This window comes from Telopea speciosissima, unplaced genomic scaffold (genome assembly GCF_018873765.1).
Source record: "Telopea speciosissima isolate NSW1024214 ecotype Mountain lineage unplaced genomic scaffold, Tspe_v1 Tspe_v1.0015, whole genome shotgun sequence".
Taxonomy (NCBI): domain Eukaryota; kingdom Viridiplantae; phylum Streptophyta; class Magnoliopsida; order Proteales; family Proteaceae; genus Telopea; species Telopea speciosissima.
In genome coordinates, this window is record NW_025317351.1 from 137,445 (window position 1) to 205,802 (window position 68,358).

Below are 68,358 nucleotides of genomic sequence, written 5' to 3' on the forward strand. Positions count from 1 at the left end.
TAGACCTTAGCCTCATCCTCTGGGTCCTTCAGTGAAGATCTCTATAATGATCATATTCCTCCAAGAGGCCAAGAAAGGCATTATAGTACTGAAATGGTCCTATCACCTTGTCGCATGGAGTTGATCTTTTGGTGAAGTGCTGGTAGACCTTGGCAGTCACCCACCCGATCATAAGTTTGTGAAAGCCGTCCCGAGATGGCCTTGGCAGTCTCCTTTCTTATAAACCTCCATTCCAATCTCGAAGGGTCATAGAGAAAATCAGCCTTATCGATCGTTTGTGAGGTGTGGCTTCCCATTGTTCTAAGTAGTGAGGTAGGCTCAAGAGCGGTAATGGTACCGGTAATATAGCCAAGTTTCCGTTTGCTTTTAGTAAAGCCTGGAGTGTGACCAATCCAATAGTTAGTGCCATCAAGTTTCACAAAGGAAATCGTGGTAGGCACATTCTCATAGACAACGGGAGGAGCTGTGGGGAGAGGCGCGAGGTAGCCGAACCAAGTTCGGATGTAGGTGTATCAACCATAGTGTATGGGAAATAGCACTTGACCATCAAACAGATAACAGCCGCGGAGTGGCGCTCAACCCACGAAATTATCCCAACACACAAACAGAGATTCCAAGAAGAAAAAGCTTCACTCCCACACTCCCAATAAGAAAAGCGGCTTAAACAAGCTCCGATACTCACATACTGATATTCATAATCACTTCTCAGCAGACAAGAAGCCCAACATACCCTAAATGCGAAGCAACAAGGACAATACAAGATTATCGGGCTTACAGGCGAAAATCGTCACCACTGAAAGCGAGGTGGACTCAAAAGATGCTCTCATCCATTAAAGAGGACCACAAGCACAATAAATAGGACCCCTGTACGATCCTAATGGGCTGGTCCAACGATCGAACCCATGCTGAAATGAAGCGAGCCATTGATTCAACCTTGGGCAAGCGGAAATCTAAGCGAGAACGTCCAACGGCCGAGTTATGCTTGAACAATACCTTCATTCATCAAGGAGGCACACTTGGAGCATAGAAGGGACCCTGATGCGATTCTATTGAGCTATTCCAAGCTCCAAAAAGATATCGAAAGAAGGACGAGATGGTCTGCAACCTTAAGCTGGCGGAACCCTAGGTGCTGATTGGTTTACTTGAAAATAACTTCAAAGGAGCTCCACACTATCTCAAGGACCATCTTCAATCACCAAATAGGTTGTAGAAAACCTATGTCATATTACTTCAAAGACAAAGGATTTACATATGACCTCTTCTTTGAAATCCTAGAACTCAAAGGATTTCAAAGAGAGGGAAAAAATGAGGAAAAGAGTGGTGATACGACTCTCAAACCTTTTGGCTTTGATACCAAGTTGGTTTCTAGGTTGGGAATATAGGTAAGTGAAGGAGAAGAAGATGAAGAAGAAGAAGAGAACAAGAGAATGGAGGAATAATATTTCGGTTGTAACTTGTGTGTGTGAGAGATATCTCTCCACATGCTATATTGATTCATTAGTAGAAGTAAAGGAATTACATATACCTCCCTAAGGAGGTAAACAGTAAAAAAGGGAAAAAGATAGAAATTACAAAACAGGGCAACTAGTTAACAGGCTAGTTCCCAAACTACCCTTAGAACATAACTACTAGTAACTCTAACAATTTTGCCATAAAATAAAACAGAAAAACGCAACTGCAGGTACCTCTGAAGATATGCTTAAATCGCCACTCGTAATTGCAGTCAATTCCTGGGTTGGGGTTGACTGGTTCATATCCTTCAAGAAAGAAAACCACTAAAGGAGGTGAAGTACAAAGAAACAACAAAATAGAATGAGAAATACCAATGGAGGAAGGCATTCGTTAACATGTTTCCGATGAACAGAGAAGCCGCCATGAGTACTTGTATCAGATGCAGTTAAAATATTGCAGAAAGAGTGAACGGTAGGTCGCGGCATTTCAGGAGTGCCTGGATCAGGACTCCTGTGCTCACTTTGCTGTACAAATTATTTCAGAAAACCTTAATTTAAATTTTCTCCACTTGCAACTTCACAATTGAACGGGTTGAAATTTGAAAAGTAAGTCTTACATCTGCTTCAGATTGTAAGGTAATTTGCGCATAAACCTCATTTGTTTCTTGTTCAGCTTGGAAATAGTAGAAATCAACAAAAATACAAAACACCCAAAAAGAGAAAGAGAGGTGAATTTACAAAGAGGAATGCCAGCAACTCAAAGTGTATAACACGACAAAGGATGTTCAAAGGAAGCTTAAACATAGGAATTTTCTGATTCAATTCCTGGTTCGTCGATGCTTCTAGCTGTAAAATTTCAAATGGGAAAAAATATAGGTAAAAAAAATTCATGTCAGATAGGAAGAAAAAAAGAGTTTGATTCCAGAAACGAGAAACAGAAAAAAAAGAGCTCACATTTAAAAGAAATAGAGAATCACTCACTTGTTCCCACCATTATAATCTGTTCTTCTCCCTCAAAGTGGTCTTGGGATAACACCGGTTCCAATGTGAGTCAGCTCCGGGAAACATCAATTCCACACCTGATTCCGGTGACTTCTCCCTTAAAGGAACTGAGGATGCTTCAACTCAATGGATTGTGCCCTTCTTTTTCTCCTAACCGTGACTTCATCGATTTCAACCAGACTTCGACAAGAATTCTGGGTTGAAAATAGTGAGACTGACGGCTTAAAGAGATGGGTGGTTCTAATAGATAGAAGGACCTTCTATACTATGTAAACCCAACACTAGTTTATACAAGGGGATGGAGCGGGGGCAGTGGTCTAAGGGGAAGGAGCGGGTGGTTGCAGCAGGGTGGAAGCAGTGGCTGAGGTGGAGGAGGTGAAGGTGAAGGTGAGGCCAGGAGTGGGGTTGAGAGGGTAAAATTGGAAATATCTTCGGTTTGGAGTAGGACTAAGTTCACAAGGAATCTCATATGTTACTTTTGAAATTTGAGGTACCTCCCAAGTACTTTAATCAATTAATAGTATCCATGGTAAAGCATGTTCAAGCATGTTGAAAAATATCTAATTCACATTGCCAATCATAAGACAGAAACCAATGTAAAACGTTGAATCAGCCAAATTTGAGCCCTCCAGGTAAGCATAAGCTTGGATTTAAGCTAAATAAAGAAGCACTATCATTCCCAATCTTGCCCAATCATCCATCTCAAGATCATTATCTCTGCTATATTTAATTATGCACATGTTTTTTTTCATCTCTTAACATTGAGCTCCGAAAAGCAATGCTGGTCTTAAATCAATGAAAGTTCACCTTCAACTTGAACAGAATACAGCCATCAAATAATACTCCCAAAGTTCCTCCTTTGCACCTGCCCAGTTCAAATTCCAATTGAAAACACCATCTCCATCTGAAATTTTTTTGCAGTGCAAGGCTGCAGGTTTGAGCTTTGACTGCTTGAATAAGGTGAAGTGTACCCGGTGGAGCTGGACCTTTAGGGTTGTGCTTGGGCCTGTTAAAAATTTAAAAAAAATCCTCGGGACTGAAACCGAATTTGTAGGAGGTTGCACAACCTGTATCAAGCAAAAAATCAGAAAACAATCTAAACCAGTAAGCAAAGCATAGAAAAACTAGTGGTAGTAGATTACGATCTTCACTTCAAAATAGCACAAATTAGAATGAGCATTGTGAGGGAATGACTAAAAACTAAACAAGAGAAAAGAAGAAGGAAGAAATTCAACTGTGGCGCTGATCAAAAAACCTGGTTGTCCCACCTACCAAGGGGGGGAACAAAACTGCAAAACCAATTGGAAGTGGTGCCAATACCTGCAAATCCCAAGCAAAAGTTCTGAATTAGAACGTTTTCCAAGTGGGTTAACAAGAGAATTGAGAATGATTTCTATATCACTTCTAATAATACTCTGTTTTCCAAATAAAACAGGTGAACTTACAGGGACATGGGAGTCTTTGGCACTTCTGATGAGATCAGTAGCAGAGAAAACAGTGTAGACAAAGACGAACGTACCAATAATTTCAGCTGCCAAACCCACACCTTTGCTGTAGCCATCGGCAATCTCGTTCGTCCCACCACCATACTGCACATAGTAAGACTTTTGGAAGGCCATTACTAGCCCTACTTCACACATTGCACCCAAGCATTGTGCCACCATGTACATCACAGCATGGATTTGTGACACTTTACGGGCTATGAAAAGCCCAAACGTTACTGCTGGGTTAATATGCCCTCTTGTACACACACACACACACACAATTCTTTATAATCAAATTGTAAATAACAAAAAACAGAAAAAGAAGCAAAAAAAATGGATTACTAACCAGAGATACCGGCGGTGCAGTAAACGAGGATGAAGATCATGAAACAAAACTAGAGGCGGATTGTTCTTGGCAGCGGCAATGGTGGTATAGGCGCTTCCCATGTGGGGAGGGGCATTTACGTAATAAAGAGGCATCGTGAGAACAAAAGGCTCCGCAGAGGTGGATTGCTCTTGGCAGTTCTAGAGTTGGCTTCTGCAACTGTAAAGCATAGATGAGTTCAACGACGGCAGAGAAAACGGATTCTGACGAATATGGAACCAGTCCTTAATATGCTTGCTTCTAGAGCTCAATGAAGATAAAGGAGAGAAAAGAGGAAGAAGGAAATGCATACAGATTAGATTACGATCTTCACTTCAAAATAGCACAAATTAGAATAGACTAAAAAATAAGGATGATAAGAGAGAGAGAGAAGAAATTCAATTGAGGCGGCGATCAAAAAACCCGGTTGTCCCAAAAAGTAGCAATGAGGTAATTACCCTCGGGACTGAAACTAAGGTTCGTAACCGAATTTGTAGGAGGTTGAACAACCTGCATCAAGCAAAACATCAGAAAATAACCTAAACGAGTAAGCAAAGCATCAAAAATTTATCCCATATGGGTTCTCTAGAGAGAGAGAGAGGTGCACCTTGGCGAATAAGAATCAAGTTATCCAGCATTTTTGGATGGCAAACATTTTCTTCTTCAATCAACCAAAATTTCCCCTCACCTGTTCAAAGAATTTGGACAGTGGACTATGCTGGTAGCGTAACTCAACATGGAAAGCACCTAGATGAGGTCTCTGTGAGGAGAGGGAGAGGGGGAGAGAGCATTTCTGACTTAGGAAGGAATGAAATGGGCATGTGTATGACTGACTGGAGTGACTGCCTCAACTCCTGAATTCCTAAGAAATAGTAAAGTTTCACACATAAAAGGAAATGCGAAAAGAATAAATTACGATCTTCACTTCAAATTAGCACAAATTAGCATGAGCACTGCGAGGGAATGACTAAAAATAAAGAAGAGAAAAGAGGACGAAATTCAGTTGTGGCGGCGATCAACAAACCTGCTTGTCCAAAGAAGTAGCGACGAGGTAAATTCCATCGGGACTGAAACTAAGGCTCGTAACCGAATGTGTAGGAGGTTCAACAACCCGTATCAAGAAAAACATTAGAAAACAACCAAAACGTGTAAGCAAAGCATCGAAATACTGGTGGCAGTAGATAAGCTTCAAGATCAATATTCAAGAAAGCGAAAAAGTTAGACAAAAATGGAGCGATCCTCTGCAAATGCAATATTAGACATTGTTGTTCAAATGAAAACCTCAGATTATACTTCTCAAATATAAAACGAAGCAATAATTGTTGAGAAGCATGATTTGAAACCACCGTATCAGTACAGAAAAAACGGGCACAATAGTCAAAAAACAAACCTCCTTTTTTTTTTTTTTTACTATTTTACCTACTCAACAGCAGTGCACAAATACTGGAGCACCTTATTTTTATTCTTGAGAAGCATGATGTTGAAACTACCGTGTCTGCCTCTGCGGCACTCCGCAGGTGCTGCTAATGAACAATAGCCACAAGTCAATAGAAAGAAATGTTTCTGTAAGAAAAAGTTTGACAGGAATGTACTATGTCACCTGAGTACATGAAACTTTCTCTCTTTTTTTACAATTCTGATTTTTCCTTTTTTTAGCTGCCCCTTTCCCCCACTGTGCTCCTTGCTTCTTCCCGGCCATATGCAACATTTAGCTGCTGTTGCAACTGGAAGTGGTGTATACAAATCATCCATAAAAGTAAGGGTAAATTACATGTAAGGTGCCCAATATTTGATTAAAGTACCTATGAGGTACCTCAAGTTTTAAAAGGGATGTTTGGGGTTCTTTGTGAGCTTAGTCCTACACTCCTACCCAAATTGAATATTTTCCCAAATTTTCCCTTTTAACCTTTCACCCACTCCCATCTCTACCCTCTACACTCCCACCCCTCTGTTACGAATCGATCTCACTGTCTCTCTTCCTTTCCCTCTCTCACTCTGCAACTTGGAACAGTGGTTCATATCAGGACTGCAACCAACACACTAACCCCTCTCTTCTCCATGACATGGTGAGAGTAAAGGAAGGCCATAGAGATCTTTGAATGGGGATATAGTAACAACAAAACAGTAAGCAGAACATCCCTCTAACGTTTATTTGACAGAAAAACCAGAGGTGCATGCTTTGGTTTGATATCACAGACGATGGCATGGTAGTTTGTTGACGACCAAGACTCCTAACTCCAACACGTACATAATTCTTCATTCTCCCCCCCTACATAATCAGTCAGTAAAAATACGAAGTATAACTACTCAAAATCCTGAAAATCGGAAAGCTGAGAGAAGATGTGATCATATTAAAGCCCTCTGCTCAAATACCTCAGGAAAACAAAAGCATCCCCTGAAACCAATCTCTTAGAAGTGACAAACGTACTCCATCCCATTGCAAGGAAATGCCTGCGGGATTGACCTGGTACATTCAATTTGAAAGAGGTAGGACTCCTCAGTCATTTACATGTCCGCATACCACCATATTTAATACTATTTCGAATGGAAAGTTTAGCTTTGATTTGCTTGACAATGTATCTGAAATAACTTGGACATCAATAACTACAACCAACAAACTGTAATTTTGCCATAAAAGAAAACAGAAAAACGCAACTGCAGGTACCTCTGAAGATCTGCTTACATCGCCACTTATAACCATGAAGATCCTTTGCAGTCGATTTCTGGATTGGAGTTGGCTGGTTCATATCCTTCAAGAAAGAAAACCACTAAAGGAAGTGAAGTACATAGAAACAACAAAATAGAATGAGAAATACCAATGGAGGAAGGTATTCATTAGCATGTTTCCGAAGAACAGAGAAGCCGCCATGAGTACTTGTATCAGTTGCACTTAAAATCTTGCAGAAAGAGTGAACGGTAAGTCGCGGAGGTTCAGGAGTGCTTGGATCAGGACTCCTAGGCTCACTTTGCTGTACAAATTGTATCAGAAAACTTTAAATTAAATTTTCTCCACTTGCAACTTCACAATTGAACGGGTTGAAATTTGAAAAGTAAGTCTTACATCTGCTTCAGGTTGTAAGGTAATTTGCGCATAAGTCATTTGTTTCTTGTTCAGCCTGGAAATAGTAGAAATCAACAAAAATACAAAACATCCAAAGAGAGAAAGAGAGGCGAGTTTACAAAGAGGAATGCCAGCAACTCAATGAGTATAACACGACAAAGGATCTTTAAAGGAAGATTAAACATAGGAATTTTCTGATTCAATTCTTTGTTCGTCGATGCTTCTAGCTGTAAAATTTCAAACGGGAAAAAATATAGGGGAAAAAAATTCATGTCAGATAGGAAGAAAGATCGAGGAAGAAAAAAGGAGTTTGATTCCAGAAACGAGAAACAGAAAAAAAAGAGCTCACATTTAAAAGAAATAGAGAATCACTCACTTGTTCCCACCATTACAATCTGTTTTCCTCCCTCAAAGTGGCCTTGGGATAACACCGGTTTCGATGTGAGTCAGCTCCGAGAGACATCAATTCCACACCTGAATCCGGTGACTTCTCCCATAAAGGAACTGAGGATGCTTCAGCTCAATGGATTGTGCCCTTCGTTTTCTCCTAACTTTGACTTCATCGATTTCAACCAGACTTCGACATTAATTCTGGGTTGAAAATAGTGAGAAGCGACGGCTTAAAGAGATGGGTGGTTCTGATAGATAGAAGGACCTTCTATACTACGTAAACCCAACACTAGTTTATACAAGGGGGTGGGAGGGGCGGTGGTCTAAGGGGATGGAGCGGGTGGTTGCAGCAGGGTGGAAGCAGTGGCAGAGGTGGAGGAGGTGAAGGTGAAGGTGAGGCCAGGAGTGGGGTTGAGAGGGTAAAATTGGAAATATCTTCGGTTTGGAGTAGACTAAGTTCACAAGGATCCTCATATGTTACTTTTGAAATTTGAGGTACCTCCCAATCCCAAGTACTTTAATCAAATAATAGTATCCATGGTAAAGCATGTTGAAGCATAATAATAGTATCTAACACAGGAACAACAGTTTGCACCTAACCTGAATAGAGAATTATCTAATTCACATTGCCAATCATAAGACAGAAAGGAAACTCCAATGTAAAACGTTGAACCAGCCAAATTTGAGCCTGCCAGGTAAGCTTATGCTTGGATTTAAGCTAAGTAAAGAAGCACTATCATTCCCAATCTTGCCCAATCATCCATCTCAAGATCATTATCTCTACTACACTCAATTATGGACATGTTTTTTTCATCTCCTAACATTGAGCTCCGAAAAGCAGTGCTGGTCTTAAATCCATAAAAGTTCACCTTCAGCTTGAATGGAATACAGCCATCAAATAATAATCCCAAAGTTCCTCCTCTGCACCTGCCCAGTTCAAATTCCAATTGAAAACACCATCACCCTTTTCTTGTAGCTGCTCCAACTTTGGCCATCCTTCATCATTCCCAACTGGACTTGGCCATCCTTCATCATTCTGCTTGTAGCTGCTCCAACTTTGCCAGTCCATGAAGGGTCACTTCCTTTTCTTTCTCTTTTTCTTCCTTTTCTTTAATCTTCTTCTGTCTTTCTCTTCCTCATTCTTTTGCCAGCACAGTGAGATGGCAGCATCAGGTTATTCATTTATTCTTTCTTTCCTTCAATGATCTTATCATTCCCAACTGGACTTGGGCTTTGTTGTCATCGATCGTACTTGCAGAGATTTTAAAAAAAAAATCAGTTCCTCTCAAGGCAACCTTCTGTTGGCCTGTCTCCTTCTACCTGTAAGTTCCTCCAAACGTAGGTGTCCAGAAATCAGCTGCAGTTTCATTTGTAACTGGAAACGTACTTGAAAGTAGAACTAAACATAATCCCCGGCTCCTAAGATCTTGTTTGTGTCCTTCATCCTCATTTGATTTATCAGAATTCTGCATGGCAAACAAATGCTTTGATTGCTTAGAAAAAGTATAGTGAAAACTTGAAAACAAACCCAAAATTTTCTCTCTTAGAAGGAAAACAATTTGTACCTGTTGTTGGGTTTGTGTGGGAGCTCCATTCGTCATATATGGCGTGCTCAAAACCTGACATTCTGTAAGAAAATCTTGTATTAATATGTTAGGTACTTGACTGATACGTCACAAACTCTAGTGCTGATGGAACGCATTAAATCAACATCTTTAACATATCTCATACTAGACTGGTCCAATCTAACGCCCACGAAACCCCATTAAGGCACATAACAAGGCGAGAATGCAACTTACGCTGACTTGATCATGGAGGAACTTGATATACTCAATAGCTTCGAAGAGCACAGATGCCGTATCAGTCTGTAAGCAAGAATTGATTCAAGGTGAACGACCAGAAAGATTTTACAAAACAAAATTTCAAGAGAAAAGTATTTCCAAAAATTCACCTTTCTAAAAGGTGAAACAAGTTGTTGTAGAGCAGTGATTCAGTCCCCTAATTTCTTTTTACGAACCTGAGAACGAAATTAAGCCAGAAATTTCAATTTCCCCAATCCATCTCTAATTATATGAATCCAAGAGCTCAAAGCTCCCTCCACTGAAAAAGGTTGTCAGATTTTTATCGTACCTTAAAAGTTGGTAATGGCGATGGTGTCCCAATCCGAGGCCTTTTGTAAACCGGTTCACTACTGCTTTTCTTTGCCACTGACCCTGAATCACGAACTTCTTCCGTACCAGACTGCTGAAATCCAACAAATATCATGAAACCTAGTTCAGGTCACTTGTCCCAAAACCCTAGCTCAGCTGACCCAGAAAGACATAGAAATTAAGAGTAAATCTAAGCATTGGTAATTAATTTACCTTTACGGTAGTGAGGACTGTGATGCTACTGCAACTGGGTTTCTCCTAGAAGGTTTGCGACAGAAATTGTGTATGTGAAGAAGGGAAGAAGCTAGAGCGAGCATCATTCATGGGAGCTGCAGAGGCATTCCAGTAAGGAGTATTGTTGGAGAAGTGTAACTGAGGTTGGCGAAGCTTTCAGGAAAGCCGGAAATTTAGCCCAAGAAGACGACGGTGAGAGCAACAGCGAAACGAATTCACCGGTGTTAATGCCTTAGTTTGGAGATGGATTGTTAATGGATGGATGGGTCTCTTGAGGGTCAAATAGGCCTTGCAATAACGAAGCAGAATTGCATGTGAAAGAGGGAAAACTTGAGGGTATGCCCTGGCTGCTCACAGTACGTCGCCGGAACTGGGATTTAACCGCTGCTGCTGATGGTCCAAAGGGAAGACCAGATTGATTTGCTTATTAAATGGATTCAAAGTGGAGGAATCTTCACCACCATCGGAGAAACTACTCTTGGGGCTCCACTCTTTCTGAACTTGATGTGTTGGAGGAGATCCATCCCCGTTTCTGGCTTAAATTTGGGTCTTGAACTCAACTCATCTTGAAGCATGGAATGAAAATTAGTCTCTCCATTTCTTCCATTACCTCGCTGCAGAATTATGTAATAACAATAAGACTCCAATCCAATTTGAATTGGTCTATCTCTCTCTAACTTGGTTTATTATCAGTAGGTAGCTATTAATTAAAGGCTGCCAGTGCTAGCTAATTGAAAATATTGTAATAAGATATCTAAGCTGAGAATGAAATGGTGATGACTTACAGTAAAGTTTGGTTCCAATCCATTGTGAGAGATGAACGTCCAAAACCCATCATTTGCAACGTAGTAGAATCCATCAGGATGCCAACCCCACCGCCGCCACCATCACCACCACCGCCACCGACAGAATCCGGACCTTGCGATTGCCTCTGGGTATGTTGAAATACCATAGAGCTATCAGAAACTGAAGCTGTCGTCTCCTCACAAGATGATCTGGTTTCACTTGCCCATCCAAAGCTCCCCATATCATTGAGTGCCGTGGAACATGATGATGAACACGAACCCACGCTCTGTCCACTTCTACTTGAATTCCACCAGTTTCCACTTCAAATTCCTGCCTGAAATCCGTCTCCCATCACAACACACACAACACACACACACACACACAAACGCTCTTGGCTCTGAAGAAGGAGAGGGTTAATAAGAGTTGGTCTGAGCTGAAACTGAGAGAGATGAATTCAATGCTTCTCAACTTGGAGTTTTATTTATATAAAACCGTTTACCTCAACAGAAGAGAAGAGAAGAGAAAGGGGCAAAAGTACAGCCAAATAGATCGGTGGAGTTGGAGAAGTAGAACCGCTTAAAAATGGCGGAGGAGAGAAGAGAGCGAAAACGAAAAGAAGGAATTTCAAGGGCCGAAAGCGGTGTTTCTTGGAGAGGAAGAAAGAGAGGGAAAATAGAGTTGGTTTGAACGAGAGAGAACGGAATAACGGTCGAGAAGGGGACATATTTATTATATAATGGAGTTGGCGTCAAAGATACGCGCCAGCTGTAGATTTATTATGGTAAGTTTTTTTTTGGTAATATCAATTAAGGTAAGGCGGTGATCAGTATTTCAATTTAACGTCGCTGTCAGCTCACAACGGCTCCATGTGGGTTTCAGGCTCAGGATCGGACCAGCCTTCATAAATCATTTCTAGCTAACCCATAGGGTTTTGAGTGCAATGGAAATCTGGTTCGATTGATTCTAATCTGATTCTGATCATGTATCGGCCAAATTTAGTCAGAATTAGTGAGATTCTATCCTAATTCTAAAAATGCAATACGGATTGGTGGCTCCGAAATGGGAATTTTTATCTCCTACAATTCTGACATCCGCCAATTCCCCTAGAATCCCTCACATGGGAGCTGAAATGACCACTTACCCACTGCTGGACATACTTCCCAAGGCAGTGGGCAAGTGGTCATTTCACTCCCATGTGAGGGATTGTAGGGAATTGGAGGGTGTCAAAATTGTAGGTGATAATGATCCCCGAAATGGCTGAAATTGGGATTGATCATGGCCAATTCTAATCCGAATCTGTTGATCATTAGTTTTAAAAACCAGGATAGGGTTGGTAGCATGGTTTGAGGTATTGGATTGGATCGACCGATTTTGGGAGGATTGGATTGGTATCGGTCTATATTCAAGAAAGCGTAAAAAAATTAACTTTTAATAAGAAAACAGGGACAAAAGTGTCATATTTGCCAGAGTTTAGGCGATCCGGATCTGTATCCGTCGATCCGATCCGATCCAGCCAATACTGAGATCATGAACCATGGTTGGTAGACGAAGATAGGAGCTATTATTTTTTGATTTAGCTCGTCTAGAGGGAAGCGTGCACCCAGGGGGCATCCAGCGGTTGAGCTGTGTCGCACACATCTCGGCGCATGCCTAGGGATGTGTGCGGCACAGCCCAACGGCTGACAGCGCTCTGGGCGTTCCCTGCTCGCTGGAGACAATCCTAATCCTTATTTGTGGGATTCTAATTAATTAAGGATACCATAAGAAGACTATGACAGAATGAATGATAAGATAATAGTTGGAATAGAGAGAGTGAGTGGGTTCTAAAAGTCCTAGAATCGGTAACCATTTGCTTTTTAGCGTATGGATCCTAAACACCCTAGAAACGAAAAGCATTTGTATAATCACCACGCGCAATTTTATCGTGTTTCTTGCCTAGCAGACCAATGATTTTAAACTCCTAGTCAGGTGTCAAATCTGTACTAGAAACCCTAGAATTGACCCCTTAGATTTGAAAACCCAATGATTTGGTCCTAAAACCGGATAATCAACTGGATTGGTACATCCAGAATCAGGATCAATCACAGGTTCACAATTGATACCTATCTAAATTGGTCAATTCAATCGATCCGATCCCAATTTTTGAAACAATGTCATTGATCTTTGTCAGTTGGGTTTCATGGACGACGACAACTAGTTTGTATGGAGCCTATTGCATCAAGAAACTATCAGATGGGTCCTCTGGGATGAAAATTACAAAGATAAACAAACAAGCAAGGGAGAGCCGGTCTTCTCCGGCGAGGGACTCTCCGATGCCTAAGTCAAGTCTCTTTAGCAGCAGACAATTCAAGAGACCTTGAGAGAATAAGTTAGATGATTTACCTAATCCGTAGGCCTCCTATTTATATGCGAGACTAGGTAGAGGTTGTGCTTCACTAGGAGACAAAGAGTCTTACGCTCCACGCTGAGCTTATCATGGCAAGAGTCCTATTAGGAGAGTGATGGCCAGAGAGTCCACCATTAATGGGAGTCTATGTTACTTTGATCAGTGGGAGATATTGTTTCCTTATAGGATACGTTTGGTGCCTTCTCTGTGGGGATCGTGTCCTCATGTGACTATGTTTCTTGATCTGGGTCGGTCGGGTACCGCACAGGTATAACCCGACGGGTCGAGAATCGCTCTACACAGTTGTGGCCTTGCCACGATCATGTTAGTATTGGCGAGCTTATTTAGGTATATCAGAGCCAAAAAAATTTAGATAGTTATAACTCAATATCCCAACTATGTATAAATTTCAACCCAAACAAAGATCCTCTACTCACGTGTTAAGTGGTAAAAAGTAAAGCTTTGAAAATCTAGAACCTCTAAATAAAGTGTGTCGGTTAATAAATGATTGACTGTTTTGACAGACTAGGTGGGAATAATTGAGTTTGAAATTTACTGTATGGAAAAAGGTGGGCGAAACATGTAGCCGACCCGAACAAAGATCCTTCTTCTACGTCTAATTACTATTTTTTTGTTTCTAGTGGGATCCATGTAGGTAGCCCCATTTAGTTAGGATAAGGCTGAGTGGTTGTTGTTAAAAGGTGGGCTTGTGACCATGTACATGCCCCTTCATAAGTTCTTTCTACTCTTCCTAATTTAATGGTGTGGGTCTCCTCTACAGTGCGGGAACCTTGCGGTGCATTGCAATGCGTACATGAGAGCTCAACACATGAAAAATTTTAAATGTTGGAAAGTGTCGCAATGTTTATTTTTTGGGAGAAGTTTTCATACACGGTCGTGTAAGCATGCACGGTCATGTCCCCTCTCACAAATAGTTGGAAAAGTCATAAACCCCCACCCATTAACTAATGCCTTGAAACTCCCACCCTCTCACATACACGGCTTACACTGTAAAAGTTTACATTTACGAAATAAAATTTTCCAGGTAAAACACACGGAGCCTTTGGAAATTTTATATATCTTTTTGGGAAGAAGAATGTTGTCCAGTCGTGTAGGGGCCAATGGGAAAACATGCAGGGGTATCAATTAGGGAGATTTTTCATCTTTACATGCCAAGTAGGTCATTTCAAAAGGAATTGGTGTCCCAAGTGTAGGCTGCACACAACCAGACAGGATCATTATTCCCCATCTTTTGGGAGAAAGCTCTCTGTACGGGAGTGTGGCCTACGCCAGCATTCCCATGAGTCAATCTCTCTCCTCTTCATATGAAAAGACATCTCTGCCCTTTGTTTTGAGGAGTAGAAAGATAGACATGCCAGTGCTGTTGTAGCCCACACTCCCGAATAGAAAACTATTTCCCCCATCTTTTTTTACCATCAACACTTATTCTAGGCTTTTTAAACCATAGGTAAAAAGGATATAAACCCCGAATTGGGTCGAATCGGGACCTAAATCAGCCGATGGATTGGCTTAAGAAAAAAACACGTCTTGCCTCTCTTACTCAAGCTCGACATGTGGCCTGCATTCTCCCTCCCCCTCCGGTGAGTTCTCCTGCATCCCCTGACTCTCTTCGAACCATCCTCTGAATAGCGGGGTTGAACGGGGTGGGGAAAAAGGCTCAATTTGAACCAAGATTAGTAAATTCCAGGTAGAACACTATAGTGAGATTTAAAGGGTGGGAAAATGGGTGCACTTTACCCATGAATAGTAAATTCTAGGTGCGTTTAGGGCACCGGAGTGGTAAACTTGGATTTGTCGTCGTGTTGGAATTCCCTGTCAAGTATTCGTTTCATCCACCCCTCGCTCAAATATCCCACGAAATCAATGAGATTTTGGTATTGTTCCCTGGGAAATCTTCGTGCAACACTCTTCCCTCCTTCATGAATCATTATGCTCTCCCGTTACTGTACGATGCAAGAATACATAGTGCGACGGCTGCAGAGACCATGTGCATCATGTAGAGCCCGCTGTGCCATATGGCCTCTACAGTACCACACGATGCAGTACAGGAGAAGATAAAAATTCCTCAAGATTAGGGTCACCCACTGGTTCATTGCACGACTTCCTGTGTCTGCTCAGCATGTCAGTTGGGGAATCCACGCAGTAGACAATCATGATCCTCCTTGCTCATTGTCTCATCTTGCAAATCCCCTACCCTCGAAAACTCATCAATGGAAAGGATATATATGAGCGACTGAAAAGCAAGCACCAAGGGTTGCATCATAATGGTGTTGCAGCGAAGGTGGTTGTGTTGTTCAGGTTGCAACAGCTATGATGTCGCTCAAGTTGCAGCAGCGATAAAGTCGTTTGTTCTACTTCTGCGATTTTAAGAGTGATTTGAGCTGAGGGCCAATAGCAATCCGATTAAAGGCTGATAGAGCTGCCCTAGTCGGATTCAGATTTGAGAGTGAAGTGAGAAAGCGTTCAATATAAAAAGAAGCGATCGGTTAGAATTAAGAATAAACAACTAAAAGACAAGAGTCTCTATTGTTCAGGACGACGGCAATGAAGTAGCTTCAGAATCACCCGTTCCCCTTGAGAATCCAAGGGCCTAATTCTTCCTTGCATTTCCACTCCTTTCACTTCCACTCTGGAACCTTTCCATCCAATCCAACCAAATAAGGTAGGGTGAAATGCTACAGTATTCAGTGTTCACCCCATCTTTCCTTTCTGTCTTGTACCCTACCTTTCCAATTCGGTGCCGTGTACAATAACCATCGTCAATTCCGCCAAGAAGAACACCCAAACCAATTCTTCATCCAAGGTGGAAGGGTCAAAATGCTGACAGGAGAGTTGCAATCACAGAAGTCGCCACTGTATAACATTGCAAAAATTAAGTGTCATCACCCAACAACTTGTCTGCTTCTCAATCTCTCTCCCTCCCATGAGAAAACTGAGCTTCCTGTACTCTTGGTAGGATCTCCACAAACCACACTAGCCTGCTAACAATGGTTCCAAGCTGTAATTATAATAATACCAATTATAAACAGTCTCCCCCAACAAAATTACTGAAACTTTCAATAATTATTTGGTATGGTTGAGGGGATTCTGAAACTTCGTCTGGAGAGATGCAAATCTATGAAGCAGAAATCGAAGATATTTCTTAAGAGTTGTAATTGCATCAATATAATCTCAAAACCTCCTCTAACAAAGCCAAAAATGAAAGCCAGGAAAAAAAAGGGAGGGGGGGGAGCAAACATCCCCAAATTCACGTCTATTATACTGGCGTTTCCCCTCTCTTCTACCAAGTGATGAAAAAAATGAAGAGCTTAGGATGCAAGTTCCCAACAAAAAAAAAGAAACTGGTCCTAACAGAACTGCAAATGCCTTAACTAAGAGAATACTCATTACTGCGATACGCCTAGCCATTTTGTGAAATTATCAAACTCGGTATAGTCACTATCTGAGATCATTGTCTGGTACCATGCCTTACCAGCAGCCTTTACGGCTGCAGCCTCCTCCTAGCAAAAGGAAAAGAAAATATTTCATTAATCACAATCCCACAGAAAATATACTCAACATATAGAACAGCCCAACTAACACAGACACACTAAAAACACCACGATAGATAATGATGCAGTGAATCAAGCAAATCACCAGACACGAGTAATGAGAAGGCATTTAAGGCATTATAAATGAAGATAAAAGGAATGAACAACTTATTATACAAGCTTAGGAGTGGATCCTATGCATGATAAGTAGTGAAATAATCGATCAAGGCTCTCTCTTTGGTATAATTTCTATTTGTATTCATGACTCATGAGAATAAATTATGGACCGTATATAATAATCGTTGGTTACTACTAGACAGAATGTAATACAGAATGAGAAATGGGTTCAGTATAGCATTGTGCAAAATTTAAAACTGTAACTTATGATTCCTATTCATTTTGTATAATTTCATGTGAAATGCATTTGCATCACCAAAGCTTCAAGACTAGTGGAGGTCATGGGTTGTTGGATGAAGGAGATCCAACTATACCCAATTGAAATTGTGAAGAGGGAGAATGGTGTCAGTGAGAGGGCGGGGAATCGGGGATCGGTGGTTGTGCTGTCAATATAGGGCAAGCTGCACCCAGACTGGAAGGAGTTCCCGCTAGAGCTGCTAAATCTGGTAATTAGTTGGCAGATGGAATGGGCTAGAGAGTGTAAACTGGCATCTGGACTCAATTAACTGTCAAAAGGTATTAGCTCTGAGTTACACCGAATTACCTTATCCCTTGAAGTGTATGTCGCTTTGTTTGGGCTTCTCCAGAAGTACCGAGATCCAGTGGGACAAAGGGAATATGGTGTAAATCAGAGCTATACCTTGTTCCAGATCTATGGGTCAATGAGGATTCCTGAAACCGAGGAAATTTAACAATGGAAGATGGTGCCTAAATCATTTACTAATCAATACTACCCTCCTAAAGAAATTAATGAGGTGGCTTTGCAAAAAAAGGGCAGGGTTTAGGAGGGAGGGAAAGAGAGAGTAGACCATCGTAGGGATAGATAGAGCAGGGAGTTGTAGGCTAGTTCAGGGAAGAGGGGGATGGGGGAATTGTAGAGGGAGATCAAGACAGAAGGGGAAAGAAATCCTTGGGGATATAAAAATCAATGCTTTTACCATTTTACCCTAATTTAATGACCAACACTGGACATGTTCATTAACATGTACAACTTAACAAGAATAAATGTATTATGCTAATAAGTTGTAAACACCTCATCTCTTCATGAATTTAATTTATTTTAATTTCACTAGAATAAGGGCAAAAACTTGTACCAAACAACTGCAAAAAGATAATAGTATCAGATAAATAGAAATATACACCATACTAAAGAGAGCCTAAGATGGCATGGATATTTGCAATCGATGCGTTTGACGGCTCTGATACAAAGGGGTGATTTGTTTCAGATTGAAAGAGCTACAAGAAGAACCATAGGCAGGCCTAAAATGCACTAGGAGAACAAGTGACGAAAGACATGCATAGCTTAGGACTAGTAACAATTTTGGCTTTGAATAGAGCTGACTAGAGAATAAAGGCTGAGTTGAGTTGTGTTATATAATTGAATAAAGCAAAATGAAAGAAAAAAATTTTCCACAGATCTGCACCATGTTGTTCTCCCCGGCACCAATTTGTTGCCAAGAAGAGCATGAAAATCAAGTGTGCAAATGCCATGTGATTCACTATTTGTGTAAATAGGGGGGAAAAAAAGAACAAGAACATACGTGTCAAACTAAATTACCACTTCAAAACATTAATTGCATGAGAAATCAGCAACTACCTAACAAATGTACAGATGAGTAAAATAAAATGGGTTCAACAACAAAAAGCAACAGCAGATACACTGAAGACCTCACCTCAGGTAACACAAATGAGCAAGATACTATTAAGAAAAATTTCTGGGTATCATAAACAGCAAGGGTGAAATAAATCTTGAACATGAAATATTTTTTTTTTTAAAAAGACAAGTATTGCAGAGCCTATCCACCCCTTGAAGGTAACTTGCGACTCTATTTGATGTTTAAAGGCTGCATGTGTAGACCACACCCGTCCAAACATTGATAAGATAAAGAAACAGCAGAACACTCTTCTAGTCATATCAAATACACTCAGCAACCTTCAGACCATGAGATGTGATAAAGAGTAACCTAAATCTAACAAAATAATCTAGAACTGATAATAGGAATAGAATATTATAGTTTTTATGAATAGTAGAATTGTGAACCCTACAGTGTTTTTGTGCTGCCAGTCCCAAGCCCACGCTAAAAGAGGAGGGTTGGTACATCAGGTCAGCAGCCAGAATTGTAAAAACTGTAGCAAAACCTTTCAGCATAAATAGTAGAATGATAATTTAACAATTAAAATAGCTTTCATAATTATAGAGTAACAGGCATACAGAATATTTCAGCCACTTCTTGGTTCTAAAAGAATGGAGTATTAAGTCTCAAACAAGAAAAAAAGATGGGCTCGGAATCCAAGAATGTTAGCTTGCTTCTCAATTCAGTCATCTGATAAAAAAAAGGGAGCACATATGTTACAGAGAATACAGTGAAAATTAACTCTGGTATTAGAAATGCAACTCCATCAATGATTTATGATGTTAATGAACCTTAAACCTCCCTTATTGTATATATCACAACAACAAACTCAGCCTTCACCCAACTTTTAGAATACAGCTTCCATAACCTTAAAACTTCATGTTAGTAACACATAAAAGGAGTACAGAAATAGAGAACAATTAATCAAATTTACTCTCAAATGAATAAATAAGGCTATCTGCAAACAACAGCATACATTAAAAAACAAAATAAGAAGAACAACGACATAAGACAAAACCCACTGAAAGAAAGTTGAAAATATAAGTATGTATATATGATGAACATATACCTTAGAGACTTGCTTCCTCTTCTTATCGAGCTTCTCTTTCTTAGCCTTCACCCGATGAGCTTCAGCCAAAAGTGACATCCTCCTAGCAGTCTTAGCATAGGGGTTGAGCTTAAGAAGCGTATTCAAGTTCTTCAATGGGTTCTTCTTAAGCTGTGCCCTTTTAACCTCGGTCTTGATCGGCCTCACTACAGACTGAATCTCATCAGAGTTAATGATCCTAGTAAGATCCGCATTGACCATCTTAGATCGGGGTAGAACGTAACCCTTCTTCTTCTCTGAGGGCTTCTCAAAAGTGCCATAGATGGCGTCCAACTTCTCAAAAGCCGATTTAGTCCAGACGATGAACCGGCCAAGATGACCACCAGGAGCGAGCTTCAGAAGATTAAGCCTCTCCACGTTAGCGACCTCAACACCAGGGATATTACGGAAAGCCTTAACGAGCTTTGAACCTTCGGTACCATAAACAATAAGAGGACCCTTGCGAGAAATGTACCTGCGGTTCCTCATCTTACCCTTGCCAGGTCGGATGCCCATGCTGTCTTTGGCCTTCTCGGCATCGGGGAAAGCACCGATCCGCTTAAGTACCTTGATAGCAGCAGACGTTTTCTCCACGGCCTCGGCTGAATCACCGACAACAAGAGGTATCTCGGGGGCATTTTCAATCCGGTGGCCACGAGCAAGGACGATAGAAGGGACAGCTGAAGCAGCGAGGGCAGAGGCCACAGCGTAGCGCTTCTGGTTGACGTTAATCTTCCGATGCCAGCGGCGCCAGATCTTGGTGGGGGCAAACATGCGACCGCCGCGGCACATGTTACCGAAGGCACCCTGGCCCGCACGGTGAGTGCCACCGCCTGGGACGCGAGGAATACGAGAAACGGCACGTCCAGTACCCCATGATTCTGCCGAGGTCTGATGGCCTGCACGCTTGCTGACAGCGTAAGGCTGGCGACTGTTCTTGGAGATGTTGGCATGGACGAAGTTTACAATATCCGGACGGATGGAAGCTTTCATCACGTCCGGAAGGGGAACGGAATTTCCACCGTCCGTAGCCATGTCGCCGTCTAAAGGCTGGACTGTAACGAGAGGTCGAGCAGCGGCGGCGGCGGCCATTGCAACAGAGGGACAGAAGAGGGGGGGGGGTGCGTAGGGTTTAGAAGAGGACGCAAATGTGATGCTTGATAGAATGACAGTATAATTAGGGTTTTCATTTATATCGGGGTTGATAAGGAGAAGGGTTGGCCAGATGTGGCAATTGGGGAGGTTGGGTTCGGTTGGGTCACCTTGAACCAGTTGGATTTGGGTTCACTGATCCAATCTTAAACCTGGTTTGCAGCTAGTTTAGATCCATAAATTTAAAAGCCGGAATCGGATCGGAGAACCGGTCGAGCCCAATCTTGATTCCTATTGTTTTGAGTGGGCGATCCATACAGGTTTCTGGGGTTCCAACGGAGATTATGATTATCGACTGATTCTGGCTGATCCGAAACAGAATTGGATTGAAATCTATTGGACCCAATGTGTATAGATATTTTGTTTTGATTCCTAATGTTTTTATTTTTTTATGGGAAAGAGAAATATGTATTAGAGAGAACTTAAGAAGTACAAGACGCTATACAACACGGGGAGTGGGGTGCAGCAACATAAAAACATTTAAATCAGTTAATAAACAGAATGTCGGGGTTAACCCTAAAAGACATATTAACAGATTTAACAACTATCTTTAAACAATAATCTAACACCTCAAGTGGCCACGCTGAACGGGATGGAGTTGGAAGAAGTCCTGGTAATATTGTATGTGAATACTAATCTTATTTCAGCTTCACACCTCTAAGGGCAACAAACTCAAGAGCGTTGAGGATTTTAGTGAGTTCAGGCTCCAAAAAATGATTGTTTTTACTCCGACCAACAGTGAGAAAAAGAAGTTTTCCATCAACCAAAAAACCAAATACCCAGCCAGACTTACTTAGGGCTTTTGAATCAAATCCTGCGCATAACAAAATAGAAAAATCTAAAGTAGGTAAATCATAATGAGACAAAGAAGCAGGGTTAGTAGCAGCCAAAGATTCCATACGAGAGAGAGAAAATGTTTTGATTCCTAATGTTTTGGAAGGCCAGATAAGGAAGGGGAAGATTTTGAGATCTCACAGAGTTGCAGGGAGGCAGAGAAGAGAATCAAGAGATTCAATTCATTATTCAATCTTTGATTTTTTTATCACTACCAACATACATATAAATAGAAAAGAAAACCCTCTATGTAATCTAAAACATAAATAGAAACATATCAAACTAGGAAACTACCAAGTTGTCGTCTTATGTATCCTATCCAAAATAAAAGATTACATAATATTTTCCCAAGTAAATAAGCTTCCTAAAATCCTACTAAACTCCATAAAGTCAAATTGGACACGATTCATCTTCGTCTGGATACCAAAATGGGTTTTGGGTTGGTCTAAGATAGTGTACCTGCATCTATTGGTTCATATCATATCGGTCGATACGCATCAGTATTGGTTTGTACTAGTACGATATACATCGATACGTATCTTTTTTAAATAGTATCTTTCAATTGGTATCACAATGTATCAGTTGATACGGTCTGATACAATACGTGTCGATACTTATAATACGTACGTTAAAGGGTTCTGTGAGAATATCAATACGTATCGGTATGTGACTGATATAGCTCGATGCAGACCAATACGATCAATACCAACTAATACATGTCGATACCACCAGTGAAGGGCCATGTGACTATTAGACTATGATTTTGTTTTTGGAATCAGAGATTGAAGGAGATTTCCAAGACTAGGTAGGTTTCAAAAAAATTTGATCTTTGTGTTTAAATCATGGTTTTTAATCCTTTTATTTCTTGTTTATTTTGCTATAAATTGATAGATTTTAAGGTGGTTATTTATTTGCTTTGAGAAGTTTCAGAAGATTTTGGTGGTGTAGACGTTGAATTTTGTCATCCTCCCCCGACAATGACGACAACACGACATGGACAGACATTGGCATCTCTCTTGAAGGATTCTTACCCCTACACCTAAGTCATATCATCCTTCGATCCCTAAAAATTATTCAAAATACTTTTTTATCAAATGTTGAAGGAGGTACTTGCTCACCTTTCCTGACCACGACGGTCCCGCTAGCTAGGGATGTAGGAAGGCGAAACACCCGACAGAAAATTTTATGAAGAGTCAAAAGGGAGAAAAAACCCAAAAACCTGAGCCAGTGGGAGGTGAGCATTAGCGGCGTTGCCAAAAGGGGGGACCACACCACAACGTCAAAGCGGGCATCATTATCTTGACTTAATCGTAGCGCCGCTGTTGCCTGCACGGTGCCACGATTGATTAGATTACCCCCATAAATAGGAGTGATCCCCACCCTCATTTTTCAAGATAGAAAGCTTCAAGGGTGAGTTCTACCCCCCATTCTGCCCCAATTTTGCTCCTTTTGAGTCTTCCCACATCCCTTTTAACCCCCATTTTGCTAGCTTTGATCATCCTTCCTCATGGGTAGATCCTTCGATTACCCTATCTAAAGATTGTTTTGGTTCGAAGTCTTGCTTTTCCTCAATCCTTGACCCATATTTAGCCCATATACAGTCATTGCTCTGTCCAAGCATAAGTAGCGAAACCCTATATATAGTCATTATTTTGCCCAAAGTCTGAGTAATAAAATCTCTTTTACATAGCCATTATTTTGTCCGACGAGAGGGAAACAAATCATTACTCTGTCCACCTGAGCCGTGGGGACATCTCATATTTCGTATCTTCTACATGTTCTTTACTTTGATTAATTTCGTTTGCATATATATTTCTCTATTGTTTCCTTTTATTTTGAATACAATGTAGACCATTAAAGTAGTTTACTTTAGTGTACATAGTAAATAATTTTTATTCTTTTCTTTCATATATTTGATGCATTATAATATAGCTTTGCATGTTGATTTAGGACGTGTTGTTATGGGAGAGTTTCTGAAATCTAGCATCTAGTAGAAATATCGGTTTAACCAGACGACGTGGGGTGTTAATACCTTCACATGCTCGTAACTTGATCACTTACCTATAATTTTTTACCAGACCATATGGAATCACGTAGTCCTTTCCGCTCACTCCGGATGGGGCTACACCCCTTTTCGCTCACTCTAGATGGGGTTACACCCATTGGGTCCTAAGCCCAAATCCTAGGTGTCGATTCTTTTTATTTTAATTTATGAAACATAATCCCAACCCCCTATGTTGATACATCGAAACTCAATCCATCCATAGCCATTGTCGTCAAGTGACCACAAGAACCAATGGATCCCGCCCACAAAGCGGAGAAACTTGCATCCAAAGGCTGTGATAACTACAAGTGGGCCCATGGAGCCAGCTTGTGTGGTAAGAAGAATAGAAGCTGCTTAACATCTTTATTTACTTGTTATTTCAGTTACTTTCCCTTACTCTGTAGATACTTCAGTTACTAGGTAGTTTCAATTTTAGTTTCTTTATTTTTTAAAGAGTCAATTTAATATAATAGCAATATAGGGAATTTTTTTTATTGTCCATCTCTTGCATGGAACGTTTTGATTGTAATTGGTTTAGTTTATAAATATAAGAAAACGGGACTATCCCCAACGATTTGAGTTGAATTTGGTTAAAAGAAAACATAGGTTTGTGCCTTGTGTGTTGTGAGAGATAGTTGCTTTGTGAGAGAGTACGGTGAGATGCCATTGATGAGAGGCCGTGGGTGAGAGACCCTTCCATATCTTTTTCTTTTCTAATATCTTGTTCTTAAGTTGCTATTCTGTCCATCGAAGGATCAACATTCATTGACCTATCACTCTCATAGGTCATTAACGGGTAGTATAAGTCATTGCTCTGATGCTTGATCAACTAAATGTTCTTGTGCCCTAATATTCCAATCTGTTCACGACTTTTCCGGTATGCGATAGGTTAGTTTTAACGGCATCATCTAATAATTTTCATTCCTTTGATTGTAGAAGAACTAACCATCAAATTAAGTTGATATTCAGTTATGTTATTCATTCTTTTCCCTAGGCCCTTCGATTCAAACTTGGACTTGTACCAATCAAGTACTTTTTGTAGATTATTGGGATTTTATATGCAAAGATACAAAACAAGAAGATCAACCCATGAAATGGAACCTATGGACAATGGCACAAGAAAAGATTGAAGAAACATATAAAAGTTATGGAGGAAAGCTACCAACGGATCAACGATTTACCAGATTGGATAGTACTTGTTTCAGATTCTGGTATGTCACATTTACCTTTTTTTTTTTTTTTTTTTTTTGTGTATTTCTGGTTTTACGAAGGAAGATGACCACCACATTGTGTTTGATCCTTAACCCTTATTTCTTTCCTGATTTGACAATATTGCCCCATTTTGTTATTAATCATTTTAGCCCCTTTAATTTTTTTCTTCCAAGTATATCCTCCATGTATAATTCAAATTTCATTATGTCCCGTAGTTTCTATATTTACCAATAACCCTTTGCATATACTGTTTATTACAAGATTGCCACCCCCCAATGCTTATTGATCTATTTAGAGATTGGGCGGACCCATAAGCGATCCGAGCCGGGTTTTGGAATCCCGAATTGCATTATTTGATATTAATTTAACTATTCTACCATTACTCTAATGAACTTCAAAATATTTACAATGTTGACACTAAACACTTGACTTGGGTCTTCTCTTGCTTGGGTGGGCCCATTAGTGTGGCTAAAATTGTACAGAATTGCCATTGGACTTATATATTTGCAAGTGATGTTTGTTGGTGTTATTATTAGATATTATTTGCACTGATTTATTCCAATGTGACTTTTTTGGATCTTTTTTGTGGCTACTCTTGATTATGGGATTTATGTGATACTCATCCTTCAGGATGATGGAATATTCTTTATTGTATTTTTTGCATTATTTGTCCACGTCTAATGTTATCTTGATGTTTTCGTGCATGTAGGGTATTAGGGTTCAGATACCGTATCAAGTACATCTATAGCAACAAGTGGTCAATCCAAGGGTTGCAAATATTATGTGGTAAGTTGGTTCGACTATTTTCAGTCATCTAATACAAAAAAACTTGATTTTTGTTAGATCAGCAATTTATATTAGAAAGTAGGGGTGGAATGCAACATACACATGGAGAATAGAGTAGAGGGGATGAACTCAAATAAAAAGAAATGTTGTCATTTAAGTAACTAGTTATAAGCTTGATCTCATTGATTTTCTGTGATCTTCTCTTCTTCATATTTATAACCTCTTCTTGCTTCAAAGCCACATATAATTAACAAAAGAGCCAATAGATCATATATCAATCCTCAACTCAACAACTCAGCCTTATCCCAACTAAATAGGGTCGGCTACATGGATCCTTTCAACACATACAATCTACTAAGCAAAAAGATTAGTTGCTATTGTCAATTTTCAAATGCCTCTTCAATAATTTAGGATAGACAGGTATATATCCTAATCACGTATTTGCTCGTATTGCCATCACATGACCATACTACTTCTGAAAAAACCCAACTCCAAACTTCAGCCACTGCTATAAATACTCCTATTTTAAAGAGGAATCAATAACTTTACAAGGACAGTTAAGAACTCCCAAGATTAGGATCAGAAATCAACCCTAAATAATGTTGGTATACAATGAAGTTTCGAGAGAAGAAGAGAAGATCACTGCGGGTCTGAGGAGGGTCATAATGCATAGAGTCTATTTCTAGACTCAAACCCATGACCACTTAGTCACAATGGAGCAACCTTTACCATTGTACCAAGGCCCGCCCTCTAAAATAAATAAATTCATAATAGAACTCGTAAAATCTATTGAGTATCCTAATTTAACTCAAAACTTCACTATTTATCTTATGTACCAACTTTAACCCCATTTTATGGGCTTATAAATTAGGTATATTAAAATGAAACCTAATAAAATAAAAGGCCCAACCTATAGCATAACTACCCAAATCTTGTTTTCAGCCCATCAGATTGCCACCAACACCTTGTGGGCTTCACATAGGATCAATGTCTAATACAACTGCATCACTCTCCCTTCCATTGGGAAACTTTCTTAAGTTTTTTTTTTGTTTTTTAATAGGTTAACTATAAACATGTCTGCCTCTTTACATGTTATAAGAAAATTTGAGGGTTTACCTATGTGTTATTTTAAATCAAATTCTAGTGCCATTGTTTTGAAATCCTAACATGAATCAAGAATGAGAAGTCAATATACTCATTTATTACAAATATGGTTTTAGGATCCCTATCTCCAACCAACACACCATGCAAAGACCAAATCCATGTAAAATGCCTTAACATTAATGTGACTTTAAAGCTCTTAGACAGAATTGAGAAGGGTGGTGTTTTGTGATAGATTCTCATCCTACGTTGGTTGTAATGCAGTTCAAGCAAGAAAGGGGGGGAACTTTGATAACTTTGTACCTGATTCAATTTTCACCAATTTCTTGAATAGTTTTAACTGGTTTCTACTCATGAGGGAGAAAGAAAAAGTAAATAACATAAAACAAAATAAAAGTAGAGTCATGAGGGAGAAAGAAAAAGTAAATAACAGAAAACAAAATAAAAGTTGAACTCAATGATTTCTTAATTGTGAGGTGTTGGTCCTTGTTAACTGAGCTATCCCATGGACTTAGAGGACTCATATTCACATGTGGTTGGATTCTTTCCCAGATTTAACCATGTTAAAAAATACTTTATTGTGATGTAAAATCACCAAAAGATAAATGTAAAAGAAGGGCAAGGGTTTCCCATGCTGCCAATGTTGGAGGAACCACTCATGCCATACCAATCAGCACATGGGTCCCACAAGGTCAAGGAGGAGAAAGGAGAAAGTGTATTAATTTTGTGAGAAATCTTAGGAAAGAATCTTCACATTATCAGTATGGAGATTTTTTCCCATAAGAAATACAACATAAATTTTAGGGGAAACAGCACATGTGTGTTGCCAATTGGAGGATTTGGAGTGGATAGCTTGGAGGGGATAATGATTTGTGTTATTGTCCCCAAATTTTAAATGTAAGTTAGCTTTCGAAGTATTTTTTTTTGTAAATGCAAATTAATAAGATCCTTCCAAGTTCCAAATTCTTGATACCCTAAGGCAATCTATGCTGAAGGGTATACGCTGTTATGCCTAGTGAAAGACTAGTGTGGCGATTTGGACTATTGGCCATCTAGGGAATTGTGCCCATGATTCTTTTCTCTCTCTCTCTCTTTCTTGTAATACTGATAAGGGAAAAAATATCTCTATCCGAGAGTGTGGTCTACGCCAACACTCTCCTGTGTGGTCATACTCCCGTACAGAAAACTATTTCCCAATAAATAAATAACCTCCAACCTTCTGTGTGAGACAAGACTCTCTCACATCTAGCCAGACACAAAAATCTGCCACATAACCAATTGGATAGAACCGAATATTATGGACAAGTAAATCTCAAATCTCTTGTTCAAATGTCAAGTTTCAAGTTAAAATAAAATTGATCAAATGACAAAATTAAGACCATTTTTTTAATATTCATAGAGTGAAAATTGCTACCGTCCTTGTGTCAAAACTTGTCGGTCTAGATACACCCAATTTGCCACGGGAATAAAATTTTAAAATAGATTTAAGAATTGAAAAGATTTTGAAAAACAATTGGACCGTTGAAGGTACAAAATAATTTGTCCAATTTTTATTATTATGAAATTTTTGGGGGTGAGTTGTGGTTGGGATGGACCACAAAGTTCGAAATAAATGGTAAATTAGCGGTTTTAGAGGTAGAATATTGAGGTCCATCGAGAGTTTTTTGTTTCTCCTTCATATAATATAAATAAGAAGTCAAGAAGCTACTACTTTTTTAGGGTAGAAATCTATTGAAAAAGATAAAAACATTTATCTAAAAAAAAAGAAAACCCAAAAGTAAAGGTGGTGAATGGTGTGGCTTCGGTTTAAATGGTTTAGTTTGGTTCGATTTAATGTGTATTAGGTAGAAATAAAATATGAACCAATTTATGAAACTAAACCATTTATTAATTAAACAGTTTCAGTCTTGGTTTTGTTACTGGTTTTAGATAATGGGTTCATAAACAGTCTCTAAATGGTATGTTAATAATGGTTTTGAACGATTTTGTGACTCCGAAATTCGAAGTGACGAGACAAAGACAGAAAGAAAAAGATAATAGGTTCATAAACGGTTTATTAAATGGTTTGATTCAATTCAGTTAACTATTTTTTATACAGTTTGAAACCGTTGGTTTAACGGTACAAAATGAAATGAATTGTTTAATAAATGGGTTCATTTTAAAACAAAAGATGGTTTATTAAATTGTTCGAGTACTATTCAATTTATGGATTTTAAACAATTTGAAACCATCAATATAACAGTTCAAACAAAATTGTTAATAAACGTTTCATTTTTTGAATCAGAATCAAATTATTTATTAAATGGTTTATTGATTCCAATTTAAATGGTTCGATTCGATCTTAGTAAATGATTTCAGTTTGATTATGACATCCTTAACTAAAAGTGTAAATTGAAAATTTAAGAGGGTATTATGCATTGAAAGTTGTTTAAAGAACCTTAATATGCTTAGCAAATAGTATTAAAAAGACAAGAAAAATAGCCACATATATGATAGATCGTCCACTAAAGACATTTTTCGTTACCAAACCAAAAAACAAAGGACATATTTCGTTTGGTTTAGTCCAGAAACCAACAGAGGATGAGATAATTTTACAGTATCCAAACACTACTTTTTCAACCCCCAAGGGATAGCACAGTTTGTAAGGGACGAGGCCTAAGGAAGTTGAAGGTCCTAAGTTCAACTCCACCTCCCCCTTGGGGCCACACGCTTGAGAGGAAACTCCGGTGAACATGGGGGCCCCAGTATCTCTTGGTTTCAAAAATAAAAGCTACTCTTTCTAAGTTCAATGTTTGGGAACCAAATTATTGATCCTTGCTCCCTCACTTTGAGGTTGTTTGGTTCTCTCACTCATTCAGGGAGGCTAACGTTGTATCGGATTCACTGGCTTCTATTGGAGCTTCTTCTCAGGGATCTTTGTTTTGGGATTCGTTCCCTCCCTCGTTCATTTCTCTTTTGCTGTACGTGGACTTTATTGGAATTTTGTTCCCTTGGTAATAAATTCTGGTTATCAAAAAAAATACTCCTCTCCACATAGCCCAATATCCAGGGATGTATGCCCGGCAGCCCAGCCGTACCTTTTCGATACTGAACAAAAGCTTTTCCTTGCTCTAGGGTTTTTAAAATCGGGATCAGATTGGCCAGATCGATCTATCCCATTCTAAAATTCAGGGTTAGGGCAACTTTGGGTGATTAATCTGACTGATGTCTCACCAATCTTGACCAAATCAGATAGGAATCGTTGGAGACAGATATTCATTCCAAGATTTAAAATAAAGATGAGGAAAAAACAAAGAAAACAAAAAAGAAATAAAAACTTTTCATGCCTGGGCATTACTTTCCAAAGGCAAATAATAAATTACTTGAGAGAAACAGAGAAAGAAACTGGTTAAGAATTAAAGATTGCTCTACACAAGCAATTTATTCCTTCCTTCCTTCAGTACCCATTAACAAAAAATAAGAGTATGAGGCTCCTTTTCATCACTATACATTCATATCTTCGTAATAATGATTCAAACAAAATCACACCCAAAGAAAGAAAAAAAAAAAACCCATCATCTCAGAGACCCAATTCGTCTATAAATATGTTTTCATAGATGATGATCGATACCTACAACTTGGAATACTCACAAGCCCATTACTTTTTGATTTGCTGAAAAAAATTTAGCAATGAAGAGAATCCCCAATTTGATTTCATTCAGAGATCAGAACAGAATAAGAACTGCTACAGTTATAGCTACAAGTCAACAATTCACTACCAGAAGAAGTAAATTCAGAGGCCTCTGCAACCCATCTATGGCTTTCCCCATCTTTATAACTACAACTACCATGGGGGAAAGGTAGCAGAAAGCGAGTAACTGTCCATGCCATGAAGACAAGAATCATTGATCAGAATAACTGTCTGAACCGTAGGCACTTGCAGGTGAGGTTGCAGAAGTGGAGCTTGCGCCGCTGCCTTGACCATCTTCTGTCTTCCCTCGTCCTTCTCCTTTAGAAGCTAGTGCCGCAACTGTATTGACCCAATCACCAATTATCTTCCTTTTGATCTCACCTCTCTTCGGAGGAAGACGAACTTCTTCTTTCTTCTTGGATTTAGCAGCTTCTTTCTCCATTGTTGTGAATTGGGTCAGAATTGCAAAATTTCTCTGGGAAGAAGGCAAATAAAAGCAGACAAGGCAGGAAATGAAACAGTAAAGTGGGTTTTCTTTTACAGAAAGGAGGAGAAAGAAAACTTCAAAGTTGAAAGGAGAAGCAGAAGATGACCAAGACAAGAAATTGAAATCTTCTTCTCCAATGGCAGCAATGAAGGATTGAACTGAGCAGGTGAGATCAGAGGAGCCGGTTAAGGAGGGAGGTTCTACTGATACCACCAATCTATTTATAAACTCTTTACATTATCTTGTGGGCCAGCATTCTAACCTGTTGCTTTGGTCTCAAGCTTTCACACTATCTCTAACCCCCCAAAAATAATTTGCTTTCACACTATCTCTAACCCCCCCCCCCCCCAACCCCCCAAAAAAAAAGAAAAAAAGAAAAATGGCTTTCACACTATCTAGAACTCCTGGTTCGGTGTAACAGGTCTCATGCCTTTTTATAATTTTGTGGTTCAAGGGTCATATATATATATATATACACACACTTAATTAGTCCAAATTGGATTTATATATTTATAGCTTATATGTATGAAAGTAGGTATTTCTTTTTCCTTCTCAAAGAAGAAAATACTAACTCTGATTAACTCCAATATTCAAAATAGAGTGTTCAATGCTTCAACCATTATGTAGATTTACAGGTTTTTTTTTTTTTTTTTGGGGGGGGGGGGGGTTGATTAGTAGGCTCAAACCCAAGACATCTCGGTAGGATAGGCTTTAACGCGTTGGGCATTTTCCCTCAGATTTACAGAATTTCTACCCTGAAAGAAATTCAAAATTCAGAAATGACAAATCTTCCTTGCTTATGTAGATTTACAAAATTACACAATTATGCTTATTAGTGCGACAAGAGCTTTGAATGCTTAGGAAGGTGATTTGATTCAAATTGAAGGAGTTAAAAGAGCCAGGTTAGGCCTAAAATGATCCTATGAGAAATAGTGAGGAAAGATATTATAGCTTATGATTAGTAATAAGTATGATTTTGAAAGCAGCTAGTTGTACTCAATTATTCTTATTAAAGAAAAGGGCAAAAGATCTCTACTTGGACGCATGGTCTCTACACAAGCATTTGGGCCAATGGATGAGTACGCCTGGATTTCTACCCAGGGGGTAGAGACATCATTTCACAATACCCTATGAGAGGACGAAGGAAACACCATCAAATAGAGATCTTTTTCCAAAAAAAAAATGTATTTATAGGGGTGAGGACTTTCATGGTCTCCCAATATTTGATTTATTATTTTTTTGTATTGCTTGGAGGAGTTGACTATAATAACTAAAGTTTTCATTAACTTGATGGAATTAAAGAACCCTTATTACAAAGCTGAATCCTAAAGTTTGTTCTCAGGTCATCTAATCCTTGTTTATTCACCCTAGTGCATATTATGCCTGTCTTAGTAATGTGAAAGTGTGAAACTCATGGTCAAAATGTCAAACACCAATTTCTTTAACCTCAAAGACCTTGTGGAGTTTGGTAGCCGTCTCTGTTTGAATCCTGACTAAATGGTAAAGGGAGAAAAGGTAAGGAATGCAACAGAAATGGGTTTTTGAAAAGGTTAAGGTGATTTCTTTGATGGTTGAGTGAGGGACAAACCTAAAGAGGAGACAGATAAGGTTGAATTCTTTGATAGTTGAGTGAGAGACAGTCTTCCAGAGGAGTCAGATAAGGTGAATTTTTTGATAGCTGAATGAGAGACAAACCTAGAGTGGAGTCAATGGTACCCACTTCCTTGTCATTACTTAATACACACCTACACTAGAATAGCTCAATAATTCTTCTCAGCTAGAACCCCACCATCTCAGATTTTCAATATTTTTAGATTGAATTGTCCCCTGTGAAAAAGACCCTGAAAACTCTGATTGGTTGGGACAGAAGATCGAGCCAAACTGATCTCTCAAGTGAGTTGTAAACGACAGAACAAAAGGAAATTCTCTGAAGAGAAAGAGAAAATAATCACTTCAACACAATTTTCAATGAAGAAATGGATTGGATTTGCATGAAGTAGGAACCCAATTGGGTCTACTTTTAACAGGTTCATCCACAACAAAATTAAAGCAGGATTTGCCAATATGGTTTCTGTCTCGGTCATTAAAAATTGGATACAGAGAGAGCTTTTCTTCTCTTTTTGGTTGATGGATGCAGAGAGATCATACTTTGAAATTTGAATAGTTGGTAGTCTGTTTTGTTCTGCATACCATATCTTATTTGTTAGGCTAGTTTTGACGAAATATATTCATTGGTTGTGAATTTTAAACCCATAGGACAAGTTATAGGCATTCCAATACTTTGGCTGGTGGATTCATCTTGACCCATAAGTTGACCTTTCAGCTTAATCTTTTTTTCTAAAGTTTCTGGTACCAATGCTAACTCTAGATTGAATGGTTACTATTAGTGCTAAATTTTGATTGCTGGTGCTTTTTAGGCAGTCTCACAGAAAATGGTATGCTGATTTGGAAGGGTCCAAGAGGAGCTGTATGTCAAGGATTCAAACTCCCTCTCCAATGCAACATCGGCCAGCTTTGGGGAGGGTCTTTGGGCTTTTATAAGTGGAAACATTTCCTCCCCTTAATAGGTGCATCTTTTGGGGTGATCGGACCAACCATGACAAATGGTACCAGAGCTGGACCTAGAGATATTGGGAACGTGGGTTGACATACTGCAGTGTGGGTCTCATATAGAGATGTAGCTCTCCCGTGGCGAGGGCATCAGTGTGAGTGATGACAGGGCACTGCAACAATCCCATATGAGCCAGCTTTGAGGAGGGTCTTGGGTAAGGGTTCAAGTTTGGCCCTATCAGCCAGAGCCTGCTCTGGTCTGTCCTCAGCTCGAATAGGCTGAGTCAGGGCCGGGCTAGGGTTGAGGCCTTGGGCCCAGTCCGATCCTGTTTTCTTCTTATTCCTCCTCCTCCTGTTCTTCTTTCTTCTTCTTCTCCCCGGCCTGGCCCAGCTCCTGTATCTCCCTTCCCCCTCCCAATGGTAAGAGCCAATCAGGGTAGCTCGGCCCAGCCCTAAGGGCAGGTCAGGGTTGGATTTTCAGGCCGAGTTAGGGCCAGGCCAGACTCAATCCTGTTGCAACCCTAGTCTTGGGCTTATAAGCAGAAAGGTTTCTTCCCCTGTTAGGTGCATCTTTTGGGGTGGTTATCAATGCGTCATGGTGGGTTGTGTGCAGGAAGTGCTGGATACTCTTGTAAAATAGTTCTCGCATCAAACCTAAAAAAGTATGACAGAACTGATGCTGAAGCATATGCACAATTAAGTTCAGTAGGGAGAAGCAATTAGGAAACAATGGAAGTTGTTACATTTGGTTACATTTACAAACTGGCCCTTCATTGGCCATTTTCTTGGAAATAATCTTGTATCCTCAGATTACAGATGCAGCTTTGTAAGAACTAGATGAAATCACTGAATCGGGGCTAGAAGTGTATAGATCAGAAGAAATGAGACTACAACAATGGCCCCAGCAAGAGTAAACCTTGGACTGGTCCATAACATAAGGTTTGACCTCTCTGTTCTCTTGATGGGATCAACCTCTTCAGACAGTGGATAATTTGAACGCGTCGGATTCCAGCTCACATACTTATCTGGATTGAACTGTGAAAAGAGAGTCTTCTTCCCTTTCTTCCTAAAGCTAGACCAAGCTTTGTTCCAGTCTATCGATGACCTGTCTCCTGAGATTGAATGAGACGAGGAAGAAAGCAAGTAATTTATCCATAGAAGGTTTATAAGTACAAAAACAAGAAAAATTTCTGTATATGTGAATTTTGCAATACAGCAAACAAAAAACTGAGACAGCTCAATTTAAATTCTCCCCATGTTGTATTCACAACAATAAAAATTTAAGGGTCAGCAGAAGAACCAGAAAGTCAGAAATTGCATCCAGTTTTCCTATAACCTATAATTGTATTGTAGTGAGCACATAAAATGACACCAAAGTTTTCAGGTTGAAAGTATGATTTGTTACTCTGGGTGTTTTTTGCAAGGACTTGCAATACCTAGTTTTGAGTATATTAATGTTCCACTGGGCCTCCATCACCTTACCATGACTTGACAAGCTGATGATTTTGTATCGCTGATGAGGACCTCTGCTTCCCAGTTTTGTGCTCTATATTTCATCATCCTACCAACCCAAAACTGTCAGCCCAGGACATTCCAATACTAAGTAGTCACAACCTTAGGCAAGTGGATGGGAATCTATGGAATTAAAGACAGGATGGGATGATTGCAATTCCTATTGAGGGAAAGCAGCAATAGTGAGAAGATTAAGCATGGCAGATTGAAATGGAGTCAAGGACAAAGACAAGAGAAGAGCTTTGAATGACACTCTGTTCATTGTCAAGGAAGGCATAATATGCAATGTACAAATGAGTATTTTGAAAGATAAGATGCCCCTAGCTAAAAATACAGCTATGAGAAAATAGCCACTCCTCTAAGAAAGACTCAGATTTAGAGCTTCCTTGCAGGTGTTAATGTTAACCTTAGACACATGCATATGCAACGTTGGAGAAAGATAACATGGAGAGAGAAATTTTAGAGAACACTAGACCCAACAAGCAAAACCTGGAATTCTAAATGACAGGATGGGAAACACAGAAAATTCTATGAAGTCATTTAGAAATTTGGAACTCAAATTTTCAACTTGAAAACCGAGGGAAGTTCTGATAAAATGATTTCAGAATCCCTATCTAGAAACAAGTTTACGAAATCCCAGAAACAGAATTAACACTTTCTAGGGTAAATGTGTCCTTGCACAATAATTCACATTAGACAAAGTTCAAGGCTTTCCTTTTTCAGAGTTGACACTAAGTTTGTAATCGAGCAAATCATTCCAAGCTTGCATAAAGAATCCAGAAACCAGTGTAAATGGGTAATCAAGGTGATGCCTCAGGGTGCACTATGAGATCACTGCAGCCTAAGTTTGAACAATGATAGCAAAGCGAGGTACAAGTAGGAGTTCAAGCTGGGTTAAGTAAGAAAGCAGCCGCTTAGGGTTAAATTTTATCCAGGTACATGCTTAATGAGAATATTGTTTAGAATGAGATGCTATAAGTATGAACCCCCAAAATACATGGAATATATGCCACACTCTCTACCAGTTGAGTTGATACAGCTCATACACAAGTATTTATATGTACTATTATATGTATTTTTCTTTTTTTCCTTATGTCACACAAGCATTTAACCAGCAGGAAGATGGGCGATACTCAAAAGATTGAACCCAAATTGGTGAACAGGGCAACAGCCCAGGCTATCAGCCAGGCCACCAGCTACATCGCCTGAGCATTTTGATAACATTGCCCAGAAAATATTTATTCCTACTGACTTTCAATGAAATTTGCAAACTCATACTTTAGTACATTTGTATGCACCACGGTCTTTGTGAGCAGATATGCTAAACTACAAACTAATTACAGCAGAAACAAAAGACAAAACTTCCTGAATAGTTAAATGGACATCCACCTAAACACTGGGATACCTTAGGCAAAACTGGAATTTAAAACTTAAATGGTGAAATGGGAACAGTATGGGGGGAGCAATATAAAAGATAAAGACTTGAAGATGGGTAGGAAAGACCTTGGGGCACATAACTTAGTTACTCAGCTTCGGCATTGGACATAGAATCATAGATATGAAATCCTATTTGGTATACCTTCTGCACCAGAAGAAAAGATTTTTTTCTACTTCAACATCAGATTAGAGAGGCTAAGTACTTAGAAGATATGGGGTAACTGTCCATAGTTCAAATTTCAAACAGCTCGGCTACACTGCACCAATTAAAGTATCCTACCCAGGAGAAGATGCAAAGGAAGCATAACCAATATCCACTTGGAAGTTGGAAGTATGGAGGAACAAATCACAATTTTTAAAATTTTTCCCCATTGTCAAGAGAAGTGACTAGATCCAAATAATAGAATCAACCAGACTGAAATCTGTAAAACAACTGTCCAACGCAGGGGCAAGCATTAATTACATCAACAAGGATTCAAAATGTCCCAAACTCCAACCCAACCAATTGTCTAACTAGCTGCTTATAGTCTTGTAGTACTAACATTAAACTCATAGTGCAAATCCATTACATGTCTTTAAAGTTAGCCTCATCAAGTAATTCTAACAAAAACACAATTAAATGAAGAACAAAAGAAGCCAAACCCTGACCCTACCTTCGTTTTTACTGTTGTTGCTGTCGTCTCCACTGGGAGATGGTTGTTGGGAATCACTTTGTTTAGATTGCGGTCTGAGAAGCGAAGGATAAGGATTGTGTTTCCTGGGATTGGTGGTGGGAGTAGGAGTTCTCGACCTAAAACTATGCGCCGTTGCCCTTCTTCTCAATTGAAGTTGAAGATCCATGCACTCCCTTTCTTCCACGCTTTTTCTCTGTTTTTGTTTTGGTCTTTCTGCAAATTTGATCACCCAACTCCGAATTGTTGATGAGATGAAAATGTGTGTCATTAACGAAGGCCACACACGATGCCTCTGCGACTGAAACTGAGACTGAGACGGGGAGTTGGAGCCTGTGAGTATCGATCACACAAACGCAACTCGTTTGCTTATCAGAGTGACACTGTAGCCTCTGGGTGGAACAAAAAAACATAAGATTAACATCTCTCCACGTCATGCACAGTTAGGACACGTGTCGTTAGTCCATGCTCCCTCAGGCTTCGGTGCGGGTGTTGCAAAAATCGATTGGATTTGGTCGAAGACGATCCGAGATCCGCTGATTCGAATCAGACAGATCCCACCAAAATTGTTAGGCACAAGATCTGCAGGCCGATTCTAGGGTTTTCCAGGTCAGGACCGATCCAAACCACAATTCCGGAATTTTAAACCAATCTGAGGTCGGGGTCGGCAGTCGGGATCGAGATTGACCAAGTCAACTCAGACTCCTTGGGGCCAATCCCAAGTTGACTCAGTGATCCTCCCAAACTCGATTGACCTGAACAGGCCAGAGTGACCACCCTAGTGATCAAATGCTTGAGCAAGGTTTTAGTTAACGATGTCGTACTCATATCGAGTCACAGTACCCATTTCTGTCTCAGCCATGGTATCAAATATCTGTATTGGATCGGCCGATACCGATACTTGATCGATCCCGTATTTGCGTAACAGTTCTTAGTGAAGGTAAATTTATCTAATAAATCAAAATTTTAATATAAGTGAAGGCAAAACCATCTGATACGGCCAATAGATATCGGTACCAATACCATCATAATACAGATATTTTAAACCATGGTCTTGGCCAACACCGATACTGAACCACAGTTCGAAACGAACCAATTTATATAAAAAAAATCTACTTTTTGGTACTCAACATAAATTAATATTTTGATATATTTCAACACTTCTATGCTTTAAGTCCATATTGAATCATACATGAGACGTGCTTCCCTTGTTCTCCATCTTTAACTTTTTCCTGATGAACCTTGAAATCCATATAATAGTGCTCTGCAGCCACTTTCAAGTTTCAAGTTTCAGAAAATATTCCACCTTGGCATTCTCATGCTTCTGCTCCTGCAGTCACTCTCTCTTATTTTGTCAAAAAGCTGATCCTGGTGAGTATCAGCCGAGTGGACTAGGGATGTAACAGTCAGTGACCTGATCCCCAAGTCCAAGTACTAATTCCTTAGACCCAATCTTGGCTGATCCTTGGTGTAAATGAAGAAAGATCAGGAAATGGTTTCACATATTGTTATTCCAATCCATTGGGGCCAAGGTTCTAAATCTAGGTTTTGAAATCAGTATCGGTCAGGCCTGAAATCCAGACGTCTCTTATCTCATTCCGAGATTCTGACATTGGGTTTCGATCTTGGATCTTGTTTTGACCAGGCCCGAAACCGAGACAACTCCGAGATTTCGGTCAATTTCGACTGAGATTTAGTTCCATGATTGTGATAACAGTGCAAGAATTTCCAGATACTACAAACAGTAACATCCTTAGCTCTAATAAACAATGGAAGTACAGTTATAATGGTTAGAAAGCTTCAACAATGAAAATAAGCTCATGTTATTCATGTTACTGTATTTCCAAGAAAACCAGAACATGTTGCTTGTATTAAGGAGAACAAAAGTTATTACAAGAGATGACATACAACAGAAATTTTCCAGCAGTTCAACATGGTTGATCATTGGTCAGGCCTGCACCAACTGGTACCAAAGCAAATCCTACAGTATTGGCTCTGTCTTCACCATCATTTGATGACAAAACCTTCCTCTATATGAACAAAAAAGATCATCACAGGCCAAATCATAGAAGAATTGGGCAAGCCTAAATTCTCAGGTAAAAAGCAAAAGATGATTACAGAGATCCTATGGAATTCTTTTCAGCGACCTTGGACTTTTTCCTGTTTTCTCAAGTTTTATCATGAAATCTCATCCTTCAAAGTAAAAACATGTCTAGAAAAAAGGGGTGGTTCATGAGATTTTCCAAGAAAGCCACTTTCTGATCCCAATTTTTACTGGCCACAAGGAAATCCTAAAAATTTAGAATATCATAGTAAAATACAACACAAAATGTTTAATTCAATAATAAAAATATGAAGTCATGACATTTATGTAATGCCCAAGAAAATTTAGAGGGGAGATTTATTCTCAGCTCCTTTAAGTTGAAGAAGCATCTGAACTTTGTATAAAATGTCATAGTTCATGAGAGTTGTTAGAGGTATCTGCAATCAGACAATGGCATCTTCTGATTCTTGCTTTCCCCACTCCCCTTTTCCTCCCCTTTTCCTCAAGTAAAGACTATCACCTACAAAGATTAACAGAAACTATTTCTTACTACTGGGAAGGCAAGTAATTAAAATGTGCAGTCCCAATCCTCTCTGTGCGGTTCAGGAATCAAAGATCATCAAATTATGGTCGATTCACAAACCATTTTGATTTCAACAGGGATTAAGTTGAAATAATCAAGTGATTTTGGTCAGAATCACCTGAAAATATAAATGGAAAATCAACAAGGAATAATATTGAAATATAAAAAATAGTTATTGAGATTCACCCTAATATTTTTGTTTTTGGCCATTAATGAAGCCAGGTCCAAGATCAAAATTTAATTCCTTGTACCGCTACTCAGGTAACCAGACGTAGTGCCCAAGGACTTTTCAGTTCATACTATATCTTCCTTGTTAAGTAACAAAGAATGCTACCAACTGGAAGGAAGAAACAGAAAATTAAGTTGGGGCAAAGTCAAATCATACAAAACAATGCATATTATCATGCCATAAGAACTTGTTAACTATAACTTAACACACATCCAATTAAAATGAGTCAACACAATGCAAGATAAATGAATTTTTGCCACTTAGCCATCAAAAAGAATTTCTATCTCTGCCAAAATTGAAATGGTATTTATACGAGATTAAACAAGAACCATAAATTCTGTGGCAAAGAACTACGTGAAACTTCTGATCTGAATGCTAAGCAGCTCCAAGTGTAATACACTTTTGAACATCAACCATCTTTTTCACACCCAAGGCAGAGCCAATGGTTGGATTGCAACCAGCGGCAGTTAAATAACCTAAAATTTAGAAACAATAACAAGAAAGAAAAATTTAGCCAGTTCAACTGGAAGTTCACCAAAAGCAATTACAAAAAGATTGTTGTGAAACAATTTCTGCTTAGGGGGCACTCCTCTCATTTTTGCTCATTCAGGGATCCATTCTTGGCTGGTTGAAAGGGACTAGAGTATGAAAACAGAAGAGGGAGAGAACGCAAAAATGGGGTTACCAATGGTCCCAAACAGCACTCAGAACTGAGAAACATTTGTCAGCTTTAAGAAACAAAGACATTCCCTGATCAATCTCTAATACAAACCAACTTGAATAATAGTGATGCTCTGGTTTCAGACTACATGGATAGCTGTGGTCCAATTATAGTGGACTCCCATCCTGAAAAGAAATCTTAATCACTGGGAGGTAGAGACAGCACAACATCTACTAATACCCCTTGCTTTTGAAGAATGATCTGCTATTTTTCAATCTGCAGGAAGGAGGGGAAGTTGCTGCAGGGATGGAATCTACATATAGTTAATCCTCTAGGAAGGAAATTTTGTGCTTAGCGGCCAGTTAATGGAATACATAACTAGGCAGGAACAAGAGAATTTTCTGAGGATACCTCAGTCCAGAACAAAAGGGTGGCTTGAAAAATGTACAGAAAAAGAGCTAGTCAACTTATTCAGCTCAATCCTATTTTCTGTTACTCATTGGTTAATAACACAGTAACATTTTGCTTTTCTGGCTTCACTACTTGGAGGAAATAATCCAAACTGGTTGAATGAGCGTATAAATGAAATTATATTCATGCAGCCAAAATCTGATGGGCTATCCAGGTTATAAAAAACATTGACAATAATCTGCTTCAGAACATTTGAAGCTTGAATGTATAATTATAGCAATTACAAAGGACATAAAACATTTGTACACATGCATTAACAGAAAAAAACTATTAGTGTCATCAAGAAGAATACATAAGGGGAAACCAGAACTTACAATTGAGTCAAAATCAGGGCTCGACATGTTAATGGTCAGGTTTCGCATCAACATTAAGACCTACACCAACACAGATAGTTTTGTAGGAACAGTTAAACACAATCAAGAACAGAAATGATGCCAGATGAGCAACAAATGGTTTCATAAAAATTAAATGAGACAGTATACACTTTAAACACACATAAACACTCCCTCCTCCCCTTCTTCTTCTTCATTGTCTCCCCAATAAAGTTTATGATGCAGGTTCATCATAGAAATTGGCTTATTTCTTTAGAAATAGGCCTAGGGTTGGGTTATATACATGTTGGGCTTTTGTTCCCAAGGGTTTTCTATGTATTAGGCCACTTTAATGAGCCTAAACTAGGGGTATATAGGTTGCATACGAGATTAGCCCAATACTTAATTTATTTTTATGTTTTTTAATTGAACCGGTTCAAATTGGTTGCATCCAATTAGTTCAATTTAAGAGATCATGTGACTTGATTAAGTGGTCATGTGACGTAAGTTGGGCTGGATTAGGACTCTATAAGTTCAGCCATGTTTTGAGTCTATTTCCTTTAGTATTCTAGTTTCCTCGTCAGTTTAAGTTACCTAATAGGTTAGGGATAGGGTTAGGCCATTCCTTTTTAGTGTCTAAGTCTATTTTTGAGTCTTCTATATAAGTTTGTAAGGGAGGCCAGCATTGATTACGAATTTGATTAATAAAAAATATTGTTTTGCTGCTATCTTTGCTGCTGCTGCTGCTTCTCTCTTCAGAGACTGTCTTGTGTGTCATATCCAGACCCCCCCTTGTGAGTAATATCAGGGTTGAAGGACTGGAATCCCCAGTGACTCCTTACATCTTGTAGATCGGGAGGTCCTCTTTTAGCTTTTCTTCAATCTGCTACGGTTGGAGATCAGTGTTAATTCAAGTAAGTAGTTTTATAATTCTACAATTTAATTCCTCTTCTTAATCCTCCACTTAACACTAATCTATTCCCATAACCCTAGCCTCACTCTAAAAATCTGTCCAGCCTTATCCGTCCACTCGATCTCAATTGCAGCCCAATCTGTCCATCAAAACCCTAAATCCGATTCTGCCCTAAATTGCAGAATTTCGTAACTCATCCAAACCCTAACTTCTTTATACCAAAATAACCCCCTAGACCTGCCCATTAATACCCTATAAACCCCTTTCTCAAAATCCACCCCTAAACCCTAGATCCTGAAAACACTTCATTTTTACAAGGCCTCTAACTCCTAACCCTAGATTTTCAACTTCGTCCAAATCAATCCAAACCTACACCAATAGACTCATAAAAACCTGCACATCATTACCAAATAAAACCCTAGCTCAAAACCCTAACCCTAACCCTAATTCTGCCCTAATTAGCCTAAGCTGTCCCAATCGGCCAGCCTTGTTTGGTGATCCTATTACCCTGGTTCCTAGTGGGACTACTCCTACCTAGGACTACATAAGTTTATATTGCATAAGCTTTAGAATATGTCATCTGTTGTCAATTCCAGCACTTGCCTCTATTTTATAAAAAAAAAAAAAAAAGGGCGTACCCAGTGCTCAAGGCTCCCACCACTGCGTGGTTTGGGGAGGGTCACAATGTATGCATCCTTACCACCGCTTCGCGGAGGGGCTGTCTCCCGACTCAAACCCATGACCACTAGGTCGCAATAGAACAACCTTACCGTTGCACCAAGGCCCGCCCTCACTTCCCTCTATTTTATGGTTGAATCAAATATATGCATAGAAACAATGATAATATTGTTTGGAGAAACCGAGAAACTGATATCAATGCTATTTTTACCTATAACTGATGTACAATTTATTGAATTACAATACAGACACAAGCAAATCATATCCATGGATTTCTAAAAAAGGATGTCAGCACAACTAAATTTGGTCATTTGGAACATTGCATCTCTACGCAGATATACATACTTTATACTTAAGTTACAGAAGTGTGAATCTAATATCCTTCTTCTCTTCAAAACTGCCAAACAATGTCCAAATTTTTTTTTCTTTTTCTAGAAGCAAAAACCATTCTAGGCTAAGACCAACCAAGCTCAAACTCCTTGATCCCAGTTCTTGGAATTTTATTCAAATGATTGACTCTAAACTATGCATTAAACTATGGCAAATGGAAACTGTATGAAAGTGATTCTAGATAATCCTAAAGTATGGATGTCCACAACTACATCTTGATGAGAAAATCACTAACTTCATAGAATTGGGTGTTACTATTCTCTACCAACACCAGTCGCTTAACCCTTGCTAGAACAGCAGCTACTTCGTGCTAGTCTCTAAGCTATATCACCTCTGCGTCCATCAATTTTAACTTTTATGGCCGTGGCACAAATTTTCATTTGGACACATGCCACTGGAGAGAGTAGTGCCAGCTACAGGTGCCCACCTTCATAAAGGTGCAACTCATGGGGCCAACCCAAGCCAAGTACAGAAACTGAATTGTCCACCTATGAACTGCCAATGCAAAGACATTCAATCCAAGCCCAACCCTAATCCTATTTATAAAACCCCATCTCAACTGAAGCTTTACTGATGTTAACTTGGGCAATGGTGCTGAGCTTTGGTTTGCCCTACTTCTCCAAGTTATCTACTCAAGCCCAATACACTGATTGCACTTCCCAGCCCCACCCTCACAAAGTTTGAAAATGCCAACCCACCAAAGATTATAGAGGTCAGCCCAACCGAAGTTGCAGTGCGCCAGTGCCTACAGTTAAAGTAACTTGGAAGAAGGCTAGGAGATAGTTCTGTGAGACATGGAACTGACAAACTATCGATTATCCCTTGCTATGACCACCCACTCTCTGCACCTCACTGATGCACTGTGGCATCATTGCTAGGTGATGGAAGAAATACCTTGTCGAGTCGATAAGCACCCCCATCTTCAATTGGGCAATGGCCTGACTGACTGACCAATCAGCTCAATAGCCAGCTCACTTTATTGCCTCATAAGCAACACAACCTCAACAAACAGAATAAAATAATCCTAACCAGTAACCACCTTTACCATGAAATCAGAGACTTTATCAAAGAAACTTTATATGCCTTTCTCTCACTAAAATTTGTACCCAAAGGCAAGTTGTACCAGATTTTATCAAGCTTCTTCACAGCATATAAATGACCATAAAAATGGAAATATAGCATACAACCTAACTTGCTGCCTTTTACCATTTTTTTTAATTAGATCTTAGATTTTATTTCACTGGTTTCCACTTGTAAACAACCACTTAGAATACTACCCACCAAAAGAAATGAAAATTTTAAATTCCAAAGTTAAAATACATCCAAAGATGTTCTAATCTAATATTGTTAGGTCTATTTATGAAATGAAAACTGAACCTTAATCAAATTATTGCATTCAAAGTTCTATTATTTCAATACTCCTGTATTTTTTTAAACGTCTGGACGGGTTTTTTAAATTGTTAAATGTGTGTTCCACCCTACTATTGAATGACACGGATACCAAATTATCTCCATATTATCAAAATCCAATAACACTGTCAATATTTTAAGAAATTTCATTTAGATGTGTCACAATTCATAAAGCAAAAGGGTAAAACTATAAAGTATATGTGATGGGACAAAACTGCAACTGAGTTACATAATAAGGGGCATGTGCACTACACTTACATAGAGATTTGTAACAAGATGATTGTTTCTCAGTTGGTGAGTGGTAGAACAGGATCCACATAACCAGCCCCATTTAGTTGGGATGAGGCTTACTTGAGTTGAGTTGTATGGTTGCGGCTCAGTTTCCACTAAAAGATACCCATATGCCCTTTTTCATCAATTGATTAATCAGGAGTTTTTTTTTTAAAAACAAAATCCATCAACTCTTTCCCAATCAGGTTTCATTATTAGCCCTTCAAAAATTTAATCTTTTGAATCCTTGAGATGCATTACTCAACTTGCTGGGTTTGAAGATCATAAAATTTGAAACATGTCCAAGAAACTCACGGTTTCAAAATTAATGGGATCCATCTCCTTGAACTTTTGCACATGGTCATTAGTGTATGGGTCGAAGATACTTCCAATGAAACTATATACTTCAGCAAAGTCTGGTATACCTGCAAAAGTTTAGGAACAAAGGAGGACAGCAACACAATTCTGGAAAAACCAAAAAGAAAATATGGTAATAGAAATAGTAAGTGCAGAAAGGTACAGAATCAAATAATGATAGTAGCGATAGTAACGGACTCTTATGTGATGATTCCTGCTCTTTCTACTGTCTATTGCTACACCATCATGCTATAAATGTTATGAAAACGAACAGTTTCATAAATTTTAAAATTTAATTACTTCCAAATTAACTTAATGTCTAAGTCAGAACTTACAATAATCACATCCTATTTTCCTTGTAATGTGGCATTCTTTACTAACGATAATTTATCAGTTTTCTAGTCGCAGTAAGAGTTGATTTATTTTCCAGCAGTGTTAGAAGTCGTCCTTTTTATATTTTTAGGTCCCAAGTCCTACAGGTATTAAGGGTATGATTTTTAGCTTTTTTATTTGTTGAGAACTTTAAATTTCAAGACTTTTACTTGGACTAGGACTATGCTAAACAAGATAGGAGTTATAGTTTTTAGCTTCTCAAGTAATAATGTACTCAGCCAGTAGGCCATGAATTTTACTGTTGATACAATAAAATTTCTTAATTTTCCATACCATGTGGATTCAAGCAGTACGGATGGATTTCCTCTAGTATAAGCAAATTTCCAACAAAGACAGCCACACACATTCTATGCTCCCCCTTCCTCTGTTTTCTAGTTTTGAAGCCTATAGTCTATCGTCCCAGTAAATCAAACAGGTATGAGTTTGGTTTCAAATCAAATTTCAATTGTTCCCTGCATAACAGTATATAGATTCCATCTAAAATTTCAGGTTTGCCTCCATAATTCGATTCTGTCATATATTGTCGGTTGCACAATTCATATTTCACTTTTCTTTAAGTGTTACATTTTTCATGATCTATTAAAGTCTCCTTTCTGAAACCTGAAAACTGACCAGAATTGTGAGTTGGTCAAACCGCTCCCTTAAAACCACAGATTTTAATCTTTCTTGTACCATAGATTATGCTCGGAACTGACAAACGCTCTCCCAAAAATTACAGGATAATGTAGACTTAGTTTGAGAAAAATTGAATTTCTACCCCTCAGAAATAATTCTGATTTTCTGAAAATTTTGTGTTTTTGTTAAATTTAAAATTTGGTTTTGAATCTTCCTTGCTGCTTCCCCTATTTCTTTTGAATCTTTCATTCTTATACCTATTTTTCCAGTTTTGTCCTTGAATACTACTCAGAGAGGGACTTCGCCATTCTAATCCTACATGGATTAGGATACTCAGTTCAGCAGTGTACCTCCACAAAACCTGATCCCAGGAACAAGAACAAATTGCTGAAACAGCACATACATGTTAATGAGTATTTATGCAAACATAAGATACAATCTGTAATATGAACAAGATTCATACTCTGATTACACAGATATAATTGAACCTAGATTCTTTATGTAATATTTTCTTTTAGCTTTTGACTTTAACAGCTTGAGGAATGAAGGAAAAAAGAATTTGCAGACATCAAGACGAGTACCATGAAGTAGAGACCCTTGCTTTCCTTGCTTCAGTATGTTATAATTGGGAAAAGAGCTTGCTGAGCTAACAAAGCCACTAAATTTGCTGTTACCTGTCCTTGCAACTCCCTTTGATCCAATAGCAGCTGAATCAGTGACAGTATAAGCCATAATAAGCACCAGAAAGTTCCCTCTAGAAAGCACATTTACTGTGTATTTACTTTATGGGCAAAGGTTGGGATGGGAGGGACAGGGTGGTACTTTCCATGAGGGTGGGAGAGAGATAGACACAGGGTGGGCACGCCATCATTTTAAGAAAAGAAAAAAAAACACTTGCAAAATTCATATAAAGTATATCCATACCTTCAACTCCATGAAGAGTGCTGTACTCATCCAAGGAGGGAGCAGTTCCACTTGATGCAGTATTTATAAGCATGGATGTGTCCTCCCATGGGGAATAACCAGGTGCAAGATAATTTATTATCAATGGATAAGCCATGGATGCTTGCAATGGCAAAGCTGCAAAGTAATACAAAACTAACATGTCAAGGTATCAACAAATAGGCATTTTCATTTCAAATGTAGAAGCTGATTATCTTGGCCTCATCAGATGACTAACAAACCATTTTTGGATGCTTTCTGTGGATAAGGATGAGCAGCTTTGCGCTTGGGGCGTGGAGGGGGCAAATGTACTACTGTACCATTTTTCTGGACCTTCAGAAAGTATTTCTGGGCATGACTTCGTATCTACAAAGACAAAAATTAATAAGTAAATAACAGAACCCTGTTCTTAAAATAAAAGAAATGTAAGGCACGAGAAATAAAAATTTGTATGCTCATGAACACATAAGAAATGAAATTTATACAGAAGCAACACCGATAGAAAAAACTAAGAGGAATGCTGACATTTACCAATGGAGGCAAGAAATGGGAAAGTCTATGAACTCCCATACAGAACAAGATTATATCAAGAATTCATGTTAATGGAATATCAACACAGGAAGGACAAAAAACAAGACAAACATAGAGACCAACAAACATCAGATGGATCCATAAGCATATCACAAGTAAGATCCTTTTTTTTTTTCTGGGCAATAGATTTCATAGGACAGGTGTTAAGATTATAGGCCTTTTACAAATATTTCTTAGTTTATCATGTCAAGAACTCATGCTTCAGCATTGTCAGTCCATGAAAATAACTTGACCAACAAAATAAGGACAATCCATATTATCATCATCATTGTTTAACCGTATGGCACATAAACAAACAACTGCAACTGTATTTTTTTTCAAAACAGCACATTTAGGATGCCAAGCAGATCTGAGTAGGGCTTGAACCATAACCACATAAGCCAAGATAAATAGACAGCAAAGGTGACTCAGGAGTGAAAAAGGTGAACTTCAGGTTTTTAACCCCAAAAGAATAAGGTCAGATTCATGCTGCCAATCAGGATCATAATAGAGTAAAGCTCGAGTGTGTAAAAATCAGGTTGGTATTAGCCAATCACCAGTTGATATTTTAAAATGTAAGCAGGTGAAGACAACAACAGAGTAGAGGGATCATGATATCATGCGGGAAGTAATGCGTTGTAGCCAATGTGGGGAACATAACTTTTGCAAAGCAACAATATTGGGAAAAAAAAGTAAGGAAGGGTTTTCAGATGAAAATGTGGCATAACATCTAGCAAATGCGTAAATCAAAGTGACGGCCATAGGGATGAGGGCTTTCATGACAAAATTTTGGATTTTAGAACATTTGTAGTCTATTCGTGTTGATTTTAATATCATATAACATCCAACGTACATGAGCTGGTTAATAATTCATTATCGTGTAGTTATTTGTAATTAGTTCCACAAAGGTTTGAACCCTTGAACTCTATACAACCGTGAGATAAGACAAACTAAAACACTGTGTTATGGCCTTAATTAAAGCATTAAAGTTGTGCTTCCTTGTTTCGATTAACAACTTCAAGGGTTGTGGTATAAATGTGATAAGTTGTCATCCAACTAGCTAACAATGTAGAAAGATGGTTTAGGGGTAGAAAATAACAGTTATATTTGATGAAATTTTGTTATGCTTCTTTCTATTTTCTGTGATTTCAAAAGAAGCAAGGAGAATAAAAAAAAACACAAATATCTTACAAGTTACAACGTGATCAGCTGAATGATTTAGAACAATATTTGACAATCAGAACATTGATAAACACACAAAAACATTGATAGTTTGAAGAAGAAAAACAAAAAACAATTTTATGAAACACAGTTGAAATAAAATGCTGGTCATAAGGATTTCACTAGTATCACACCAGTCCAACATTGAGATAGCTGGTCTAATTGAAATCAGGTATTATGACCTAAACTAGCCTCAAAACCTAAACTCCGTGATTTAATACAAACCCATACTGCATACATTAAATTTCGATGAAGTTGATCAGGAAGACAAATGAATCCACAAATGAAGCATAAGTTCGTACTTGAAATTCAAAATATGAAAGAAAATAAAATCCCCGGACCTGGATTACTGTCTTTGACCCAACAAAATCTTCAATCTTTTTCCAGTCACGATCAAACCTGAATCCAGAAGAGAGGGCGGGAAAAAAAAAAAACCAAGAGTTTCAGGGCACGGAATAGCTCAATTTAACAAAAGAATCACAATTCACAAGGATAAAGGAACTGCAGACAAAAAACAGAAAAAACTAGCGGAACGAACACTAAATTGTCATGATAATTCAAATGGAGTAATGGGGAGGCACTCTTGGACGTTATACGGTTTGTATGATTTAAAGCCCACACCAGATGTGCCAGTTTAAACCAGTCCTACACTCCTACTTCTACACAACTGAAACTGATGTATGACTGAAGCGAATCCATCCAAACCACACAGCACCGGTAAATTGTGTGTAGAATAAATTTAAAGCTAGCATTGGCGAATTCTCATCCAGTATTCATCATAGAGTATCAGTCTTCCATCAGCTGAAGAGAGTTGTTGTATAGGCATTGGAGATCAATAAGCACACTTGAAGGCCATTGAAGTGATAAGCCAAAACGCTATTGTCAGAATCAAGCCTTTCATTGCATTTATTTGAAATAATAACCAACCTAAACGATGAAAGGAAACAGGAAAAATGAACCCACGCACGCACAAAATCTGCGAGACAAAAAGAGTAATGTAGTAGGATTTACAGGAGAAATAAAATCACATCCCACAGTTTGGGACCCAAAACAATATATAAAGAGAGTGAGAGAGTCGGTGAACTTGGACGGTGAATAAGCAAAGCCAGGATGTTAGTGAAGAAGTTAAAGAACTCACAGTTCCAAAGCTTCAAGAAATTTATCTTTCTCTTCTTCAGTCCAGCTTTCCCTGGATTTGGTAATGGTGTAAGGTTTTCGTACCTTCTTCCCTGAGCTATCGGCAACAGGCGTGGATGCCGCCATGGATTGGGGATTGGAAGAGCTCGCATTCATGGTCACTGTGTCAACGAAAGGATCCGAGGAGCATTTCATGGACAACAAAGAGAGAGAGATTCCGTTAATGAGCTTCGTTCAATTAACTTTCAGGGTTAGGTACCGGGTTTGGCTGGAAAGAGTGTGAGAGAAAGTGCAGAAGAAGTGTGTGAATTGGTGAATTTCAGCCATTCAAAACAACTCCCCTACCACTGAAAACTCTGAGTCGGCTACGCCGATTTAATCAATTCTTCCGCGATCCGCGTGGAGTTGGTTATACGTAGACAGTTGGTGAATTTCAGATTCCTTTTCATTTTGGAGAAGGTTTGAAAACTCGGAATCGGACATGAGCTCGGTCTTTCTCGGAATTGGTTGAAATTGAATCAGAATCGGTTGGATTTTATCGAAAACCCTATAAATTTGAATCGAAAAAAGAAACAAAGATTTTTTTTGGGAAAATTACATGATTAGCTATTTTTTGGTTTTCATTTACAAAACTGTCCACCCTATGTTTGAGTTAACAAAAATAGATAAAAACAAGTTTAGTTTTACAAAACTAGACAAAACAGTGACTCTCCTTCCTTCCTCGACAATTCCCCTCTGAAAAAATCTCTTTTTTTTTCCTCTGTTATATGGGGAATCAAATAATGGCGGGGTTAGGACAAGGGTAGGGTTGCAGGGAACAGAGGATGCCTGGGCGAGAAGGCAATGACAGGGGTAAAAATGTCTAAAAAAGTAAGTGTGGGAGGGAAAGACACTATTTTGTTCAGTTTTGTAAACCTTAACTTGTTTTTGTCTATTTTTCTAAACTCAAACATAGGGTGGACAATTTTGTAAATGAAAACCCAAAAATAGCTAATCATGTAATTTTCCCTTTTTTTTTTTATTCAAGTATTTCGATTCACATAATTGGGGATAAAGATCAAACTTAAATCATGAATGATTCAATAAGAGGGTTGGAAGAAGAGTGGTCGTTGAATCTTGATGGAAGAAAAAGTTATAAGAATGGAGAAAAGTTCTCTCTGAGGGTGTGACTGCTGTCACACTCGCCCAGATACAGTGGGGTTGAAATGATTGCTCTGCCCCCTATGAAAGATGGAAATCCCATCTCCAAGATGCTTCAACGCCTGCTCTCATTGGCCCATTCACACGAAAGGGGCCACTGCTTCCAGAATGGTCACCCTAAAAAATTATTGCCTTATGGGATATGGACATTCTTTTGTAGAAGCCATTGAGTGTAGTAAAGGTATGTTAGTCCACACTACTATGTCCGATCGGGCTCTAATTAGTTAAAGCTCGGCATAAGATTGGTGTCGAGTCTAATCCAATTATGGAAAGAGTCAATAACGATGTTTGGTAGTAGCCTGGACCTGATGGTCACCCAACCGATACCAATTGACACTACTAACTAACCATTTTAGACCAATTAGCTCATTTAAAATCTATTTAGCTGCCCATTTATTATATGTTTATAGCTCGATTAGTCAATTAGTCTGATTATAACCTAATTTCCATGAACCCGATTATAGGACAGTAATTGATCGATTGAATAGAAACATGTTCATGTCCTAACCTACTAGGCGTTGGATGGAGTTGTGTGCCCGGGTGCTCCTAGCCTTTTGATGTGCGTAAGACACCCTATCGTGCCACAAAAGAGCCCCATCCATCAACTCCCAGCTTTCACAAGAAAAAGATAAGATACAAGACTATTGGAGAACTAACAAAACTAAATATCGACCATGGTTTTTTTCTTGATCTTCTAAATATTGAGTTAGACAATTAATTTTTCCTTCCAAATTCCTAATACACACGTTTTCCTTTTATGATTGTGCGAAAATTATATTCTTTTGATAGAACTATCTTTTTTCCATTTTTTTGTTGTAGAAACGATGTTCTTTATATCTTTACCTTGTTATTCCTACAAAGAGAAAAGAGGGAAAAATCAATGGTTGAGAAGAAAAACATCCATCCCGTTCCATTCTTTACCCTATAAAATGCCAAAGACTTTGAAAAAACATTAAATTTATCTTTTGAATTGTGTTTGATTCTTCAAGTCTTCACTTTTTAAAGTCTACCCTCTTTTTTTTCTCTCTCTCATGGTTATAGTGCATGGAATTAGGTTAGGCATTGGTCACATGCAAAATCGATACGATATTAGCACGATTGTATAAGATAATTTATCCCTAATTTTCTTTAAAAAAAAGGGGTTATGAATTTTTTGACTGTTTTTCCTCCTATCCATACCATTTCACTGATACAATATCATCACAGTATCGAGAATCAGTGACTTGTGAAACCAATACAGACAGTACGATACTGATACCTCAAACCATGCTTTCTCTCTCTCTCCCAAATCTCATTGATGTGGGATTTTTTCTGTTAAGTGGTGCTCACTGAAGAATATGCATATTTTTGTTGGGATATAACCATACCTTTGTTGGGCTAGATGCACCTCAACTCCAAGGAAATACTTTAGAGGGTTTAGATCTTTCATTTCGAAACTTCTTTTAAGAGTTTCCCCTTCATCATCATCTCCTGTAATTAATAGTTCATTGACATAGATTTTTAATTGAGAAGGAATTTCCAATGAGAAACACCACCACTCCATTTAATTGAGCATCAAAGCATAAATCTGTACAAATCAAAGAATATATCACATAACATCAGAATTTTATTTTTTTTGGTAAAACATTATATCACATTAAATTACACATAAAGTTAACATTAAAAAAAGATAAATTACACATCACCCCTGATTTTTAAACGAAACTCAAATGAATAAAATCGAATCAAACCAAACCAAACTAAACTAAACCAATCATTGGACACCCATTTTATTTGCAAACTTCCCAGTTCCCTCCCGTTGATTTTTGAACCCCTTATACCAAATAGGGCGGCAATCCCGAGTCCCGACAAAACACTGGTAGCTTTGGGTTTTCATTTTGCTTTCTATTTTTTAATTAAAAAAAAAAAAAAACCCTCTTCAAAGTTCGTTCAAAGGGGTCTTTAGCGGTTTAGCCTTTACCAAACTTTTTCTTTAGGTTTGATCTCTTTCGTTCAAATTTCAAAAGTTGAAACTTTAGAAAGCCAAAGAGATTCCATAGTCCACAGTCCACACAGAGAAAGGTAGCAAAGTGCTGTGAGCACTGCTGACTCCTCGTCTTCCTTCTCTAGTCGTCTTCGGTTCTTCCCTTCAAAACCCAAGAAGGTCCCTTCACCAATCACTCAACAGTACCATTCAACGACGTTGGCCCGCGTTGTCCTCTATTATTTAGCTTTCCTTTTTTTGTTCTTTTTCTCTTCATTCAATCCCAGACCCCAAACCAGTTTGTTGACTGACTCCTCACACTCAGAGCGAGCAAAGCAAGACACAGAATAAAAAGGGACTTTCAGGGTTTTTTTTTCTTCTTGTGTGAATCTTCTCCGCTCCTTGTTTGAATTTAGGATTCAAAAATGGAGGTGGAATCCGCAGCCATGGAAGTGAAAGGGGTCCTAACTGATGATAGTAGATACGTGCAATACAACCTACTGGGTAACCTCTTCGAGGTCTCCGCCAAGTATGTCCCTCCGATACATCCCGTCGGCCGAGGTGCTTACGGCATAGTTTGGTAATTTTTCTCTTTTCTTTCTTTTGTTACTTCTTTTTGTTGGAAGTTGGGACTCTCTACAATTTGTGATGTTTCACTGTGCTCAAATGATTCCCTGTGTAATTAAGGCTAGTTTTTTTTTAAAAAAAAAAATTATGGCTAGCTTACACTAGGGTAATTCTTCAATTTGTGATGCATGTTTGGAATTGTTCGGGTAGCACAACCAATCTCCCCTCAAATTACAGATTTGTGTATAACCCCCCACATTTTCCCATTCATATTGGATGTGAGACTATTTTTGCCAAGATCACACCGGTTTGTTGTTGTTGTTGTTGCGTTCCTGTTCTTTTCCTTTGTCTGTTTAGTTTGTTTTCATATGGATCCATATAGCCGAATTCATTTAGTTGGGATAAGGCTGAGTTGTTGTTGTTGTATCCAGGTTTGGACGCCCTAGTTTTGCCAGAATCTTGGCCCTGCCACAAACTTGGGCACCCTCTCCTTAATGACTAGTTTTAAGGATGAGTCATATGAAGTCCCTAACAAATGGTATCAGAGCTAAGTTTGACAGGGCCAAGATTTTGGCAAAGCCAGGGCGTGCGAACCGGTGTAACCTTAGATGCTCTCGTGGAGAGAAGAAGATGGGGAAGAATTTGGTAGCTCCTGTGTGAAGAGGGAGATTGTTGGGGTTCCACAAGGAAGGTGGAAAAAAAATAGTCGTACATCGGATAAGAATGGGGAATGTGTGTGTGACGGGGGGGGGCGGTTATAGGTACTTGGGGCACCTTTTCCTTAAAGGTTAGCTTTTGAGGATGAGTTCCACCCAAGTCCCATACAATTTGAATGATCCTAACCAATAACATTTATGATGGAACTTTCACTCGATGAACCAAGGTTGTATAAATTTGTGTAAGCTGAATTATATTGTATGGTAGTACAACTATCAATGAACCATAATATGCTTTACATCATATTACCATTATAAGAATTCTGCATGTTTTTCTTTATGAAAATCATTTTAGTCTCCTTGACCTTTGTGAATATTATCATTTAAGCTGTTTTCATTTCCTTGTGACAGCTGTGCGAGAAATTCTGAAACTAATGAAGAGGTTGCAATTAAGAAAATCGGGAATGCATTTGATAACAGGATAGATGCGAAACGGACACTACGTGAGATCAAACTTCTTTGCCACATGGATCATGAAAATGTACTAAAGAAAGTTGTAGAGCAGAGTTGGGTAATTATTTTGCTTTGCATCAAATCATAATTTCCTGATTGATTGGCTATTTTTCTACTGCAGATTATCAAAATTAAGGACATCATACGTCCACGTCAGAGGGAAAATTTCAATGATGTGTATATTGTTTATGAGCTAATGGATACTGATCTTCATCAAATAATACGGTCAACCCAGACATTAACCGATGATCACTGTCAGGTGAGTGAGGTTGCACTTTCAAGAATATAATTGCTGAATTTTTTTTTCCCGCATCTTCACCTGAATCCTGTATAAGTTTAAGCTTTTCTGTAGTCCATGGATAATGGAGTGTGCAAGGTTTTGAATGAAGACACCTGTATCTGGAGTATGCCTTCAGAATTTATTCAGCAGGATTTAATATATAGTTAAACGAATTCTTTGTCAGGGAGTAATATAAGCAAGCCAACATCTTTTAGGTTTAATTTTTTTTTTTCTCACCACTCAGTTCCATATCAGTGTCTTATTCCTTTCTTTAAGTATGATTCCTGCCTTTTTAATTTTGATGTGGTGGTTAACCACCCCTCAAGCATTCTAGTGTACTTCAGGCAAGCTTAAAACAAAATAGTGGAATCTAGAGCTTTCCTCAAAACTTAAAGTTCATATTCTGATGTGAACACAAACTCCATAGTATGGATGAGCTCTAGTGTTCTTCATGATTGTTGATTCTTAATATAAGGGTCAGATGGTGGTTCATGGATCTGGGCTCTCTCATCAAATGCTACATAGTGACCATGGAGTACCATTAAAGTAACCTCATCTGTTTCCTGATTTTAATACAAAACACTTATGAGAGTCGGTCTAGTGTGACCTTTCAATATCTTTTCTGAATGTATATGCTGAAAAAGCAACCAAAAGACCTAAAGCTGAAGCATGCAATTTTCCATCCGTATAAAGTTTTCTTTTGTATGGCATACATCTTGAAGGCAATGTTCGTGATTTCACTTGGGAGGGTGATTCTGGTCCCTGGGGAAATAGAAATATTTTTCGTTGGATTTTGTTCAAAATTTTGCCAATCTTGCCAATCTTGATAGATTTTGACTGTCTGGGGAAAGAGTAATATTTGCTAATTTCAACAGATTTCCTGGAAATTTCATACATTGCTTGAAGAACATCTACTGATGACCCATTGAGGAGACCTTCCCCACAGACCTTCCCCATGTCAAAAGCTGTAATTCACTAGACTTTTGTAGTGATATGTGTAGAAATCAAAGTTAGACGTTAGCATGTAATATATGTTTTTAATTTGGTTTTCCTTTATTCACCTTGATGAAGTGGATACCTTCTTATCTTTGTCAAACAAGTTTTGGATATGATTCTCAAAATTTCTCATAAAATGAAATATCTGGGACTTGGTTTGAGACAGAGATCCGAAATGATCAATTATAATCAGTAAAGGCTACTCCTAACAATCAGAACCACAATGTACTTTTTAACTTTGCTTATCATATAGGTGATCTGTTAGTTGGATGGGTAGGTTTTAACTTCCTAGATGGAATTAACTTATCTGTTTTAATATGACACATTCTTGGAACTCCACTGTGATCTAAAAGTGTTTCTTCCTCTTAGTTTTTGGGTTCCCTTATTACAAATTTGCAAGGCACAAGTCTTCCATTTCATTGTTATTGATGATAGGGAACATGTTGGTACTAGTGGATGTCTTGAAAATAAAATGCTGATTCCTCACACCAAAAGTTAACTAAGCACACTAACATGTTGGAATCAAAAGCAGAAACATTGCATCATTTGAAAAAATGAACATTTGGCCTTACAGTCTTATGATTAAGAAAAACATATAATATTCTATAAAATTTAATTGTTAAGTTCATAATCTATAATATTCTCCACTTTATATTGATGTTGATTAAATGTACAAATGTTTGATGCCTTAAATCATTCTCTATATTGGCTTTTGGCAGTACTTCTTGTATCAGTTACTGCGAGGGCTGAAGTACATTCACTCAGCAAATGTTTTGCACCGAGATTTAAAACCAAGCAACTTGCTACTCAATGCAAACTGTGACCTCAAGATTTGTGACTTTGGGCTCGCAAGAACTACCTCAGAGACGGATTTCATGACAGAATATGTTGTGACACGTTGGTATCGAGCCCCAGAATTGCTGCTCAACTGTTCTGAGTATACTGCAGCAATTGATATTTGGTCAGTTGGTTGTGTTTTTATGGAGATTATTAAAAGAGAGCCACTGTTTCCTGGTAAAGACTACATTCAACAGTTGAGACTGATAACCGAGGTTAGTTAGGTTCATATCCATATTCTTCTCTATTTGGAATCTAAATGGGGTAAATCTGTTGTTATTGCCTCATGCAGTAGATTGGTATACACCAATATAATGAGTTTAATATGGGACGCTTCCTGGGTAAGGGTGTATTAGTCCCTGCATGTGCTTCATGTCTGCTGGCAGCCTGGTAATCCATTATGGATGAAAGCTTTATAATGTTCTGATTTTGGATTTGTCAATTATGAACCCTAGGCAGCTAATGATGCAATTGTTTTTCTTCCCATGGCTACGGGAAAAGAAAGTTGGTCGTTTTGCCCATGTGGATGCCTTGGGAAAAGAAATGTGATCAAAATTTAAATTTTTGAGAAACCAAATCTTTACCCTCGCCTCATACCCATTTTGTGGAAAATGGAAGTTAAAATCGTGTGAAAGGAATAAAAGATGAAAATAAAATAGTGGGAGGGGCTACACACTAGTCATTTCTTTTCCTTGGGACAAATTCACAAACAAACACAAATATTTTTGAGAAGATTTTATTCCTTCTTCCAGTGTGAACAAATGGAACTAACCAGTGAAAGTCTTTTTTGTGTATTTCTTAAAACAGCTATTAGGTTCACCAGAAGATTCAGACATTGGTTTCCTAAGGAGTGATAATGCTCGGAAGTATGTTAAGCAACTTCCTTGGGTCCCGAAACAACCATTTTCTAAGAAGTTTCCAAAAGTGCCCCGGTTAGCCATTGATCTTGCTGAGAAAATGCTTGTTTTTGATCCTAGCAAACGAATAACTGGTATGTTTTAACTGATGTTTTACCATTCTTTTAGCTGATGTTTTCTATTTTTCCAACTTCTGATAAATAAACATTCTCTGCATGATATCTTTTTCAAGTTGATGAAGCATTGAATCATCCATATTTATCGAGTCTCCATGAGATCAATGAGGAGCCAATTTGTCCATCTCCTTTCGTCTTTGATTTCGAACAGTCATCCTTAGATGAAGAAGATATAAAGGAGCTTATATGGAGGGAGTCTCTGAACTTCAACCCTGATCAGATGTTGGAATAGTTAATGATTCTATTCTGTTACCTTTGTTTCTGTTAATTTTTGAATGTCCTGATTAACATTTTGTTTTGCTAGAAAGGTTAGTTTATTATGATTGGATATGTGTATAGACGTTTTGTAGAGGGAGATAGGTTCTCCTTCTCATTGGCAAGAGAGTGTATTTGAGTGGGTGAAGCAGCAACCGTCAGTTCTGTCTGTGTGTGAAGAATTTTCCGGGTTCAACCTCTATGAATCCAAGTTCCAGTCCCCTGGATGAAATTGCTTGTGAAGGTTAAATTCTCCAAGCAATCATCCTTAGACTCTTAATTACATTGTACATTTGTTTTATCAATAAGAAAAGGTGAGTAACTGCTATTTTGCAAATTTTCAAGGCTTTATGTTCAACAACTTCTTAGCTCTTACAACTGAATCCAACTTCTTTTCCTGCACAGTTTTTTTTTTATTTTTTTGAGTTGTTGGGGGGGGGGTGATGAATGAACTGTTGTGGAAGTGAATACTACAATGCAGTTGTAGTCGCAAAGGTTAAGCCCCATGGCAGTAATTGTATGAATATTCGAGTATTGGATCACTTCAAAACATTTTTGTTGAAGGTGTCTGTACCAGTTCTAGATTTCTTTTGGTTCAAATATAGTGATTTTTCTTTCCAGATAGAGTTCTGTTAGGGTGTAGTAGCTACACTGACTGTCTCCTATCTCAATCATAGTTTTGAAAACTGGACTGAACTGACCTCTTTTTCTTGTTTATTGTACAACTCAACTCAAAGTAGCCTTTTATCCCAACTAAATGGGATTGACTAGTAGTAATTCTAAGCTATGCTTATCCTCCCTCACCACTTTAACTTGGAGTCATTTTAGACTTTAATCTACATCAGATTATCAAATCTATCTTCGTACTGTGACATGTCTATGTCATCTCAAAGACTCAAACAATATATCATATATTGTAATTACTTTTAAAGTAGTTCTACTTTGTAAAAATCCAAAAACTGAAATTAAACCAGATGGGCTAGCCAATGTTTGATGCTTGGTCCAGTTTTGAAGACTATTATTTCAACACGTGTCATAGGGCGTTCAACTCATTCACTAACAAATGGATCTGATTTTACCACAAAAAAAAAAAAAACAAAAAAACAAAAAAACAAATGGATTTCTGAAGTCTGAACGTACACCAGAATTTTTAATTTTTGGTGAACTTTCATTTCAATAGGTCAGTTTTGATCAATATTGGTTAGGGATGTAGACAGATCAAATTCGGCTAGAATAGTGCTATATCTGCATCTGCATTCGATTAGTTTTCGTACGGATTCGGATAGTGCTAAACGGATCCGGACACGAATTTGGATCGGATATTTTATCTGCTAACATGTAAATATAGTTTTTTAGATAACTATAGTCTATTCGTATTCGTATTCATATTCATATTCGTTTAGCTTTTAAACGGATTCAGATAGTGCTAAACGGATATGAAACGAATTTCGGCTATTCATTTACATCCCTAATATTGGTCCAATTGAATTTGACATTGAAATTTGAAATGATCCCAAATTTATGAAACCCATCCCATCCTCATTAATGCTCATGGTTGGTTGTGAGTGAATAACAACTTTTGCAAAACTGGGGTGTACTAGAATTGCCTTCTTTTGACGCACAGAGAAATAATGACTATACCTTAGAAGCAGTGATTTTCTTAAGCAAACCTCCCCCAATTCTGCTTCTTATGGCCTGTGTAAACAATTTCTCATTTACAAAACACAAGATAGATAAAAATTTTAAGAATGACATGGCCAACATGTATGTAATTCATTTTACACAACCAAGGTAATGCTAATCTATTTAAAATGTACCACAGATTCGAATCCAACGGGTAACCACTACGCAAAAAATGCCAAGATTGAAACCAAACCTAGTCCACCCTGCCTAGGACCATGAAAGTGGAACTTGCATGGGATTATTATCTTTCACTTTAACTCTAATTAATTATGAGATTAAATATGATTTTAAAGAAAAATTAAACTAATTCTAACATAATGCATACAAAATTATTTAAATACAAAATAATTCTAAATCTACAACATCCTACCTTAAAATCATGAAATAATTTAAAAAAAAAAAAATCAGATAAAAATAAAGAATTTAAAATAACCTAAATAGTAAATACTCCTACACACGATATCTAACCTAAATATACAAAGTAAGCTACAAGGAATCATTTGCACAACCTGCCTGTTGTGAGCACTGACCAACAATTCCATTAACAGAAACAAAACACACCTGAGCATATGTATTTAAAATAACCTAAATACTCCTACACACGATATCTAACCTAAACATACAAAAGTAAACTACAAGGAATCATTGCACAACCTGCCCGTTGTGAGCACCGACCAACAATTTCACTAACAGAAAACACATAATACCTGAGCATATGTATTTGCCCAACCATCCTACGGAACTCTTTGATCGGGTGGTGTGATCGCTGCCGTCGTTATTAACAGGTATAACCATCACAAAAACTCAGGGCAGAAGCATGAGAATGTATACCAGTGGACTACTAAATCAAATCGGCCAAAATTAGTCCCACTGAGCATACATGACTTCAATAACAACAGTCCAAACTCGATCTCTGTGATTCTGAATGCCAACTCGCCTCCAACAGATTTGGGTTGAGGGATTGTCAAAAAGGAAAAACTAATAAATCTAAAACAGAAAATTTAAGGATAAGTTGGAAGTAAATATTATTTGATAATACCACTTCATTTTGACGCTATACTAGACCATACCATTGATCCCCCTCCCCCCCTTCTGAACTTCTAGTTTGAGAATACCTCGCATCAAAATTTAGACTCCTTGGACACCCATTAAATACTTATTACCAAATACTCAGAACAATGGAGGACAAAAATGCACCAAAAGCCCAGATTATCATATAAAAAATTTCCTACGATAATCGTCGATAAAAAAACTATCATGGGATGCTCCCTCGATCTCTCTGGGATCCTGCTGGAAACTCATAGCAGGGATGCTGCCAGTGATGGTCATTTGTGGGTCACATGGATGCTTTGCCACCACCCACTGCAATATTCTCACTTTTTCTCAAGACGACGCTTCAATACCTGGCTCGCGAATCTGAATGGATGTTCTTGACAGGCTTGCTTCTAGCTCATTTAACTCATCCATGTCCAGTTCATCATCGTCGTCGTCATCATCAGCAGCTGTAGCTGTTGAAGTGCTTGGCGCCTGGGAGGCAGAATCATCCTTGACCTGAATTCAACTCCGACAATAAGCTCATGGCTAAAAGTTAAAGCTGTACACGCTAAGTTTTAATGTACTCGGGTAGATCACATGGGTGATCCATCAATGGAAAGCTGGTGCGCATGATGTGACACCGTACAGGCTAATGACATTTCCATGAATTTCCTCTCAGGAGGGTGTAAAAAGAATTTCAAGCCGTAGACAAGTGTCAGACATGGAAATGCTTCAGTGGGTCACATTAAGTGCAGCTCCAATCCATCTTTACCGTACCTTGTAGCAGTATGTCTTTGGTACTACACCCATGCTCTCAACAGGTTATAATATAAATGGAACAAAGTGTAAAATATCAAGCAAATGCAAAACAGAACATCCTTGAGTAATATTGGTAAATAGTTACCCGTGAAACACAAAACACATGCACATTTACATACTGATCAATCCCATATTAATAACACAGTTAGAACATAAAAATGTATACTGCTTTAAAAAGGGACAGAAATCAAGGGCTCTAAAACATAGAGGGAGAGGGGGAGTAAAATAGACAAGACAACCTAAGAAATGATATTGATAAATTAACTATAAAACACTTGATTTGTTATATGTACACCCCTTCTGTCCCGAATTTTTATCACCTCCAATTCGCTGCCCACTCCAATTCCCTCCAATACCTCACATAGGAGTAGAAATGACCATCCTACCCCACCTTGGGCAGTGTGTTCGGGCAGGGGGTAAGGTGGTCATTCCTGCTCCTATGTGAGGAATTGGAGGCGATAACGATTCTTCTGTCCCAATATCATACCGACATCACATACCACTAAAAACAGCCAGATAAGAGCAGAAAAAAGAATATCAGGCTATAGTTGTCAAGGCGGCAAGGCGACAAGGCGACCCAATGTGGTGGAGGGGTGCCTAAGCGCTTAGGCGACAAGGTGGCCCCACCTAGGCGACCAAGTGTTATTTATTTTTTTTTTTTTCTCTTCTTTCCTAACATTATTTAATATGCTACAACATATACCTTATATCATAAAAAATCAACATTAAGCCACATCAAGTCATAAAAAATCAATAGTAAGCCAGATCGTCATAAAAAATCAATATTAAGCCACATCATCATAAAAAATTAACATAAAACTAGAAGACAGCATAACTAAAGAAGCAAGCTATTAGAAGTTTGAAACAATCAAAACATACATTTGGTTTATATACTGTTCTTGGAATTGGTCATTGTCCTAGTATACTTAGACAACATTTGGTTTATACTGTTCTTAGAAAATATGGTCTTATCTATAAATCATTAAACTGCTCTCAATTTAGAGAAATGTTCTTGTTCTCTAAGAAGTTTGACTGGTCAAATAAATTTAATTTTACATGAGAATTTTTGTATTAGGTAGAGCACAAAAACCAGCTTTCCAACAAATTCAAGATTCTTTAAATCTAAGTTAATATTGAAGGAGTTATGTCTGGTCAAATCTTATTTGGTGAGCGCAAATGCTATCAAAATTGCTCTGAATGAAAAATATTTTTTTAATCTCAAAACAAATGAATATTTTACCGCTCTTTTGGTTTTTAGCAATGTTTTACAATATTAAGATTTATGGAATTTTTAGATTTGACATTACCCCAATGGTAAGAAAAATTGAAAAAGTCCATACAACTTGGTTTCATTAGGCTTAGTTTGTTTCCAGGGAAAAGCTGTGTAAAATGAAAACTTTCAAGTAAATCCAACTTTTTTGTACTGATTTTACCTTAAGATTTTCCTTTTACGCGGATTTTACTTGGAAACAAACAGAACCTGAACAGTGTCAATCAATCATGCATTTAAGATATATCATCAGGGAAGTTCATATGTCCTGTCTGAACACTTGCAAGAAAATCATCTTAAAGTAAAGAGTGTATTCCACAAGCAGTGTTCAGGTGACAGCTGTTCAATTATATTAGGCCCCCCTTCAATGCAGGAACCATAAGAATAGGAGAAATAAGTTCCCAGCAAACTGGCAGAATTGGACATCCAATTTGTTTCCCTTTCACCGTATAATCTCCCTAAATTTAACATATACGAGCAAATCTAGGTACCTGAAAAAGTGCTAAAGAAATATACAAGAACAATTTTCTAAATCCTGGCACTTCATCTAGCTTGGGGTCATGAAGACCAGCAAGAGTTCCAGACAACATATAAGTAAAGAGTAAAATATTACCTTCTGTTCACTGGCATCTGATTCTTCTTCTCTTTGGTACTTCTCATATGCCTCCACATCATCCACAAACAAGCTAGAGTCTGAGAGAAACAGCTCGCGACCACTGAAACAGATGGAAAATTCAGATTAATCAATAGCTTCTTAGATGAAATGCATTCAATGGTTTAAGATAAATAAAGAAAACACTACCTCATGCGATCATTCTTAGCTCTCTCAGCCCTCTGTGCAGCAAGACCAGCTTCCTTTTCTTCCATCTTCTTCTTCTTCCATTGCATGAAGAGTTCAGGAGTCAACGGGGTTGAAGATGCTACTTTTGCACGCTACCACCAAAAACATCTCACTTATGAGAACTAGTTCAGATATCAAAATGGAACAGTGGAAATGGTTGCAGGAAGTAAATTCTATCTACCTGATTTTCTATCTCTTCCTCAACAGACAACTTTTCAGCCTCTTCCTCCAACAAAGCCTTCATTTGAGATTTTAACACATATCCAGGAGGAAGAGCATGTCTGTAATGGCACTCTTTGCCACCATTAGGACAAACCCAGAACCAACCATACTGTTTCTTCTCCACTGCTTCCAGAAAGTGTTTACAAACCTGCACATGACCATGACTTTGGGAATAGAGATCATGTTTTCTAAGAACAATCATCACGGAATAGAGATCATGCTTTCTAATAACAACCATCACGTTGAAAGAACTACAAGTCATAGAAAAAGAATAAAAGGGTCAAAAGAACTCCAAGTCATAGAAAACAAATAAAAGCCTGAAATGTTGAACAATTATACGGAACAGTCATGAAACGCATGCTGAATTGGTGTTGGTTATGTTTATGCTTGGCAGAAGGTTGGCATGCTTTAAGAGGATGTAAGCATGTAGTAGATGTTTTTATTGGACTCTGGATGCTGGGATTGTAGTAACCCTCTTGCTTGGGATGGCATAGGGATTGCTAGTGCTCTGCTTTCCTATGGACTATATCTTAATTTATGGTTGAGTTTTTCCTCAGGTTGGATAGTATATAAATAATTACCATTTTCTATGAACAAAATTTCCATCCAAAGCATGAGAAAAAGCAAAACGAAAATGATGCTTACTGATAAGGTTGAACCTACATCAAGATAATATGTATTTTCAGCACTCAATAGCATGACACTGACTGACAGATTCTCTGAAAGAATTGTGCCAAACAGCACAAAAATCTCAAGCCTGATCCAAGAATCCGATTCAACATCTTTATAATGAAAAAATTAGGAAGACAGGCCAAGCTAGGTTCACAGATTTTCTAGCTCAACCTACCCCACCACATGAAACCCTGTTGATCTACACTAGGATCAGCCAACTGGTCTGGCTTTTCAGGTTATGAGTGAGTTAATCCATTTTGGTTTGAAACAAGTCCAGGTTAGGCAGACAAGGAGGGAGGCAAGAACCATGATTTCAGAGAAGTCGTGGTCCGAATCTTTTCTGAACTGCAAGAATAATTGACTAAACCGTGCCATAAGGGGGCATTCTCCACATGGGATGGAGCCAAACTCAGAATGTATGGGTGACAGATTGGTCATAAGAGGGGTGAGAGTAATGGCTGATTTAATGGACATCTCCCATTAAAAATGGGTTGATCTGACAGTGTAGGAGAGGTCATCTTCTCTGATGCTGTTCCCATCCATGGCTTCTCTCTGAACACTATCTGTAGCCAGATTCTAGCCAACAAAACTGTAAAACTCTCTAGCGCGTTTCCTCCCTATTCCTCGTTTTTTTGAGAAGACTGAAACAGATTTCTCACTGCACCTAGAGTAACAATATTGTCCTCCAAATCTCTCAAATTCAACAAAGATAAGTGGCACCTGAACCTCCATCAAATACTCATTTAGTTATCACAAATCTCCAACAATATTCGTTTTTAAAATCGCTTTTGGATCATGATTAATTTCAATTTGATGAAAAAAAAAAAAACCTTACTACACCAGTGCACCCCTGAAAACCCTCTTAATGTTCATCTTCTTGATCCCTTGTTTTCAGCACTAAGTTAAATAGGTATCGGTGAAGACTAAAGCCACAAAACACCTGCCCACAATGGCTTATTTTTGGCTACTCCTTTTGGATGCCTACAACAATAGCATCAAAACTTCAATCTGATCAAAGACAAAGAGACAAATTTTGCCAGGCTCTACAGGAAAGGGAAACCTCGCCAAAGATCAATGTCAGCCAAAGACAACCCCAAATTAAATTCGACATAATTGGTTTTTGCCACCCCAATTGGACCCCAACATACAGGTACTATTTCCATCATGATCTGTGAATGTACCTGCTATGGTCTGATAACTTACTTCTGGTCTCCCAATATAGATTAAAAGGAGAGTCCTCTAAAGGTATAAAATGCTGCTGAAAAATTCACTGGCCTCCCCATTGCAATGTCAGCCATTGAAAAACCCTATTGTCTTGCTCCTATCCAGTGAACCAAAGCCTACCATATAGAAAATCTCTAATTGGAATAAATGCAAAGCCCATATAAAGTAACAAATATTGATGGGAATCAACAAACTTCGAGGAAATGATATATAAAATCCAAAGTCTCCTTGCAAGTACAAAAGATGGCATATCACCATCAACAAAGCACATCTGACAAACCTAAAGCAGGAAGAACAAGCTATTCCTTCTCCAAAGCATCATGTTAAAAAAATGACTCTTTCATGTCAGTGTTCCAAGCCAAAGCCTCACACTGTGGGAGAGTAGGAAGCTTTCTGAACATACACTATCAGGATTTATATTGTTTGTCATGTTCTAGGCTTGAGTTAACCTTAATAAATGCATGTTTAAAATAAAAATAAAAAAAAGAACAGGAGAGAACAGAGATATTTGGGGAAAAGCCATAGTTCCTAATCTTGGATGAAACTACTGAGAGTTCGCTAAATATTTTGGTTTTGACAAAGGTCGAAACGAAACCGGTTGCAACTCAGTAGGGGTGCAGGGTTTTGACAGAAATTTTGGAATTTCGGCCAAAATTTCGGTTTCAACTCGGTTTCAGTACAAAATAGTACATATAAAAGTATCGTTTCAGTCAAAATGGATCGCAATTTCGACCCATTTTGTGAATTTTGAGTGGTTTCGCCAGTTAGGGGGGGGGGAACTCCAAAAACTTCCAGATTTGGTATTTATTGCCAAATCACCTACATTTCTTGATGGAACAAAGTGTTGGGGATTACTACAACACAACTACATCGACAATTTGCCTCATTTGAGCAAAAATTGTGTAAGATTCAAACTTAATGGTATACCCATTTTCCCCAAAGATTTAGAGACTTCTCAAAACTCTATGTGGTATTGACATATAGTTGGACAAATGGTTTTGTAGGGGCGTTTTAACCTTGGTTGTACGCTTGTACTTGACTACTTGCAACACTTGTACACTTGTACTCGTACCACTTTAACATTGTGTAATATTACATGGTTTTTCTTTATACATAATGCATTTTTAGTTGCTTTCATTGAATTTTGTGCGTTCTGATACTAAATAATGCTTAGAATAGGTTATATTTGAGAAAGTATACAACAGGGTATGACATACTCCCAACCTAGGGTATGAAACCAAACAACCATTTTGGGTGTGTGTTTTTAAAATTTAAAGGTTCCAATATGTTTAGAAATGCTTAATTAGGGTTTCTCTGGAGTTTCGAGTGAAAATATAGCCATTTGACCACTGAAATGGCCAAACAAAATGGCCAGCCGAAACATGTAGAGTTTCGGTTGAAACCCGAAATATGAAATCTCGGACCTTGGGAAAAGCACAATGATGCTTTCTACTGTGAAAATCTACAAATAGTTGAGGCACTGAAAAGGAAATGAAGTCAACCCTAGGAGGATTTCACCAACATAAATTCAAGGAGACCCCAATCAGCTATAAGATCATCTAAAATTTCAGGCCAGTTTTGATGCTTAATTTCCCAAGTTTCCACTGAATTTGTCTAATTGACAACAGGTATCATACAATGCCAGATAAAGCAGAATTACCGGGAACTATGCACTGAAAAGAAACAAAATGAATATCCGTGTGTGTGTTTTTCCTTTCAAACTTTCCTCTAACAAAAGATAAAAGAGACCCATTTTTCAATCATTGAATTGTAAGTCAGAAGGATGGAATAAATGCCCCCTAGGACTTTATGGTGAACGTCCCCTACTAATCGCATTATTCTACAGAGTACAGACTACAGTGACACTCATCAGTCGAGGTAGAG

At 38.4% G+C, this 68,358-nt stretch overlaps 5 protein-coding genes and 1 pseudogene across 9 annotated transcripts in view; 1 reads left to right on the plus strand and 5 right to left on the minus strand.

Moving 5' to 3' along the window:
- Positions 1 to 8,937: 8,937 nt before the first annotated feature.
- On the minus strand, positions 8,938 to 11,274 carry LOC122647238 (annotated as a pseudogene).
- Positions 11,275 to 16,621: 5,347 nt separating this feature from the next.
- Positions 16,622 to 20,907, minus strand: LOC122647231 (60S ribosomal protein L4-like). Its single transcript, XM_043840677.1, has 2 exons — positions 19,740 to 20,907; positions 16,622 to 16,829 (listed from the first exon to the last, which is right to left on the minus strand). Exons 1-2 carry the CDS (start codon positions 20,847 to 20,849, stop codon positions 16,716 to 16,718), a joined length of 1,224 nt encoding a protein of 407 aa, XP_043696612.1. The 5' UTR covers positions 20,850 to 20,907; the 3' UTR covers positions 16,622 to 16,715.
- Positions 20,908 to 34,297: 13,390 nt separating this feature from the next.
- LOC122647237 lies at positions 34,298 to 37,584 on the minus strand. 2 transcript variants are annotated; one of them, XM_043840687.1, is made up of 3 exons: positions 37,208 to 37,584; positions 36,685 to 36,687; positions 34,298 to 34,705 (listed from the first exon to the last, which is right to left on the minus strand). In XM_043840687.1, the coding sequence occupies exons 1-3, from the start codon at positions 37,482 to 37,484 to the stop codon at positions 34,437 to 34,439; spliced, it is 549 nt and encodes a 182-aa protein (XP_043696622.1). In that variant the 5' UTR covers positions 37,485 to 37,584; the 3' UTR covers positions 34,298 to 34,436. The 2 variants fall into 2 exon arrangements, with proteins under 2 accessions (XP_043696622.1, XP_043696620.1); XM_043840685.1 differs by lacking the exon at positions 36,685 to 36,687 and having other exon boundaries at positions 37,196 to 37,579.
- Positions 37,585 to 39,000: 1,416 nt separating this feature from the next.
- Positions 39,001 to 50,612, minus strand: LOC122647236 (protein REVEILLE 8-like). The gene is made up of 8 exons (XM_043840684.1): positions 50,410 to 50,612; positions 49,613 to 49,670; positions 47,723 to 47,846; positions 47,463 to 47,618; positions 47,120 to 47,245; positions 45,489 to 45,598; positions 41,516 to 41,575; positions 39,001 to 39,243 (listed from the first exon to the last, which is right to left on the minus strand). The coding sequence occupies exons 1-8, from the start codon at positions 50,601 to 50,603 to the stop codon at positions 39,142 to 39,144; spliced, it is 930 nt and encodes a 309-aa protein (XP_043696619.1). The 5' UTR covers positions 50,604 to 50,612; the 3' UTR covers positions 39,001 to 39,141.
- Positions 50,613 to 53,853: 3,241 nt separating this feature from the next.
- On the plus strand, positions 53,854 to 58,940 carry LOC122647232 (mitogen-activated protein kinase homolog NTF6-like). The gene is made up of 6 exons (XM_043840679.1): positions 53,854 to 54,151; positions 55,206 to 55,335; positions 55,429 to 55,566; positions 57,303 to 57,635; positions 58,228 to 58,411; positions 58,510 to 58,940. The coding sequence occupies exons 1-6, from the start codon at positions 53,997 to 53,999 to the stop codon at positions 58,683 to 58,685; spliced, it is 1,116 nt and encodes a 371-aa protein (XP_043696614.1). The 5' UTR covers positions 53,854 to 53,996; the 3' UTR covers positions 58,686 to 58,940.
- Positions 58,941 to 61,373: 2,433 nt separating this feature from the next.
- Positions 61,374 to 68,358, minus strand: part of LOC122647233 (zinc finger CCCH domain-containing protein 11) — a 7,933-nt gene continuing 948 nt past the window's right edge. For all 4 annotated transcript variants that reach the window (XM_043840682.1, XM_043840681.1, XM_043840680.1 and 1 more), the window contains exons 5-8: positions 64,538 to 64,726; positions 64,318 to 64,448; positions 64,129 to 64,231; positions 61,374 to 61,942 (exon numbers count right to left, since the gene is read on the minus strand). In XM_043840682.1, coding sequence (XP_043696617.1) covers positions 61,775 to 61,942; positions 64,129 to 64,231; positions 64,318 to 64,448; positions 64,538 to 64,726 — 591 coding nt within the window. In that variant the 3' untranslated portion in view covers positions 61,374 to 61,774. The remainder of the gene's footprint in view (positions 61,943 to 64,128; positions 64,232 to 64,317; positions 64,449 to 64,537; positions 64,727 to 68,358) is intronic.

What these genes read in the sequence shown, in the direction of transcription:
- LOC122647237 (XM_043840685.1), bottom strand. Translation starts at nt 37,484, where the DNA reads ATGACACACATTTTCATCTCATCAACAATTCGGAGTTGGGTGATCAAA. An exon ending in CAACAACAGTAAAAACGAAG is followed by an intron (nt 34,706 to 37,195) that starts GTAGGGTCAGGG and finishes ATTCAATCTCAG; the next exon opens with GAGACAGGTCATCGATAGAC.
- LOC122647236 (XM_043840684.1), bottom strand. Translation starts at nt 50,603, where the DNA reads ATGAAATGCTCCTCGGATCCTTTCGTTGACACAGTGACCATGAATGCG. An exon ending in TTTCTTGAAGCTTTGGAACT is followed by an intron (nt 49,671 to 50,409) that starts GTGAGTTCTTTA and finishes TTCTGGATTCAG; the next exon opens with GTTTGATCGTGACTGGAAAA. An exon ending in CACTCTTCATGGAGTTGAAG is followed by an intron (nt 47,246 to 47,462) that starts GTATGGATATAC and finishes TCACTGATTCAG; the next exon opens with CTGCTATTGGATCAAAGGGA.
- LOC122647231 (XM_043840677.1), bottom strand. Translation starts at nt 20,849, where the DNA reads ATGGCCGCCGCCGCCGCTGCTCGACCTCTCGTTACAGTCCAGCCTTTA. An exon ending in AGAGGAAGCAAGTCTCTAAG is followed by an intron (nt 16,830 to 19,739) that starts GTATATGTTCAT and finishes TCCTTTTGCTAG; the next exon opens with GAGGAGGCTGCAGCCGTAAA.
- LOC122647232 (XM_043840679.1), top strand. Translation starts at nt 53,997, where the DNA reads ATGGAGGTGGAATCCGCAGCCATGGAAGTGAAAGGGGTCCTAACTGAT. An exon ending in TAACCGATGATCACTGTCAG is followed by an intron (nt 55,567 to 57,302) that starts GTGAGTGAGGTT and finishes GGCTTTTGGCAG; the next exon opens with TACTTCTTGTATCAGTTACT. An exon ending in AGTTGAGACTGATAACCGAG is followed by an intron (nt 57,636 to 58,227) that starts GTTAGTTAGGTT and finishes TTCTTAAAACAG; the next exon opens with CTATTAGGTTCACCAGAAGA.